Source organism: Drosophila kikkawai, chromosome 2L (assembly GCF_030179895.1).
Source record: "Drosophila kikkawai strain 14028-0561.14 chromosome 2L, DkikHiC1v2, whole genome shotgun sequence".
In the NCBI taxonomy this organism is placed as follows: Eukaryota; Metazoa; Arthropoda; class Insecta; order Diptera; family Drosophilidae; genus Drosophila; species Drosophila kikkawai.
In genome coordinates, this window is record NC_091728.1 from 18,486,123 (window position 1) to 18,554,592 (window position 68,470).

General features: G+C 41.5%; 11 protein-coding genes across 11 annotated transcripts; 9 read left to right on the forward strand and 2 right to left on the reverse strand.

Annotated features, from left to right (window-relative positions):
• The first annotated feature begins 2,293 nt into the window (after window positions 1-2,293).
• On the forward strand, window positions 2,294-3,489 carry LOC108077339 (microfibril-associated glycoprotein 4-like). Its single transcript, XM_017170628.3, has 3 exons — window positions 2,294-2,469; window positions 2,527-3,141; window positions 3,217-3,489. The coding sequence occupies exons 1-3, from the start codon at window positions 2,339-2,341 to the stop codon at window positions 3,341-3,343; spliced, it is 873 nt and encodes a 290-aa protein (XP_017026117.1). The 5' UTR covers window positions 2,294-2,338; the 3' UTR covers window positions 3,344-3,489.
• A 17,055-nt stretch (window positions 3,490-20,544) lies between these two features.
• Window positions 20,545-24,331, forward strand: Drp1 (dynamin related protein 1). Its single transcript, XM_017170765.3, has 8 exons — window positions 20,545-20,787; window positions 21,473-21,617; window positions 21,674-22,338; window positions 22,462-22,913; window positions 22,974-23,295; window positions 23,357-23,579; window positions 23,650-23,861; window positions 23,922-24,331. The coding sequence occupies exons 1-8, from the start codon at window positions 20,686-20,688 to the stop codon at window positions 23,976-23,978; spliced, it is 2,178 nt and encodes a 725-aa protein (XP_017026254.1). The 5' UTR covers window positions 20,545-20,685; the 3' UTR covers window positions 23,979-24,331.
• A 281-nt stretch (window positions 24,332-24,612) lies between these two features.
• Window positions 24,613-25,464, reverse strand: Arpc5 (Actin-related protein 2/3 complex, subunit 5). The gene is made up of 2 exons (XM_017170630.3): window positions 25,165-25,464; window positions 24,613-25,102 (listed from the first exon to the last, which is right to left on the reverse strand). The coding sequence occupies exons 1-2, from the start codon at window positions 25,375-25,377 to the stop codon at window positions 24,860-24,862; spliced, it is 456 nt and encodes a 151-aa protein (XP_017026119.1). The 5' UTR covers window positions 25,378-25,464; the 3' UTR covers window positions 24,613-24,859.
• A 697-nt stretch (window positions 25,465-26,161) lies between these two features.
• ND-B17.2 (NADH dehydrogenase (ubiquinone) B17.2 subunit) lies at window positions 26,162-26,980 on the forward strand. Its single transcript, XM_017170781.3, has 5 exons — window positions 26,162-26,182; window positions 26,244-26,339; window positions 26,400-26,577; window positions 26,644-26,728; window positions 26,785-26,980. Exons 2-5 carry the CDS (start codon window positions 26,245-26,247, stop codon window positions 26,853-26,855), a joined length of 429 nt encoding a protein of 142 aa, XP_017026270.1. The 5' UTR covers window positions 26,162-26,182; window position 26,244; the 3' UTR covers window positions 26,856-26,980.
• An 89-nt stretch (window positions 26,981-27,069) lies between these two features.
• Elba2 (Early boundary activity 2) lies at window positions 27,070-28,581 on the reverse strand. The gene has a single exon (XM_017170778.3). It carries the CDS (start codon window positions 28,397-28,399, stop codon window positions 27,251-27,253), a length of 1,149 nt encoding a protein of 382 aa, XP_017026267.1. The 5' UTR covers window positions 28,400-28,581; the 3' UTR covers window positions 27,070-27,250.
• A 1,660-nt stretch (window positions 28,582-30,241) lies between these two features.
• insv (insensitive) lies at window positions 30,242-32,075 on the forward strand. The gene is made up of 2 exons (XM_017170762.3): window positions 30,242-30,672; window positions 30,738-32,075. Exons 1-2 carry the CDS (start codon window positions 30,664-30,666, stop codon window positions 31,884-31,886), a joined length of 1,158 nt encoding a protein of 385 aa, XP_017026251.1. The 5' UTR covers window positions 30,242-30,663; the 3' UTR covers window positions 31,887-32,075.
• Window positions 32,076-32,660: 585 nt separating this feature from the next.
• Sws1 (SWIM domain containing Srs2 interacting protein 1) lies at window positions 32,661-33,335 on the forward strand. The gene is made up of 2 exons (XM_041775958.2): window positions 32,661-32,848; window positions 32,911-33,335. Exons 1-2 carry the CDS (start codon window positions 32,746-32,748, stop codon window positions 33,333-33,335), a joined length of 528 nt encoding a protein of 175 aa, XP_041631892.1. The 5' UTR covers window positions 32,661-32,745.
• On the forward strand, window positions 33,294-34,277 carry Rad1 (Radiation insensitive 1). Its single transcript, XM_017170763.3, has 2 exons — window positions 33,294-33,435; window positions 33,506-34,277. Exons 1-2 carry the CDS (start codon window positions 33,337-33,339, stop codon window positions 34,223-34,225), a joined length of 819 nt encoding a protein of 272 aa, XP_017026252.1. The 5' UTR covers window positions 33,294-33,336; the 3' UTR covers window positions 34,226-34,277.
• Window positions 34,278-34,608: 331 nt separating this feature from the next.
• Window positions 34,609-36,653, forward strand: Cyp309a2 (Cytochrome P450 309a2). Its single transcript, XM_017170627.3, has 6 exons — window positions 34,609-34,821; window positions 34,877-35,228; window positions 35,289-35,714; window positions 35,772-35,895; window positions 36,096-36,359; window positions 36,431-36,653. The coding sequence occupies exons 1-6, from the start codon at window positions 34,640-34,642 to the stop codon at window positions 36,592-36,594; spliced, it is 1,512 nt and encodes a 503-aa protein (XP_017026116.1). The 5' UTR covers window positions 34,609-34,639; the 3' UTR covers window positions 36,595-36,653.
• A 441-nt stretch (window positions 36,654-37,094) lies between these two features.
• Window positions 37,095-39,197, forward strand: Cyp309a1 (Cytochrome P450 309a1). The gene is made up of 6 exons (XM_017170625.3): window positions 37,095-37,339; window positions 37,397-37,748; window positions 37,810-38,229; window positions 38,289-38,412; window positions 38,612-38,875; window positions 39,005-39,197. Exons 1-6 carry the CDS (start codon window positions 37,140-37,142, stop codon window positions 39,163-39,165), a joined length of 1,521 nt encoding a protein of 506 aa, XP_017026114.1. The 5' UTR covers window positions 37,095-37,139; the 3' UTR covers window positions 39,166-39,197.
• A 10,877-nt stretch (window positions 39,198-50,074) lies between these two features.
• Window positions 50,075-51,956, forward strand: LOC108077358 (WD repeat-containing protein 82). Its single transcript, XM_017170652.3, has 2 exons — window positions 50,075-50,407; window positions 50,686-51,956. The coding sequence occupies exons 1-2, from the start codon at window positions 50,153-50,155 to the stop codon at window positions 51,637-51,639; spliced, it is 1,209 nt and encodes a 402-aa protein (XP_017026141.1). The 5' UTR covers window positions 50,075-50,152; the 3' UTR covers window positions 51,640-51,956.
• Window positions 51,957-68,470: the final 16,514 nt, after the last annotated feature.

Consider the following 68,470-nt stretch of genomic DNA (forward strand, 5'->3'; position numbering starts at 1 on the left):
TTAAACTATTTAGAATTTATAAAATTGGGCATTAATAAGTTTCTCTTATGTTTATTGGTTTAACCACAAGTTTAGCTATATTTTTAAATATTATGTTTACAAAATTAGAATTACTTTACAATCAAGTACTTAACTTTAAAGATATCTTTCATATGTAAACATAAAACATAATATTGAAAGAAAATCAGCATGTGTCAAGTGCTAGAAACCCCGCGGCTAGTAAAGCAATTCAAAATCCCTTTCGGTTCATCCTCATTTCTTCCGTCGGATTCTTTTATTGCCCTCCATATTCGCCGTGTCTAAGCAACATCAAATATGCATTCGAGAAATGGAAGTTTAAAATCTTATTACTGGCTGGCCCTGGCTGAGCAGAGGGGACTGAGCTGGGAAATATAAATATTTTATAGCGAAAATATTGCAGCTCGGACAGGGACAATGTATGCACAACTGACCCGGGTCCTGGCAAGGACACACAGCTTGGACTTGGACCAAAATCTAAATGCCTGCTCGGAGCCAGAGCCAGCAGTGTTTGCCCGTTCTCGTCCTTTTTTTAAATTGTGTAACAAATTGTTCCCCGGGGACGAATTTGGATTAAGTAAAAAAGGGTTTATTTACGATGCCATACATAACGGTCGTCCCGGCTGTCCGACCGCCTTTCTTGGCCCTTTTTTTTTATTACGTGCCCAATACTCAATTTGGCCATATTTAAATTCATCGTCTATTCCAGCCAGCCGGCGGCCATTTCGTATGCACATGGAGGCGAGGGCGAGTCCAAGTGCGGATCCAAGTCCCAGCTCCCAGCAGCAGCAGTGGTCGGCAGATCTATTGAGTGGTTATTTGAATTGAACTTTGAGGTTCAATTCGCTTCATTTTTATGTTATTTATTATGCCCAAAGTTGGCCCCCAAAGGCACTCAAGTCTGAGAGTGTGTGTGCCGAAAGTGTTGAAGTAAAATGAAATACAACCCGTACATAGCCCGAAAAAAAAGGAGCCGCTCGCAAAATGTTTAGGCTGAGATATAAATTTCGGCCAAAAGGTAGGTAAAACTTGTTTACACAAATTTCTGCCGCTCTTCTTGTTTCGTTGTTCTTGGCCAGCAGGCGCCGCCGGGTTGTATCCAAGGAGCTGCGGGAAAATTTGCAAACAATTTAGTTGCGACGCGACGAGCTGGCATCTTGATAATATTTCGATTTATGCCCAGAATTTCTGTTTACCCCACTCGATCTGCACAGAGGCAGTGGGGAAGTGGCCTAAAGAGATATGTTTAGAAGGCAAATGGAGTTCATATTACGAAAATGTACAATTCTGGATCTGAATTCAATATGATTATTTCTTATTTTTCAGCTTACAAGGCTTTGGAAATTTATTGGAAATATTTATGATAAATCCAAGGATATGTATCTTAAAGTTCAAAAATCATTAAGTTATCCTATTAATATTATTGGAGTTGTTGAGTATTCTTCTTAAATTTTAAAATTGTCTCAAAAATCACCAATTTATTTTTTCCGAGTGTAAATTGAATTCTTTGTTTTTACTTGTCTCTACAGAGAAAACTTTTTGGGTTGAAGTTTTTTGCGGTGGCCCGCCCACAAAACCAAACCAAACCGAACGAAACCAAAACCCCTGGCCTGTCACACACGGTAAACTTCAAACTGTAACGAGTCGGAACTGATGTCACCTGAGCTGGCTGCCGAGGCTTTTGCGCTCAATTTGACAGACAGCAGTGGCTTGGATGATTGCGGATGAGCTCGTAACTAAGTTTGCAGCCGAGACAACCGGTCCAGGAACAGGCACAGAACCAGGACAGCCCCCAAAGGCCAGGAACTACTGTCAGTCAAACGAGTTTGATGGATGCGAATGCAATCTACAACAATACTTGTCCTACAATAAGAGAAAAGTAAATAATAATATGTTCGAAAGAAAGAGATTTCTGTGAAAAGTCTATTATTTCGATCGATCGTAAGGTGTTTGGTTAAATCAGGTTAAAGCTATATTTTTAAATATTTAATATGAGAATTATTGTAGCTCTTTATACGTTACAAATTCTTTATGATGATTATCTTACATATCACCATAACGTTAATGGACTTTCAGTCTTATACAAAAAATAAAAATATAATAAAAAGTTATAAGCTTGTTTTGGGTTTTTTTGTGTTAAAATTCAGCCGTAAACAATCTGCAGGGGAATCACTGAAATAATCTCCCAAATGCCATTCACTCGACAATCCGCTGACGGGTGATAAGGAATTCCCAATAATTCTTTGTAAATTTAGCTGTATAAAAGCATCTCAGCTCAGTCTTCCCCAGGCAATCAATCTGTTCAGCTCTACTTAGAATCATGCTAAGCTTTAATTTATTTTCAATCTTAGTCATCAATATTTTAGCATGTATATACGCGGAAAAAGTTTGTGAAATATCTACGATTTGCGGCAATGCAGCTTCAATAAGATCTCAGATGATTGCAGTGCGGTAAGGATTCAATTAAATAAAAATATATCACTTAATATTAATTTAATATACTTTCAGTGTCGAGCAGGAGCGACATGGTGAACTATTGGACGACTTGACCCAGAAACTGGACAGCTGCCTTTCCAAAACTGGCGTGGAAACAAAGCTCTATGGCAAGAGTTGCGCCGAACCTTCGGTCCTCACCCAGAACAGTGAAATCAATGTGATCGTGGTGCCCGAGTACAGTAAACACCCTTTCGTGGTGGCCTGCGATCAACTGAGCCATGGTGGCGGCTGGACTTTAATCCTGCGTCGCACAGATGGAAGTGAGGACTTTTTCCGAGACTGGAACGACTACAAGAATGGTTTCGGCAAGCTGGAGAACGAATTCTTCTTGGGACTGGATAAGCTACACGCCATGACTACAGCAGAGCAACAGGAGCTGCTTGTCCTGCTAGAGGACAACGAGGGCGATCGACGGTACCAGAAGTACGACAACTTCAGAATCGGTTCGGAGGAGAATGGCTTCGCGCTAGAGTCCTTGGGCAACAATTCGGGCAACGCCGGCGATGCCTTGGCCACCCATCTGGGACAGAAGTTCACCACCAAGGATCGGGATAACGACAAACACGCTACGGTCAACTGTGCAATTAACTACAGCAGTGCCTGGTGGTATAATGCCTGCCATCACAGGTAAGTGTCTGAATATCTTATATATACATTCACGTAATTTATTAATTTACGTTATTTTATTTTATTTTTTTGTAGCAACTTGGCAGGCAAATACGGCGATAACGCGCATGGCAAGGGCATCAACTGGTATCAATTCAAGGGGCATACCTACTCTCTGAAACGTGCGCAAATGATGATAAGGCCTAAAAAGCAGTGCCACTAAAACAAATCATCATAAATCATCAATATTTGCTTTGAAGCAAACATATATTATTGTTTTAATTGATTCTAAATTGTCTTCCATTAGCAAATTTATTGTGACTTTTAACATCATATTTTTTACTTTAAAGCCATCTTGAACGATAGCAACTTGAATGTTTTTCACTTATTTATAAGCCTGGGGGCTGTCAGTGCGGCTGATGATTAAGTAATTAGCGAAATCCAGGCGAACGAGGCCAATTAGCTGAAATGCGGAAATTAAGCACACATCACATTAGCCAGCGATGCGATCAAAAGGAGGTTCGAGGACTCGCAGGACTCGAAGGGCTGCTGCTGCATTTCTTTTGCCGCCTTTTTTGTTTGGCAATTAGCACGCCCCGCCGCACTCGCCATCGCATCGCAACTGGGGGATCCTTGGCAGCCGCATTCCAGCCGCAGAGAGCAAAATCCGGATCCGGCAAGGAGCTGCATAAAGCGCACATTGAAAATTAATTGCGCCCAGTCTGCACAGCGAAAGATTTACTACAATATACATAATAAATATAAAAATTAAATTATTAGAATTTTACTCACCTTTCAATTCAATCAAAAAATATCTTAATTACAAATTCAGGCTGTAATTTTTGTAATAATAAATCTTATAAGTGATGCTGTAGATTTTTTCTATGTGTATGCAAGTATACATCCCCTTTTGGTGTATGGGTTTCCAGGTACGTGCGTGAGCAACAAACCGCAGGAGCAGGAGCTGGTACGGGAGCAGGAGCAGGCCATGGAGGACACCCCTTCGCCGTCGCTGCGGTGGCCGCGTGGTTCGCCTTTTATGAAAAATTAATTCGCTTTTGTACCGCAATAATATTCCCCTTTATCCGTGAAAATTCCCCTTGACTGTGCTGGCAACCGGAGCGTATGATTAATTTTTTGTCCCGGTCTGAACAAAGTGTTGCCTCGAAGATTTTTTGGTGTTTGCTGGGCTTAAGTGGCTCTCCATTCGAATGCCAATTAAACTCCATTGGGATTACTTGACGAAGCTGCTTTAACTTTAACTTTTTGACATAATTTAAGTGCCAATAAATACTATAGAGTACTGTAAGCATCAAAAGGTATGGAATAATTTGATCTGAGCTTTCCAAATGCTCTACGTTTTTATAACCTGTGCCATGGCAACATTTAGAAATCAAGTGCAGGCACCAGAAAGTTCTTCTTTTCCATCACATGCCATTGCCGTAGCTCCCCCGCACCCGAACTTTGCGTAATTCCATAAAACTTCTCGGTCTGTTTAGTTTTGGCACAACTGCAAGTGCAGCAGCTCGGCCAACAGATAGAATCGCTTATTTTCGCCACAACAAACAATGCATATTTCGCAACACCACAATGGCAACAGCCAGGACAACGACGGAGCCCAGCAGGATCTTGGGGAAACTTTTCACAATGCCATCACCCACTGCCACCAAGCGTCGGGGGGCTTTTCGAAATTTTTCCAGGGCACATTTCACATTAGGCAAGGGAAGCCGCAGAAAATTATGCAACACAATATGAAATGCATTTGAAAGACAAGTGAATCTTGTCAAGTGGCAGGCAGGGCAACCGCCGGAGCGCCAGGCAGTCTCGCAGAGCACTTGAGTCGGTGCTTTAATCAAAAGTCAAATATTTCATGCCAGCCGGACAGGCTCTGGAAAATCTCTCGGTCCTCCGCTGGTTGGGTATGTGTATATCTGGGTTGTGCGCGGTGTGTGTGTGTGGAGCATCTGCTGTCGGGATGCAAATGCAGCCGCCGCTAACCCGCACAATAGACACCGCCATCGCCGTCAACGCCTCGTCTTCCCTACAAATTTTTTCAACTGAGAAAAAATTCTTGAATATTCAGCTTCGTTTTATTTATATTATTTTCCTTTATAAGCTTAGTCATTACTAACTTAAAACATTTTTACAATATTATTATTATATATAAATAAAATTACCAAATTACAGAGGTATTTCCCAAGGAATATACGTTTTTCTCCAAGTGTGTCTCAGTAAAATACAGTAAAGAAGGCGTGGGATGGCCCGCATGCCTGCGCACTTGCAGCCACTTCGGATGACTCCTGCTTGGCTCATGACTTCGTATTCCGTATTCCCCTGATCCCGTTGCCCGTTGCCCGTAACCCGTATCCCGGATTCCACCTCCCACTCTACGGAGCTGACTGCTTTCATGGAAATTACATTTTTGCAGTGCCGCCGCCGTCGTCGTTGTCGCTGCTGCTACTCAAGTAAATGCAAATATTTCTCATTTCTCTTACGAAAATTGTCAAATGTATTCAAAAATGTGCGCCGCATGCGAAATCTTTTTGAATATGTATGCCCTGCCCTTCTCTTTACCCATTCTTTATTTGGATTCCAATGCAAATCAGAGATGCAGGGATTTTAGCTCTTAAAATTACATGACCAAATCATATGAAATTGGCTCTAGCTTGGCAATAAGCTTCTTTGCTTCAGTCCAAAGTACTTAAAAATGCCTTTAAAATATTTATATTTTCATTGAACAGCACTCTGATTCTATATTTACAACATATATAAATGCAATTATTGATTATATTGGTCGCCTGACCACGTCGGTTAGATGCAATATAAAAATCAAAACTGCGGTTTTTGGGAAAGGCTTTTTAATTAAAAGCGTAATTAAACTAATTGCCAACAACCAAAGCCACAACATAAATTTGTATAGATTTAAAAATCCTCCCAGCTACATCTAGCGGACATAATAAAAAAAATAATAATTAAATTAGATTTACATTTTAGTAGGGCTTCTTGGGACCCACCTGCCGTATACGTAATCACTTTGGGTATTTTGGTGTGAGCAAGAGATTTTACTTCAAGTTACGCTTTTTTCGGGTTCAGTTAATGTTTGGAATTTTATGACTTTGGCGAAACCCTTTTGAATACTTTCAGATCTCTCGGTAAAAGGGTTTTTCTGTTGCCCTCTGCATAATTATCGTAATTAAAATTTTAAATGGTCTTCCATGCTATTTAATTTTAGGCCGTGCTCAAAAACCTTTTAGTCTGAGGATTTTGTACACACTTAATTCATTATATTCAATCCTACATTATGTGGGCTAAGCTTTAAAACTGTTGCGATTAATTTCAACTCAATTTATGATTATTTCCACACAATTACATTGCCTAATTGATTTTTCCATTCATTTTCAGACCGTCAATGAAACAAAGGCAAATGAAATGAAAATACAGACAGATCCCGATGCATAATTTGCTGATATTTTCATTCAGTTTGTTATTCATTGCCACAGAAACAAAAACACAATAATGCCTGCATTACCAACTGTTCGAAGTGAATGCAAAACCGTATGCAATTAAATAAGTTAATTAAAACCAAAGGAAGACAAAAAAAGAAAATACGTAATGAGCAGATAGGAAATATATCTCTTATGGAAAATTCGAAATAAACCAATTGCTGAAAGGAAATTATTCAAAATATTACATCTACAAACTACTTACTTGAGTGTACAAAGCAAACTAACTTTGTAATAAAATACAATTTGCATTTGTTTTGCACCAAAAACTTTGCCAAGCGGCAAAATTGAAATATTTGTTATATTCGATATTCAATTTCGCATTATTTATTGCATACATTTTTGTATTTCGAGCATCAATATTTACTGCAATACTTGGAAAAGTGTCGAGTAACTACAAAATGCGGCAAGCGAAAACATAAAATATTCGCACTCTGCATGTGGCTGCATCCTCTGCCAAAGAATTGATACACATTTTTCATCTTTTCGCACTCACAAAAGCAATAAATACAATTTGGAAACAAATTCTTATGTGATTTTTATGTTATGCACCATTGAAATGCTTCGTTGAACTCTTGCGTGAAATCAATTACTTAAAAAGTTTGTTTTGGAGGAGAGGGGAATATATATATTTTTGGGGGCCATTAATTTTTATTGAAATGTTATGGGTATTTATGACCATTTTTTATTAGATTTGTGATGCCCTTATGCAAACTACATCTTCCCGAATAATGTCATATAGTTTAAAGATGAGTAACTTAGTTTTAGATATTATGTTGTTAAGCTTGTAAAAAATGGTTAAGCAAACTATTTATAGGTGCTTTCTAAGTTAAATTTGATTAATTTATTGATTTATGAATTATAATATTTTAAATGTATCATTTAGCCTTCCTTTTTCTTATTTATTTTTATAAATCCCTTTTTTTGTATTCTTATAATTTAAATTTATTTAGAGCCATTATATATTTTTTAATTTTACCGCAGTCATTTTGCTTATTACTAAATATTATTATTATTATTAAATTTCATCTTTGCACTCTTATACTCATAAGTTCCTCAAAACGTTGTTTCCACACGTTCCACACAACCACAAAGCGACAAAATTGTGTAGCTTTGCTTCCTTTGTTGTCCAACAATTGCCATGCTGCTGTGTTTGTTGCTTCTGTGTGATGGTGAGTTTCGTGTTTTCTTGCTGAATGCGAGTGGAGGCTCTGTAAAATGGCTGTTGGATAACAGTTTCTGTTATCTGCTAGCTTGCAAATTGAGCTATACTATGGTTCCATACTGTCTTTACATTATTAAATGTACAATTACTTCGTGTTAAGTCTCAACTATAATAGTTTAGAAAACTTATTTTAGAATTTAAAGTCCAATTTTTAAACGTGAAGTAAAAATATAATGACAAAAATTTTAGTTTCTTTAAGGGGGTCTTCTCATTGGGCAACTTTTTTTTTTCGATTTTTTTTTTTTGCATTTATTTATAGTTAGGGATGGTGTGTATATGTCCCCAAAAGGATTTTTAGAAATTCGAAATACTTTAGAAGATACAGCCTTTTTTGTGAAGCAAGTTCTTCGCAAAATGAGCTTTTTTCAAACTTCAAACGCGTTTATCTCGAAACCACGTTTTTCGAACTGGCGGCCATGATATCTCCAGTTCAACTGAACCGATTTTCATGAAACAAAGTGGAGTCGACGCAGAATTGTCACCATTCTCGGGTGACGGAACAGATTTTTTTTTAAATTTTTTTTTCTATTTTTTTTTTACACTAAACTACAAAAAAAAAGCCCGAAATCGAAATTTTTTTTTTTAATGGCCGCCATTTTGTTTAAAAAAATTTTAAAAAAAATCTGTTCCGTCACCCGAAAATGACATCAATTCTGATTATAACCCCGTTTTTATTTTTCATTTCGGACGCTCTGGAGACCCTGAATCGTGGCCGCCAGGACGACACCTTTTTTTTCGACCACCAAGTTTGAAGTCTCATTACTCTTTGAACAACCCTCGTATCGAGGCAAGAACAACTTTTTTAGTTACTTTGAACATTTTTGAATACAATAAATAAAAAAAGTTTTCAATTATTCTTTGCGTTTTCAAATAAGAATTTTTTTAAAAAGCGTCCAAAAAACGGCTTTTGAATGAGAAGACCCCCTTAAATCTTGAATATATGTACTACCCAGATTTATTAACCTCTTAAAACTAACACAAAGAACATTCCGAACTAAAATTAATGCATTTAAGGTCATGAGCCTATGACAATCTGCAAGCGAATACAAATTTCGTCTTCCCGAAGTTTGTTTCCTTTCTGGTTTTTAGTTTTCTTTGAAAAGACTCCACCCTTTCATGTTCTAAACTTCCAGGAAAAAAGCATGAGTTTGACTTGTTGGATTGGGAAATGCGTTCCAATTATAAATGATATTCCAATGACAAGCCACAGGCATATCTGCTGTCTGTCAATCAATGTAGACGGAGGCGAGACATTTTTATTTGGCCAATTCCAGTCCTCCCTTGAACCTCTCTCTCATCCCCATCGTCGAGTATCGAATGGATTTGTGTGTGGTCCTCCAGGACCAGAAAACAGGAACTCTCTCTGGTTAGGCCTCCTTCAGTCTCCGTCCTCCATCCGTCACGGCCCTCCGATCAAATTGAATTGACATGTGTGACTCGGCTTGCAGGCACTGGAATCGCATTTTAGAATGTGTCTGGACTTTACCCCCGGCCCAAATGAGCAAATGCCGGAGCTTGAATGAGTCATGTAACTGAGGCTTTAACTTGCCACGTGAAAGGACTCCGGCCGCAATAAATTTCGAATGGAAGCGGACCGAAGCCCAGGACGACGAGGGCTGCACTTAACTTTATTTCGCCCTCTGCAGAGTCAACACAATCAAATCAAGTGTATCTGTGTGTGTGTATGTGTGAGAGAGAGTCTGCGGCGGTGTGAGTGCGTATCTGTGTGCAGCTCCCCGGTGGTTGCAAGTTCGATTGCAGTGCGTCTATTTGCGGAGACTCCGCTGCAAAAGTCAATTGACTCAATAAATTATTTTTAAAGCAATCAGAGCTACTTCTGCGACAAAAATGCAATCGAAAACTTTTGGTATTTTATGTCTCTTGGAAATTCTGCGCCGACATATTGGGATGGGAGCTACAAATGTACTTTAACTGACTCAAATATCTTTGAATTTTCAAAGTTTCTAGCAGGAAGTAAAGTCAAGCGAAGTGTTTAGTGAGCGGAAGTTGTTTCAACTTATTTAATTGAGTAATCATTTATATATTTTCGTTAGATATTTCTGTAGTGAGGTATATTTTTTAATTAAATAACAACATTATTTAAAAATTATTGATAAATGACAATACCTTAATTTCCTTATGCACTTACCCTTCAATTATTATTTTCTTAAACCAATCAATCAATTTAACCACTTAGAATGCAATTAAATAACCTTATTGTCTTGAGAGAATACTAATTTTTTATTTAACCTTTGAGGCAGTCAAATGCAAGAAACTCTCAATTAGTCGAAAACCAATGCAAGTCATCTGCCTGTCATTTGCGGCTGCATTGAGGAATTCATAGTATTTTCAATTATATTTGGCCAGAGCGGCCTGTGGCCTGAATGCTGCTGCTCACAAGTGAAATTAGCCAAATTATTGAAGTAAACAGGGGCCGAGCCGACAAGTCGGCTTGTTTGCGCTTAAAATTTAATTTCACGCACAATTGAGTTCATGCATAATTTGGGTCCGGGGTGATAAATTATTGCTATTATTGCACACGGCGTTGGGGGCATAAAGGAGGTGTGGTGTTCCGTGGAGCCACAGGCTGGCCAGACCACATTGCATTGCTGGGGCTTGCAGGAGCGGATCTGCAGGGACATGGGCAAAATAATGACCCTTCCTGGCGTCCTTGTTGCTGCCGCTGCCCGGCTCGTTGCCTGCGTTCATTAATTCGCTGGCATAAAACCCGGCCAGGGGCATATTTTGCCTAGCCTGAAATTTGCATACTTTCAACACTAAGCGAAATAAAGTTGCCTAAAAATAGTGCAGCCTAAAGCTTGAAATTATATATATTTCTAAGAGGAAACTTAGGAGACCTTATGGTACATATAGGCACCATATGGTGCAGTTAGCTTCACCCAAAATAAAATAAATAATTCACTGATTACAGGCTTCAGCTATCAGAATATAGACTCGTTACACAATCTTTGTGTTTTTTTTCGCAGTGCACCCCGAGGATATGAAGTAACAGGAGGCACCTGTTACCGCGCCGCACGACTCGAGCCAAACGCCGGGATCCTGGCCAAAACGCCTACAACACATGTCTGCTCATAATTAATGTGTAAATTGTAAAGCTCCGCTGGCCCACTTCCTCGCTCCCGTGCTCCCTGCTTCGGTGTTCCGTGCGTTCTCCTAGGGTATTCCATTGTGGCCATGTTCAACAGCGAAGGCGACCAGCGCGACAACAAGCGGGGCCAAAGTAACCTGTGCAGGCTAAAATCGGTCCATTCAGTGGGGGGGGGAGGAGGGAGGGTGGTTCCGGCCCAGTTAGCACAGAAACAGCAACGTCAATAAACATGCCCGTGCTCAAGCCCACTCCCCCAGAAAATGCGTTATGACGCCGAACGAACTTAATTGCCTTCGTGTAGTTCACGTTCACCTGGCCACCGGTATCCTAAATGCATTCACATCCGCATCTAAATCACTTCCACGTATTTATGGCTTTCAATTGTTTGATTTGGCCAAAGGAATCCATAGATTACAGCGGTGGTCCGTTTGGCTGGCCCACTGGAATATTGAATACCACTGGGGATTACCCGGTTAAACAGATTGATAAGCTTTTAACGTTTTGTTTATGTAAATTGTTAAAATAAATAAATATTTTACATAGAATCTTTTGATGTTTAGCATTAGCTGGGTTATTATCAACACCTTAAAGTAATTATAAAGCACAATTTTAAAACAATCTTATCAAGCCCTATCTGTGTCATGTAATTGAATTGTAAACTAAACGTTATACAATATCCAAACAACAGTCATATCGTCAACACTAACGATACAAGTAATATGCTAAAAATAACTTGAACTGATCTCCATAAGAATGAGTTCATTCCATTTATAAATTCAAATGAGTGGGAAACTTGCTCTCAATCTGTGAAAAGAAAAATCCAGATTATTTATTATAAACTTGTTAATTGTGTTAATTTTTCATAAATAAACCTTGACTTTGAACGATTACAATTATTCTCGAACATCTAATAATCTTCCTCAGCACCAAGAATCTCATAATTAAGATGTCCACTTTTATGATATAGAAGACAGTATCTTTGCAAGATAAATAATGCAAACATGGCATTTGGCATTCCAAAAACTATTCTTTTTCTTCCTCGCTTAACAATTTCTAGTGTATTACCAATTTTAGGAATTTTTAGGTCGTGATATAAAGCTTCTTTTAAACTCTCCAGGGGATTGGCCACATTCGCGTAACTGATATAGATCAATCGAACGTGTCCGGAAGGACTAACGTTATTAAAGTTACGGCACTTGTCCAGATCTTTCATTTCGCTCACCAACCATTTGCCATGTAATAAATCGAAATTCTTTGAATTGATAATGCCGTTATTAATTGGTTCCAAAAGATTCTGGTTCTCATCTGCCGGGGGAAACACGAAGTCAGTCACGTATCTGGGATCTATATGTAGAGGTTTTAAAAATAGCAATTCATAATTGATCTATTTATTAGAACTTATATTTAAGCCTTACAAGCACAAGTTTTGCACAGAATGATGCAAAAGACAAGCGAAAGTATTCCACATTTTTGCGGCTCATGCATTGCGACAGAAACTTGTTTCCGATCTGAAAAACTGATCTATACTGAATTCACTATTCAGTCTCTTAGTTATTAACAAAGCTCTCTGTTTAATTTTTAATCTCTTTCAGGTGTAAATTCCCTTAAGTTCGAATCACTCACTCTGCTATCACATCATTCTGTATTTTTATAGATTTATTATCTTGTAGCATTCCCTAGAACTAAATGCTAATATTTTGTGATCTGGTTACTTTCAAAACCCACTTTGCTTAACCCTAGACGGTCATGCTTCGTCGATTCGACGACGCAAAATCACAAAAGATCGAAAAATGGAAAAAAGGTCGTTTTTTATTTTTAGTTTTTAAGTATATTCTTAATATGAGAATGAATTATTATTTCTAATTTTGAACAGTTAAAATGTTGAATTAAACGATGTAAAATTTTTTTTTACAATATTTGTTTGTTTTTTAACAATTATACTTATTTTAAAATTGGCGTCGTCGATTCGACGAAGCATAACCTGAACGTAGGAAAAATAAGCATGACCGTCTAGGGTTAAAGCTAAATAGGGACGGCTGGTAGGGAAGAGCTTTGGCTTTTTGATTTTATTTCAAGATATAGGGCTGAATTTGTCGTGTGCAGGCAACGACCTTTTGTGACATGAGTCTATTGTAGCCATTGACTTGAAGCCTCTGAGCTGGTATTCTGCTGTGGCTGCCATTAGTGAGATTAAAACTACGACTAAAGCCGGCCAAAGGCAAAGGGGCACAATGTCGCAGCAATGCCGAGCTTTGGCTTTGTTTCAGCCCGAACAATGGGCGTATCTCTTGCAGTGACGCAATGCGTACATTGTCCTTCACAGGACAATTATCGTGGCAAGGGGGGGCCTGGGCATTGTAAAAGATATATGCCGCTCGGCAGTGCAAACATCCATAACAATCCAGTTGACACAAATGCAAGCCCCTCGGCATGGCAACTATTCCCTCTCCGCCAGGCTCCAGGCTTTGTTCGCTTGGCAGCCATTCAGAATTCATTCCCAATACTACACCGCAATTTGTTTAATTCTGCATCGGCAACGGTTCACGTCCTCCTTTTCGAAACTGCCAGGGATCTGACAGTCCTGTAATTGACAGGCGATTATGCAATTCATTTGACGTGGATTCGTACTGGATTCCAGCAAACTGCAATTAATCATTATTTCAGAGCCTGTGGAGCGACAATGGCAGCTGGTTTTATTTTTAACCTTATAATTAGTCAGCTTTAACTGACAGTTATTTAAAGTGAAACTTTCGAATGAATTGCAACATGATGGTCAAGTTATATATGGTCAAGTCTAAAGGGTGAAACTGTTTGATTAATTTTAAATATTTATTGAAAAATATTAGAAAAGAAACTTCCCCAAGTGCTATTTGAAATAAATAATACCTATAAAATCCCTATGCCAATCTGGAAGATCAAAGACAAGTACCTTGGCATCCATAATTAAATTCGCTTCCCTGAACTCTTTCATTTAACCAGCAAATAAAGTTGTTTGAACTTCAGGCGCCTTTATTAAAAAGCTCCTTTATTGTGGTGACTCCAACATTTTCCAGCTTTTTAGATTCATTAAGTAGGAAGATACAGTTAAGGGCAGAAGTGTAGCACTTAAAAAGAAAGTTTAATAGTTTTATTGTTTTAATAATAATTAATTAAAAAAGTAAAATTTAAAAGCAAATATATGTATGCTAGGAAAATGATCTTGTTATAAATAAGTAAATAATTAATATATTAAATATGATGCAGTTTATTAACTGATTTTTGGTTGTGATTAATATATAGAACAAACACAAAAATTCTTCCTTAAACCATATTAAAATATAAATACAAAACAAAGTCCTTAGAATTACCAATGCTTTTGTATTCTTGCGTTTTTCCGGCTCACTTTGCTGCGGTTTTCCACCGAGACTGTTATTTCTACTCATATTTTTTCTTGGCTGTTTTCAGTTTGATTTTTCGCATAGTCGAACCGAAAGATGCTTATAAGTTATGCCAGAAAATTTCTTGTTGCCGGTGGGTGAAATATTTTACAATCTGGCAGCCACTCGTAAGTATGTACAAAACAATCAAATGGCCCTCATATATCTCAAGTCGAACCGTCAAACTCAGCAGGGAGCGTCAATAAATTCCGGGGCAGTAAAGGACACAGATGGATGGGGAAAGGAGCGACAAAAGGGACGAGGGATTGGTTAACTTGATGCTGCCTGCTGACTCCCGTGATGGAAAATTGGAGCATTGTGCAGTGTGTTTGCTCGGCAATATGGTCACAGCAGTTTTATTAAATTCCTACAAAGGCTTCTTCTTCCTTGCCACCCACCCGCCTTCCTATCCCGCAGCGCACAAGAAAGGCAATAAAAATCATTTAACAAAGTCAAACAACAATAAAAATTAAACTTTGCCGTCAACACAAGAAAAGAACGAGGCAGCAGTCGAGCATGAAAATGCGCCAAAGTACATAGAAGCGGGCAAAATTAAATAATAAATATAAATATAGCGCATAGAACGCGAAATGCGAAATGCGAGATTTGAGCAGGCAAAACTTTTTGCAAATTAATTTTCAAATCTCTGCACGGCTCATGTGTGCGTCTGTGTGTGTCTCTGTCAATGTGCGAGGACCCGGCCAGGACATACCGATTTATTATGTCATGCCTCGTCAGCCAGGCTTCAGGAGAATGAAGAGCAAAGAGCATCATCATAAATCAATCCATTTGATGATAACCGGTCACGGGAAGGAGCAGACTGAATTTAATTACACTTAGGCAGGCGGACGGGTACATTTTCAGTCCGGAATCGTCCCGCACATCCCACTCCATCCGCCGCCGGCTGACAAATAATTCCCCCGATCTAACCACTTTGATTTTGAGGCCAGTTGCAATGCAATATTGTTAAGTGCTCGCTCGGCCCCACTTTGCAGGCCTTTCCGTGACTTGACAAAAGGTCCTGGCAACGTTTGCCTTTGTCGTTAGTTCCATATTGATTTTGATTTGAAAGGCTTTCGCTCTATTCCTGGAACTTAAGGAGACTTGGACATTTCATTGCGGCCAACCGATCTCGATTTCTCGAACCGTAAATGGCCCAAATCATTCATACAGATTGCTTTGTTTGTTAGGTAAATGCTACTTTAACACAAACTAATTATCAAAGGATTGCAATTAACTTGACATCGACAACATGTATTATCTGTGTAGTATTAGTTTCAATCTATTTTCATCTTTAACTTCTAGAGATATTGAAGATAAAAAAAAGCTTCAAGTTCCTCATTTACTTAGAATATTTATTTCATTTCACTCCAGATATTGCTTTTTTAAACAGGCATCTTCCCACATCGGAAATCATTTTACCTCTTTAGAAAACCAATCAGCGAACTGCAAACGCATTCAGTTGAATTGGAAATTACCTAGTCCTCCCCAGGAGAGCCACATGAACTATTTCAGCTTTCGCCACCTGCAGATGAAACATGTAAAATGCAAACGAAATTTTTTATCACGCACACGCAACGTTTTTGGGGACGCACTCCGTGCAATTACATTTCGAGGGAAAAGGGTGTCGCAGTGAGTGCTCCTTCCTTTCCTAAAGGAAGCGCCAAGAAAGTGGAATATAAGGGGCGGGTGCCCTAAGTTTGTCATGCGAAAATCATACAAACTTGGTTTTCGTGTGCTCGCGAAAGTAATTGAGGCGGAAATCCCTAATTGGCACCTTCGAGGAAAAGAAATCACTAGAAGCGGCATCGTCAGATGAAAACTTGCACACAGGGTTCGGGGTCCTTCTGGGGAGGGGGTGGAAAAGCCGCGGGCTGAGGGGCAGGCACACGTAGTCTTATGCAAATGGGAAAACTTTGCTCATCAGCGCACACAAATTGAGTGAAATTATCAGTTCAAGTGAAATTTACACTTGCTTGTTGTCGCCAGGCAGCCACACTTGGAGAAATTACTCATGAATAATTTTAATATATATTTAAATATTTTCTTAAATCTAAAAAACTACATTCTGAAGACATGACTATTATTAATTATATCTGATCAGACCACAGAGATATGTTAAACCTTTTTTAAATCATATTTTTCTGCCAGTGTTTGCCTTTACTGCAAGATGGCACAGCTCGAATATGTAAATATAACTCTCCAATTCTCACCCGGATCGTTCTAATTCCGCTTAGCTGCAAATCCAATTAAACATACAGAGGGCTTTGCCAAGGAATATTACAAAAATTAAGGGAAACATGTGTGCAATACTTTCGCACTTTTCGCCGGCATCTGGCAGCCGCATTCTCAGGCAGATTAATGGCCACAGAGTTGTGTGCCAAAAGCGGCGACATCTGCTAAATGTTTCCACATCTTCTGGCCAAGATTCGTGGAAAAAGTCAGCCAAGTGGCTAAACACATGGCCTTCATAATTTAGCTCACTTTATAGACTCCCTAATGCCCACAAAGCAGAGACATTTTATGACTTCCTAATGGGTTAATTCTAATGAGAAGCTCAAAAAAAAAAACACAAAACTTTAGGTGTATCTCTAGCAGCTTTAATAACATAATTAAATCATTATAACAATTTAAACATTTTGTGTACTGAAGCCCCAATCAGCAATTATGTCGAACATTCTTCATACCTTCACATTTTCCCGGAAAGGCTGCGAAGGGTAAAATCAAAGTTCATTATTGCTTCAGTGGTGCCAAGAACATTCGGGCGACTTCCTGCACAGAGCGTCGTCGTCCCCACATGGCGTATACGCAATATAAATACATAATTGCAAGAAACACCATGGAAAGCGGGCAGAGCCATTGATCAACTGGCAGTCAGCTGAAAGATGAAAGCTGATAGCACCGAGGCACAAAAGGACCAAGGAGGAGTGGCCCAAACCGGGGATGGATAGGTCTGGAGGAGCTCATCAACTAAATGCAAAGTTCTTCTTCCAGGCAGCCTGTAGAACCGGAATAATTGACGACGACACGACGCTGGATAATGAGGGGAATCCCCACACATGCACTTGGAGAAAAGCTGTTCGTAATGTTAAATTTAAAAATGAGTAAACCTAATAAGTTACTTTGTACTTTACCATAAAATTTATATTATTTTAAATTAGGTAATTAAAAGTATTAAAGATGCAAAACAAAATAGGTAAATTCACAAATTATAATTTAATTTTGCTGATTTTTCCAAGTGCACTGAGAGGGATATGACAAGGCAATGCATCGTCAAGTTGATGCAGACTGCTCCTTGCACTATAATCCTGCGGAAACACTTGAAAATGATGGATGAAAATTATCGCTTTCTGCAACGCATGCAAATGCGCAAAATTACTTTCACATGATTAATGCTCCACCGGGGCAAAGCTGTTCCAACTCCAGCTCCATCTCCATCTCCATCACCATCATCATCATAGTCCCCGTCGTCGTCGTCGTTTCATAATTAATCCAACAGGAGCCAGCAAAAGGAGCGAAAAAAAATAAGCGGTGGCAGACAATTGTTGAACCTCATTTGAAATTCATATTTTAAATATTCCGCGTCAGTCAATTAGAGAGCAAAGGACTCTGACACCGAATTTGCATTCAACCGTAAAATTATCAAATTAATATTCCGCCCCGGAGGCCGGTGGGTGGCCAAGGAAAGCCCCCCCCCCCCGTCCGTCGCAATAACTGTCAGGCAAAGAAGTTTTGTATAGCGCACATTTCGGCAAGTTGTCAGATACGAAAGTTCCTCGGTCCAACAATGCCAATTTGATGAGGGAAATTTCGAAATATTTATACATACAGCATACAGCGGCAGAGGTGTTCCGGAAACTTTCTGGCCAAATTCGTTAATTGGAAGCCAAAAGTTTATCTATGAAAATGCAAAAGAACTTGCCACTTGCCACCAGTCAAAATGTATAATAATGAAGCACAAAAATTGGATTACTCGCTATTCACAGCAGAATAATTTAACTTTAACTTAAGTTTGGGAAAGAGAATAGAAGTAAATTCTTTTGAGTGGGCTTCGAACTACTATTTAAGCGAAGATTTAATAGAGAATACGATAAATAGCATTTTTTTTTTGTTAAGGATTCTTGTAGCATTTTAAAAAGTAATTTCTTATTCAATTTTAAATATTGCTTTCTGTTTACAGCCAAGAAGTTACGAAAACATTAACTTATATTATATCAGCCATCTAATCGATATTCAAATCCAACATAATCCATTAAATCATAAGGCAAGCATTTAAAAATTATATCAAATAATTCGTTTCAATTTTCAATGTGATTTTCTATTCAATTACCAACAATGTGGCGAAGAATGCCGGCCACAATGCCAATGGCCATCGAGTGGGCCAGATGATGCAGACGTGAGTGGGGGCGAGTGCCATGCATCTAATATTCTGGTCCATTTGGGCTACTATCGAATTGTGAATGCTCGGTGTACCGGGCGCCGAGCATCCTCGAGCATTGATATAAACCGATAAAAACGACAGATGAGCCCCGGCATTCCACACACACACACACACAATGCTTGGAGAATGGCAATCGAGTGTGGTCTGGGAATGGGAGCGGGCTTGTGGCCATCCAATCCATGTAGCAACGGGAGGAGCTCCCCAGGCCTCATGCAAATCCTGAGCACTTGAGGGCTATGCGCTTATTCTTTGCATTTTGTTTGTGCCTCAAGTCTGACCACTTGGCTGCTTTTGGGGTTTCATACCCTTATATCCCGTTGTTCAGTTACTGAATATAGCTCGTTCATTTCCCATAAACTTCCTAAATTCTAGATGAATGTAATGTAAGGTTTATTTTAATTCCGTCTTTATATAAATCAATCTCCCCTTTTAGACTTGAAAATTGTTCGAGTTAAAGTTGTAAATCTGAAATTTTAATTTAATTTTTACATTTTTAAAAACTTAAAAAGCTATTGCTTTTGCAAATTGTCAACCATAAATAAATGCTAAAATTCAAGATAAAAATTATACTTATACTCTTTGATGACTTTCACCTATTATAAGGAATTCCTAGATATTCAAAACCCTAAATCCGATTTATGGGAATAATTTAATTTTTATAAAAGTAAGAGTATTGCGAACTTCGGTGTTCTAATGACCAGGCATTATTATTGTTATCTATTGCCATGGACGGATATATTGAGATGCTCCCAACAATGCCTTGTGGTGTGTGGTCTGGCAGTACGAGCTTCGGAGTCTGGAGTTTGGCCCATATCATTAAGTTTGCACAATGGGCAAAGCTTCCTCCCATAGACATATTTGGCTTTACATATGTACATATACATAAATATGTATGTACATATATATGCAAATTTTGTTTGTCAAGGAAAAGCCAAAAAAAAAATACATAAAAATGATTGAGGGGAAGGTAGGTATCTATTGTTGCCTGTTAAATTGTTAAATTTGTAATCTGGCATTCTAAGCGCCTCAAATACAAAGGCACTTTTTTATAAAACTGGATTATAATATACTTTTTTATTATTTTTCTTTTTATTTATATAAATTTGTTTACATAATAATAAAAGTTTCTAAATATTTTTCTAAATGCTCTTTTTTAAATTTCACTATGGCCCCATCTAACGGTTTTTTGTTTAATTTAAAATATTAAACATGTTTTTAGAGTTGCCACTTGTCGTTGATGAAAGCTTTCGCGTGTGTTGCCCAACCGCTTAAAAACTAGCACAAATCACTTTTAGAGATGCCACCTAGCACTATCGCATTCCATCGATGTGGCACCCGTTTCGGTCACGACGATCTGGTACTTTTCGTCACTCGGACCAAACAGTCTGGCAACGCTGTCGCTCGGACCGAAAACGGCTGGCAACGCTGTCGCTCGTACCGAAAAGTCTGGCAACTCTGTACCTAAAAAATTTTTGCAATACAGTGTTGCACAGCGAATTTAGTAGTATTATAAAGTCTGGCAACTCTGGTAGCTGGGTAACTGACGATCTGGTACTTTTGGTAGCTGGGACCGAAAAGTCTGGCAACACTGTTAGCTGGGACCGAAAAGTCTGGCAACGCTGCGGTGCGAGCTGTGCGAGCGACCAAAAGTACCAGACTGTGAAATTCAGAGGGACCAAGAAAAAATATCGAAAAATACCAAATAAAAATATCGCGATTTCGATATTTGGCAAAAAACAAAAAACAGCCCTAGAACAAATTCGCGTCAACCAACAAAAAGAAACAGCAATAAAAATTCGCTCAATGTGCGCGAAATAAACAGCAATCGAGTCGAACGCGATCTGAAGCACCTCTAGCACACCGCACGCACCATGGAGGCCCTAATCCCAGTTATAAACAAGTTGCAGGACGTCTTCAACACGGTGGGCTCCGACTCGATACAATTGCCACAAATTGTTGTTCTTGGCAGCCAGGTAAGCGAATTGCGAAAACCCCTCCGCCCCCTCAACGAAAGACTGCGATTTCCCCCAAAGGAGAGCTCCAAAACGGGCAAATTTGAGCCATTTGCTTTTTCGGTGTATTGGCATTTCGCTGGATTTTCAGGCGCCTGCAAAATTATATAATGGGATGCGCTTGCCGGCATTTTAGTTGTGTTTTTTCAATCAATCGATTCCTTGCAGCGACAGTCCTCGCAATGGCCTTTGCCCCGTGTTTATATAATTATATTCGGCACTGTTTGCCGCCCGCGACCGTGGAAAATCAATATTAGGAAGTATTATACAAAAAAAGTGACAAAGAAAACAGCTGCTGTGACACATTCCTGCACACACACACGCGGACACATGCGCGTGTTGTGTATGTGTGCCTTGATTGCGGCTTTAAGTGCACTTTGATTCATGATTGTTAATGGAATTCCAGATGACGACGTTCTGGAGATAGTCAATACGGGTTTACTCTCCACCTTATTCACCCTTTTCCCAACATTCCTCAGTTTTCTAAATGTTCCACTTATAAAGCTTTAACTGTACCAGATAACAATAGCTAATCTGTGGGATTCCAAGTGCTTCCTTTTTGCACAAGCTCTCCTTATCGGGTCATCGACGTTTATCAGTCTCAGTTCTAACTCCATTTAATGCTGGTTTCCAACATTTCTTCCAGAGCTCCGGCAAGAGTTCGGTAATCGAAAGCGTGGTTGGACGCTCCTTTCTGCCCCGTGGAACTGGCATTGTCACCCGTCGCCCATTGGTTCTCCAGCTGATTTACTGCCCGCTCGACGATCGCGAGCATCGTTCCTCGGAAAATGGTAAGCCATAATCAAAACAAGCCAAATTCAGTTACTACATCTTAGTCCCTTTTCAGGCACCTCCAATGCTGAGGAGTGGGGGCGCTTCCTACACTCCAAGAAGTGCTTCACCGACTTCGATGACATCCGTAACGAGATTGAGAACGAAACGGAGCGTGCCGCAGGCAACAACAAGGGCATCTGCCCGGAGCCCATTAACCTGAAGATATTCTCCACACACGTGGTCAACCTGACGCTGGTGGATTTGCCTGGCATCACCAAGGTGCCCGTGGGCGATCAGCCGGAGGATATCGAGGCCCAAATCAAAGACTTGGTACTCAAGTACATTGAGAACCCAAACTCGATCATTTTGGCTGTGACGGCCGCCAATACGGACATGGCCACCAGCGAGGCATTGAAGCTGGCCAAGGATGTGGATCCCGATGGCCGTCGCACACTGGCCGTGGTCACCAAGCTGGATCTCATGGACGCAGGCACGGATGCTATCGATATTCTGTGCGGTCGGGTCATTCCTGTGAAGCTGGGCATTATCGGTGTGATGAATCGCTCGCAAAAGGACATCATGGATCAGAAGCACATCGATGAGCAGATGAAGGACGAGGCGGCTTTCCTGCAGCGCAAGTACCCAACGCTGGCCACTCGCAACGGCACACCCTACTTGGCCAAGACACTTAACCGGCTGCTGATGCACCACATCCGCGACTGTCTGCCAGATTTAAAGGTGAGTTTAGGTGGAAAAAAACGGATTTGTTCAGAAATTTACGTCAAACGTTAAGCCTTTATATTTTTCCTGCGAAGAACGAGACCAATATTGTTTGCAATTATGTTTCTCTCCTGCTTACAGACTCGCGTTAATATCATGGCGACGCAATTCCAATCGCTGCTTAACTCCTACGGCGAGGACGTCTCCGACAAAAGCCAAACGTTGCTGCAGATCATCACGAAGTTCGCCAGCGCCTATTGCTCCACCATTGAGGGCACGGCCCGGAATATTGAGACCACCGAGCTATGCGGTGGCGCTCGCATCTGCTATATTTTCCACGAAACCTTCGGCCGCACTCTGGACTCCATACACCCGCTGGCGGGACTGAGCAAAATGGACATACTTACGGCCATCCGGAATGCAACGGGCCCTCGGCCAGCACTCTTCGTTCCGGAGGTATCGTTTGAGCTGCTGGTGAAGCGCCAGATTCGCCGACTTGAGGAACCCTCTCTGCGCTGCGTGGAGCTCATTCACGAGGAGATGCAGCGCATTGTTCAGCATTGCGGCAACGAGGTGCAGCAGGAGATGTTGCGGTGAGTGCATATACCTGAAAGGTAGAAGTGACTATTCTTATGAGGCCTATTTTCCTGCAGATTCCCAAAACTTCATGAGAAGATTGTAGATGTGGTCACGCAGCTGCTGCGCCGCCGTCTGCCGCATACCAATGTCATGGTGGAGAACATTGTGGCCATCGAGCTGGCCTACATCAACACCAAGCATCCCGATTTCCACAAGGATGCGGCTCTGGTGCCCAGTCTGCTAAAGACAGACAACGATCCCTACTCCCAGGTGAATTTGCAGAGGCGAGGCAACACCCCGCGGAATCATATGTCACCACAGGTTTCGGCGCAGCAAAGTGCAGCCTCCCAGCAGCAACAACAACAGCAGCAGCAGCAAAATGATGCCCATGAACAGGTGAAAGTGGCAGGCTATTTATATTGGTTCCGTCGTCTTATTTAACCCCTTTATGAAATAGAACCACGTTAGCGAGACGTCATCTATGGCCAGCACCTGGCTGTCTAACATCTTACCGCCGGCCCCAACGCGTCCGGACAGCATTGAGAACTCGGCCAGCAATACGCCGGTTCATAACAATCTTGTCAGTCCGGTGAAGCCAGTCAATCTGCTGCCCGATGTTCCAGCCAATCACAATCCACGTAGGCTGACTGACAAGGAGCAGAAGGATTGCGATGTGATCGGTGGGTATTATTCATAGGATCCTAGATATCAATCGACCTCAATCCTCTATTTTATTTATTTACTTTACAGAACGCCTGATCAAATCGTACTTCTACATTGTGCGCAAATCCATACAAGACTCGGTACCAAAGGCCATTATGCATTTCTTGGTTAACTACGTTAAGGACAACTTGCAAAGTGAGCTGGTTACCCATCTATATAAATCGGACAGGGCCGAAACGCTCCTCAACGAGTCCGATCACATTGCAGTGCGCCGGAAAGAGGCGGCCGATATGTTGAAGGTACATTTTCTATAATATACATTTTCCCATTTCGACTTGATCTAAATGTTGTTTTTTAAGGCACTGACGCGGGCGAATCACATCATCAGCGAGATCCGCGAGACTCACATGTGGTAGATCTGGCGATTTGGAGCAGCCTTCGACTTAATAATCCCCACATATAAGCAGCATGAAAACACAAAAACTATTTATTGAAGACGCGTTTGAAGACGAACTCAACTCCTTCTTTGTTAAATGTTCCCTCTCCTAAGCACTGAAATATCATCATCAAATTGCATGCGACCCTGTATTGTGGGGTCTATCATTTTAGCGTAATCCTACTGCAGCATTTCAATTCGCCCAGCATTTGTCATCCTCGCTTTATACAGTTTTAGGATGGTGTAATGAAAACCGTGACTGGTTTTTTAAGTTATTCAACGCACTTATTACACATTGAATAGTCAAATAAAAGCAGAAAAGGTTGATTCAAACATTGGCTACTTGTTTTTATGTGGTAAGATCGTAGTAAGTTGGTACTAGGGTGCTTGACTTTTGTGTTTACCATAACTTGGACAATGCAGTCAGTCTGACATAGCTAGATCGACTCGACTGTTGATGCTGATCAAGGGTCGAAAATATCTCTTATTAAGATTATAATACCCTGCAAGGGTATAATAATAACAAAAATACATCATATCATCTTTCTGCCCCATTCCGTCATAATTCTATAACTTTAATCCGATATAAAACCCATCAATTAAAGCCTCTCGTATTTCGTAATAAAAACTTTAATACTTGGATACCAGTTAAAATCTAATTTGGAAAACGTTGTCATTTGTATTGCGGCAAAAGAACAGAACAGGGGGGTTCAGCTTAGGTCGCATGTCACCTCCCGGGGGGAAGCTATGCGTCCTAGACCTGCGTTGATTAAATGCTCCGCGATGCGTGTAAATCAGTTGGAAGGGAGCAGGGATGGTGACGACGACTCAATGACAGCCTTTGGTAAATGGTAATCCCGTCTAGGCACGGTTCGTATCCGACAGGACTCGCACGATGCACCCCACTCCGCCCTTGGCAAAGGCCTTCTCGTGCCACTGCAGCAGGTGGCCGCTGGAGCCCTCCGACGGGATCTCGAATCCCCGGTATATGTACTTCATCAGCACGTCGATCAGGTCGTTCTGATCCACAGTATCAATGGCCTGGTCCATCTGCGTCGACTTAATGGACAGCAAGACCCGCAGGGTGATGTTCAGGGCGTGGTCCTGCAAGAGGCCGGGAGAGGTTACAATTACGCCACACCAGCCGGTTGGATGCGATGGCCTACCTTCACATTCTGGTTCTTGCAACGCAGAGGAGCATTCTGCAGGGCACTGAGCAACGCCTCCACGGATTTTCCCTGCGTCAGCAGCGTCGTAATCTCGCTCTCATCCGGTCCGGCGGCGGCGCTGTCTACGCCGTCATCCTCCCGGAAGTTGTCCTCGTTGTACTGGTCCACATCGATCTTGCGGAACGCGCTGCTGGACGTGTTTTTGGCCATGTTTTTAATCGCCTTTTAAGCTATTTTTGTTTCCAAAAAATATGAATCACGAAGAAGAATGAATCCGGCAAACAGATGTCCGACAGTGTGACCGGGCGACCAGAAATACCATCAATCGATTCGAGTTAGGTATTTATAGCCGTATGACACAGGCGCATTAATTAGAGACTTTATTAAAGATTTGACAGCGCTATAGCGCTTTACACAAGTGCGAGCAAGACGACTATATGGCGCTCTAATGCATTAGAATAATGCATGACAGTATGGTCTCACAATGGTAATTTTTATTTTTATAACACATTTCGCTGGTTTTTGAACTGAAAAAATATTAGAAAATTAGTAAAAATGATACATACATATGCTTTGCGGTGGCAACGTTCTTGCGCTGTAAAATAAATTAAACATTTTTTTTTGTAATAATTAAAAAACAGTTAAGCATTATAGGTTAAAAACATAAATTTAAGTCGTGTTACCAAAATAATCCAAGCAAAATTACACATATAGTGGTCTCTTTCAAGGTTCTAATGAAGTAGCTAATTAATGAAAACTGCATTAGAGTGTCATACGGCTATAATCGATTCCAATTGGGTATTTAATGTTTAATTCTTCAAATTAATGGTGGAATTGTTAAATCAATTTCTAACAATAGATGCGTCAAACGCTGAATTTTTTATTATATATACAAATTCATGATCCTTCCCTGAATTTTTGCAAGAGTCAAGTTTGGTATTTAAATACTTGAATATGTTGCGGTATTTTTCCCCATCCATGGTCACACTGCAGATTGACTTTGTTTTTGTTTCAGGTGAGTCCAGGAATATCGAAAAACACTTAAATTTCGTTAAACAATTCGATTCTTTTGGCAGCATGGCAAAGTTCCTGGGCCTCAACCGTGTGAGCAAGCTCTTCCAGATCATCCGCGAGTCCGGGGGCCTGAAGGCGGCGTACCTGAAGCTCTATAGGTAGGCCCCGGGATCTTATATAAGACTGCCTCAAACTGCAAAACCAACATTATTTCGCAGGAACGATGATCTGAAGATCGGAACCCTGGTGGGCATCGACAAGTATGGCAACAAATACTTTGAGAACCCGTACTACTTCTACGGCCGCAACCGCTGGATCGAGTTCGCCCCCCATGTCAACATGGACTACGACGGATCCCAGATCCCCGCCGATTGGTACGGCTGGATGCACTACAAGGTTCTGTTCCATATAAGCTAAGCCCTAGCCAGGTAAAACGATTAAATTGTTATTATTTTTGTACAGACCGATCTGCCTCCCATCCGCGATGGTAGCCGACCCAAACACAAGTGGCTGGCGGATCACAGCGAAAATCTATCCGGCACTAAGGGTAATCGTATCACAGTCCCACTCGAATCCTAAGAGTACGAATATTCTCTCTTACAGAGGCCTACTACCCCTACACAACCACACCCAACAAAGTGGAGGCCTGGGACCCCAAGGCGAAGAAACAGTAGAGTTCGGATAGCAAATAGTTATTTTTAAATTCAAAAGGCAAATGGTTGCGAAAAGGAGAGCTCTTTAATGTGCTAATAAACCAAATTTCGTTAATTTGATTTTGAAAGAAGAATAAGAGCGGAAATATCTTCTTTTATATTATATCATATCGGATTTCTCATATCGATATTCATCAATACCTTAGTAACTAATTATAAAAAAAACAAGAAAGAATTAGTTTTTTCAGTTATTTATTTAATCACAGCTATTTAATTACTAGCCCCCCATTACATACTATTTTCAGTCGCCTTAGCACCTTCTTGGCACGTCGTTAAGTTAAATTTCTTTCAAAGTTTTAAGCTGGATTTAATCTAGCCACTTAATTATTTAGAACTGAAATCGTGTCTTCTATCCGCTAACATTCATCTTTTATTGCCATTATCTGTGCCTTTTTGGCTCTGCGCTTGTACTTCTTGGCCGTATCCGCGCACTTTGTGGTGATGGTGGCTCTAATGACACGCTCCTTGCCTCCGGTTCGGTTCATAACACAAACCACAATATCGTCGACCTTGCGCTGGTCGAGTTGCAGCTTGGGAGGTCTTTCCCGGCCATAGAAGGCAGGGGAGGGTTTTCCTGTGAGAGTGTGCGTGGCCAACTCATCGCTGCTAAAGACTACGCACAGGAGACATCTGGTCGCCACTGGAGCATTTGTGAAGAACACCTCTCCGTACTGGTGGGCGGTGATTTCGGTGCCATTCGGACCTAGTACATACACAGTACTGCCATCCTCCTTTTTCACTCGCTGTGGATACTGAACCAGATTCTCCCGTTCGTTTTCGGAGGCGTTGTCGGGGAGATGCGACTCCGCGGAGCTGGTGGACATATGGCGGGGCCTCTTCGACGGCGGAGCAGGCACACTCTCGTAATCATTATCGTAGCGCTGGTTGAGGGTCTTCAACATCGAGGTGAGTCTCCCAAAGAGCTGTTCATAGTGGTGCTGGCTCTTCTGGATTTTAGCCACCTGCTGCTTGAAGGAATCCTCCACGGGCGGAAGAGGCTCAATTTGTGGTTCAATGTTCTTAATGCCTCCCGAAGGTGTGGCTATGGCCACCAATTGGGCGTTGATAATGCGACGCTTGGGAGGCGAACTGCGTCGAACTTCCTTTCGGGGAATTTTCATTGGGATTTGTTGCACTGGCGGAGGTTGCATCAGTGGCTGTAACTGTCCCAAAGGCTTCGAGCTCCTCTGGCGCATTATGGCCTGCTGGGCGGCCACCTCGTAATTGATGTAGTTTTCGATATCCATCTCCTCCTGCTTCATAATCGGACGCGAGAGCAGGCGGTAATAGTAGGGCACGAAGTTCGGCGCAAATTGGCTTAGATACTGGTGATACGGATGCGAGAACTGGACGGAGGGCAGAACGGCAGTTTGTGGATGAAAGTATAAGGCCGGCAGTGAGTGCGGCTGCGGCTCCGAGCTGTGGATGACTGACATGCTAATTCCCGGTGCCTCGCTATTTGTAAGGTTAGAGTCCCGAAGGTATGGACGGAATCCGGCGGCCATTGTCTTGGCGGAATTAGCAACAGGTAACGAAAAGGTTTGCGACTGGTCGAAAGTGCAGCTGCAGCGGGCTTCTATTGTAATCTTGCGAATAATGTTGGCTGAAATCGTTCCGGAATTATGTTTTTACGGCCTCGGATTAACGGTTATTCCCTGCACCAGATGGCAGTCCTACCTGAACTACTTTTAGGGCTGTCAAGGCCGCCAAAGCAAGACCTACATGCGGTACGTACTTCCAGGCTTAGTGGAAAATTATGGCGGTGGATTTAAAACAAGAACTAAAGTATTATATTATATTATTTTCTTTCTAATTTGTATACCCTTGCAGGGTATTATAATTTCAGTCAGAAGTTTGCAACGCAGTGAAGGAGACGTTTCCGACCCGATAAAGTATATATATTCTTGATCAGCATCAACAGGGGAATCTTTCTAGATATGGCAGGAAGAAATCGATTTTTTGGCCATTTTTGCGAAATTTGATAAGGGGCTACATCATTAAAATTTTGGATTTTGATAAAAAATTGAATTTTCAAAATTTTTAAATGAAGTATGCAGACTTATTAACTGTAGAAAATCTTGCACAGAACAGTTTTCCGATTTAAAATTAATGCTCTTTTGGCCGAGTTATGATATTTTTAATTTAAAAAAAAATCAAGAAGTTTTTTAATATAAAAAAATCAGATTTTATAATACAAAATAATATTTTTCTAAGTCAAGGAATCATTTCCGACCCCATAAACCATATATATTCTTGATCAGCATTAACATGCGAATCTTTCTAGACATGTCCGGAAGAAATCGATTTTTTGGCCATTTTTGCGAAATTTTATAAGGGGTTACATCATTAAAATTAGCAAAAATGGCCAAAAATGATGATTTCTTAAAATTTTAAATTTGGTATGCAGTTTTTTTAAATTAATAAAAACTAACACAAGATATATTTTAATTGTTACCTGCAAGGGCATACAAACTTTGGCTGGCCAAAGTTAGCTTTCTTTCTTGTTAAACTATACTTTAAAACAGTATTAAAATTAAAGACTTTATTTCTGGGACAATTTTGTACCTGATATGTTATATTAACTTCTTGTTTGGAATTTAGGGGTGAGTTTCCGATCAGAGAGCAACTGAGTTTGCCCAAGTGCACCTATATACACATGTATTCCAAAAGGATTTGAAGCTATCCCAATACACATAAATTCCAATGGAATACCTAGAGTCCTGAAAACCGGTTATTTATAAAACCCAACAATTGTCTATTTGGGTTCTCGGAATAAGGGAAGCAACTTAAACAATACATAAAGGATGCATTTTTCAATATCAATGAAATTGGATATAGTGCTGATTTCAAAAGAGATCACTCCAATCTCAGCAAAATTGCAGATGCACCGGTTTGGATACATATATATTTAAACCAATACTCAAGATTTAGAAAGATTTTGCCCTGTAAAATGTTATAATTTTTGAATATATGTATCAATTTTTAGACTTTGAGGCCATATTATGAAAAAAATAAATTTATAAATGATATTAATTTCATATAGTTATGAAGAATTTTTAAAAGTATCTTATGATGTTTGTAAATATTTTGCTCTATCACATATTTTACCGTTAAATACTTATGACATTATTCTGAGTATTCTTTTTATTGGAAAATATTTGAGGTATATATATTTACGGAATGCCCGAATTTATTTTACTGCACGCGAGAGTTTCGCATTACTTCTAATTATAAAAGAAACAGCATTAAAATATTACATTTATAAAGTTTAAATAAAAATAAAATAAGTAGCCGATAGTTCGTGCTTCGCCAGATCCGAGCGCTACTCGACAGCCCTGCCCGTAGCATCACAAACACACACAAACACAAGCGATTGTGGTTCCCGCGCGAAACCCGTGCGAAAAGTGGAAATAGAAATGGAATAAAGCGGAGGGTCGGACAGCTGGGCTAGTTGGGAAATTTACCTAGTTGCCTTCTTGCTCCGAAACAGGATTGCAGGATATCGCTTACCTGTGTAACAATAGAGAGAGCCGAGCAGAACCCAAACACACACGTCGTCCCTTGCACATGCAAGCGCTTTGGCCGTCAGCTTGTCCCTGCAGGGAGCGTCCGTGTGGCTGGAATCCGTTGTTGTTGTCTCCCTTTCACAAGGAATCGGATCGGATCGGAGGAAAACCACCCCTACTGCGATCGCAGTCGCCTTTCGCATTCTGCCGCCAATTTCCACCAGCCCTGCGCTCAGTCGACGCCGATCCAGCGCGCAATCAACATGGACAATGTGAGTTGCCGGAGCCGAGTTGCCTGCCAAAGCCAGGGCACCAATTTATTTTCTTGTCTCTACAGCAATATCGCATCCTGGAAGCGAATCCGATCGAGGAGTCCAAACGGCGCCCCAAGCTGTGCCTGAATGCCTGGTCGCAGACCTCCAGCGAGGACTTTGAGTTCGTGCGCTCTGTGGCCGCGGATCCATCTGTAGAGGCCGAGAACCGCGCGCTGCGCGATAAGGTGCGCTATTTGGAGTCTAAGCTGCAGGAACACACGGATCTCCTGTCACAGATACACGCCACGTCGGCCAGGATGCAGCAGGCCTCGTTCTTGAGGGCGGAATCGGCTCCACCGACACCACCCACAGTGCAAAGCCACCAGATCCTGACGCCGCCCAGCTCGGTTATATGTGCGCCCGCCCAGAATACGCAGCAGCCAAGGGCCGAGATCCTTGACTACAAAATCATATCGGCCTCCGACGACGCCGACGCCATTGAGATTCGCCTGGCGGCGGAGAGTTTGAACAGTCTGAGCACCTCCGCTGACTCCGATCGCCTGGAGATCTGTTTGGGTGAGGAGCAGCAGCAGAGTCATCATCAGAAACAGCAGTCAGTTTCCCACCAGTACATGATTGGCACGGGGGTCAAGAGGGAAGAGGCGGACTCCCCAAACCAGCCCTTGCAGTTCATCAAGCGACGCAAGCTGCAGGAGATTCAGGTATCCGAGCAGCACGACGAAAGCCTCCTGCGACAGAATTACGGCAACAAGATGCCATTAAAATCACCGGGTAATGTCAAAGTCCGAAACGGCAGCCTCACCGATCTCAGCAAAGGCGGCCAGTCCAAGGACAACGTGATGGTGTCCATTGGCCCAAACAATACCTGTGTCCCCGCCAGCGTCTTCGAGAACATCAACTGGGCGGTCTCATCGCTGGCCACCAGAAAGCTGCTCGTCTCGATCTTCGACCGGGAAACCCTGGGAACACACTCGATGACGGGCAAGCCGTCGCCCGCCTTCAAGGACCAGCAGAAGCCGCTCAAGCAAATGCTCGATCCCCTCAAGATCCAGGATATCATCTTTGCGGTGACGCACAAGTGCAATGCCACCGAAAAGGAGGTGCGCAACGCCATCACCACCAAGTGCGCCGACGAGAACAAAATGATGAAGATCCAGAACGGCAAGCGACGGAGTGCCGGCCTCAAACCCGAAAAGGAGAATATGTTTTAGCACTTAGCTCTTAGTACTTAGTTTTATGATTAAGATTAACCAAAAACAGCGTAGATCAACGACGCACTAACTCATCCAGATAATAGCCAATAGATATAGAACCTAATGCTACATCGAAACTGTATATGTATATAGAATACATATTTATGAAGATCTCGAAGATGTCTATACCAATTCGTTACCAAGTCGCACTTGTTTTGTGGTTTTATTCGCATCTGGGTTTGGGAATCCATTAGGATTTCTATATAATTTTAGTCAGAACGTAGGAATAGTCATTTCTGAGCATATAAAGTGTATATATTCTTAACAGGCATCAACAGCCAAGTTGATCTAGCTATGTCCGCCTGATCGTCTGTCCGTTATGATAAAAACTATGGATATATTATTATTTTTATATAATGTTTTAAATTTGATCTAAAATGCAATTGTTTATCATGTTAGCTTTGTTTTCATTGAAATTGATCGATTAAAAATCCATTTACAAATTGGGAGAGTATACAAAAAAGTTTCTCATTTCTTTTTTAATTATTTTAATAATAATTACAATAATATTATTAGAAATATTTTTAATATTATTGCTAAAAATATATAATTTTGTTAAAATTCCATTCATTCTTTCGTTATGACTTCAAGTTTGGTTTGTTGAAAATTTAGTAAAATATTAATTTTTTAAATTAAATAGTATCGATGCGATATATTTTAAAGTACCTGACAACCCTTTTTAAAGCACTTCTAACTCTGTATAACAGTTTTTTGGCAGTGTATTACAGTTGAACAGCTGTTTTTTGGCGGCACGAATTGTGGATTTTTGTTATTAAGTTCATTTTGAATAAACAATCGATTAAAGGACATGGTTTGAATGGCAGAAAGCTTGGAGAACCTCTCGCAGTGCTTCCTTCCACAACTGGTTGACCAAATCTTTGAAAATCATCAAAAACACGTCTCTGGAAGCCAAACAAAAGGTGAGTCCCTGTTCCTATACGCCAATTTTCCGGTTTAATTGTATTTATTACTGACAACGCAGAGGAAGAACGTGGACAACTGTTTTACGACCTCTCACGGCTGCTGGGCGAGGAGCTGGTGGAGCGTTCACTGCATCTCCTGGACAGCTATAGCTTCGTCTACTACCGTGCTGGAGGCCACCGCAACCTCTGCGTGGTGGAACTGTGCAAGGGAACGGAGGTTTTCCGGCTGCTGCCGCGAATCAACTACTGCAAGTGCGACTTCTTCCAGAGCCATGTGCTGCAGCTGCCCAGAGGCATCCTCTACCACGACATTCCCAGCTGTCAGCAGCGGTATTTAGAGGATTGGAGCGAGGAGAGCCGGGCAAGCTACACCTGCCCACACATACTGTCCCTGCGGTTCCACCAGTTGCTGAAGCCCAGCACCGAGCAGGTCATTAAGCCGGATCAGTTGAGGCAGCTGTACGACGAAATATTCCGCGACTGACATGGAGGAGGCATCGCCCTACGGCGACTACAAGTTCGTGGGCCGATTAGACCACGTCAAGACCTTCAACCAGGCCATCAAGTCCATATGCTTTAATGATGTAAGAGAGAGAAAAACTATCACTGAGGATGAGGGAAGTCTCATCACCATTTTGTGTGTATATTTTCCAGTATGGCATGCTCCAGGTATCGGATGACGGTCTGCGCATCACCGTGGAGCAGGGCAAGTCCATCCAGGCGACACTCTTCATGCCGCCGGGCGCGTTTAAGGAATTCTATGTGCAGGACTTCCAGAGCTTCGGCCTGAAGATGAATGTGCTCTCCGAGTGCCTGAATCTCTTTGGATCCGCCGACTGCAGCCTGAGGATGATGTACCGCGATCAGGGTGATCCTCTGAAGATCATTCTCTATCCATACGACGATGAGGATGTGAGCACAGAGTGCGCCATAAAAACGATGGACTGCGAGGAGCCCATTGACTACGACATGAACCTCAAGGGTTCAGATCTAAATGTAATTTTTGTGCGAGGTCCAAATCTCTCGAAGGTATTCCACGAACTGGAGAAGTCGGCGGAGGAATTTGAGTTTGTCACTTCCCCGGATAGGCCGCACTTTAAGATCACCACCGTTGGGATCATGCAGGCCGTGTTTAGCGTGGAGGTGGCCAAGACCAGTCCCATGATGATGATGTTCAACTGTAAACAGACGGTGGTCGCCCGCTATAAGAGTCAGCAGATACGCCTGACCAACAAGGCGATGCAGGTGGCCACTAAGGTGGCCATTAAAACGAACTCGATTGGCCTGCTAGAGCTGCACCTGGTGATGCAGGGCGAGGGCCAGGAGGAGATCTTTGTACAGTTTTACATAATTCCGTTGCTCAATGCCGACTAAATGTAATAGTAAGACCAAAATATAGCTTTAAGATGTGTTTTAATACACACAACGAGTTTTATTTTTTGGTTAGAAAAAGGTTTACTCACAAATACATATTTTTAAGTTCATATTTTAGATTTTATTCCAGAGATTGCAAGGTCACAAAGTCATCAATTGAACTTGAATGGCCAACAGATAACCTCAAGCATCAGCAAATCCAGAAATTACTGATTTATTTGTTCGCTCAGCTGTCTGTTGTATTTATACAATCAATTGACTTTGGTAAACAAAAATAGCAAATCGGCAGGGCGTTTATCTCTCCAACAAACTGTTATCAGTGGTGAAAGCGATGCTGCCGCAGCATCTTCCGTACTTTCGATTAGTATTGGCCCAGAGCCAGAGGAGCCTAGTCAGCGCACGGAGACCGACAAAATGTTAGTTCTGGTGTCACTGTTCCTGATTCCGCTAGGCACTTACCTGTACCTCACCTGGCACCACAACTACTGGCGCAAGCGCGGCCTAATCACAGCTCGTCCGCTTGGCGTACTGGGCACTTATCCGGGCCTCCTGACCCGGAAGAGCAACCTAGTCACCGACGTGCAAAAGATTTACGAGTGGGTTTGACTACGTTATCGAATGTATAGCAATAAAACAGAACTACCTCCACAGCCAATACAAGGATAAACACAGAGCCGTGGGTGTTTTCGTGACCCGCCAGCCGCAGATCCTGGTCCTTGATCCTGAACTGGCCCACGAGGTATTGGTTGGGAATTTTCGCAGCTTCAAGGACTCCTTGACTAGTTCTTACATCAAGCATGCCAAATGGGACAAGTATGCCCCTCTCAATCCTTTCTGGGCTGCTGGTGAATCCTGGCGGCGACTTCGCACGGACGCCCAGGCGGGCATATCCAGTCATCGGCTGAAGCAGGGCTATGCCATCTGGGAGCAGGGCGGAAAAATGTTAACGGACTACATGACCCGCCAGGTGACGGACCATAGCCAGATCCTGGAAACCAGAGATGTGAGTTGAGAATTTGGATTTCGAATTTTTTGAGTGCGAAAAAATGCCTTACTTTTGCAGCTCTGCTTTCGCTACACGGCCCATGTAATGGCGGACTTCATATGGGGCATTGATGCTGGAACCCTTACGCGACCCATGGAGAAACAAAATAAGATCCAGCAGATGGCCATCCGGTGGACCAGTTACGCCTTCTACATGATCTCTATTTTTATGGCCTCCATCGTGGCGCCCTGTGTCCGGCGCCTGCTGCGCTTTCGTTTCTATCCGAAGGAAACGGACGAGTTCTTCTCCAACCTGACCAGGGAGTCCATTGAGTTGCGTCTAAAGGACGGCAGGGATGCTGCTCGCAAGGATTACCTCTCCCATCTGCTGCAACTCCGTGATCAGAAGCAGGCCACCCATGACGAACTGGTGGGTCATGCCCTGACTGTACTACTGGATGGATACGACACCACTGGTGCGGCTCTCCTACACGCTCTCCATTATGTGGGTGATCCTGGGGATAACATTTGGATATATTGTAGCTTTCCTTTGTATTTCCAGTTGTCCGAACATCCAGGAGCTCAGAAAAAGTTGCGAACGGAAATCCTGGCTGGCTTGGGAACCGACAAGAGCCTGGACTTTGAGAAGTTGTGTTCGCTTCCATATCTGGAGCAAGTGGTTTACGGTTAGTAATTATTATTTATTTGTTGGGTGTTCAAGTTAGTGGGAAAGAATATAGCCTGTATATACACATATATATATATTCCAAAACTGAATTCAACCTTCAGCACTTGTCTTCATAAAAATACTGTTTCTGCAATATATATATTAATTTATACAAAAATGTAATCAGTATTAATAATAAGCACCTCATTTTCTTTGCAGAATCTTTACGACTTAGCAGTTTGATACCTCAATACACAAAAGTCTGTACACATCCCACAATAATTCAGTTGAATGAAGTCAAAAGGCTTGAAGTTGAGGAGGGCGTGACGATCATGATACCCAACTATCAGTTTCATCATGACAAACAATACTTTCCCGAACCCGAAGTGTTCAGGCCCGAACGCTTCGACAACGGGGCCTATCAAGAGTTAATGAGGAAGGGTATCTTTCTCCCATTTAGCGATGGTCCTCGCGTTTGTATGGGTGAGTTTTCTATATAAATAAAATTTTGATTAGTTATTCATTATAATATGTTATTTTTATTATATTTCTAGGTATGCGCTTGGCTTTACTGACTTTGAAATCAGCCTTGGCTCACATTGTCAGTGAGTTTGAAGTGTTAAGAGGCAGAGAACGGTTGGTACCCAACGAAGACGCTGGCTTCGGGATCGTGCTGCAGGGAAATGTTAATCTCGAATATCGCCGACTTCAGAGATAGATCTTAGCAATCAAGCTTTTGTTTATATATTAAATGCGAAAAATATAATATACGATTTGTGGCTGCCTCTAATAAATACACTTAATAAATTAAAAGTCATGCCTATATTGATAGTCTAATGCACACTTTGTTTGTTATTCGAAAAGTTTCATTAACTTGTGAAATAATATTTAAAGTCTAATTACCTTTTTAAATAGTACATATTTTTGGTTTCACTGTATTTCATGATAAGCTAGCTGGGGCAGAGAAGAGCTCGTGTTTCTCGGAGAACCTAACTTACCTCTCCAACAAATAGTTATCAGCGGAGTGCTGGGGGTGATAGTGTTATCAATATCGTGTGCCGAATACAAATTAAAAGCTTATAAAAAACCGGTTCTGGCTGTAAAAAATAAAGATTAAAATATATCAGTGAAGTGCCCCTTGTCGTACCTATGTACTTATATAGCATTTTGATTCCAATGCTTCACTGCGAATTATCAGTTGAAATGGCCGGCAGTTTCCATTCGGACACCGTGAAGATCTGATCGATTTTAAGTGTAGCCGCCATGCTTACTGCAATTGCTTTGGTCTTGTGTTTCGTTCACGTCACCTTTGCCGGGGTTTATTTCTATTTGACGTGGTACCACAGGTACTGGGACAAGCGGGGTGTGGTCACCGCCAAGCCGCTGACCCTGCTGGGCACCTATCCGGGCATTCTGGTGAACAAGAGTCGCAGTCTTATACTTGACGTCCAGGAGATCTACAAGTGAGTATCAGACGGACAGTTAATATTAAACTTAATTTTAATTAATATGATTCTTAGTAAGTACAAGGATAAACATAGAGCAGTGGGCACATTCATCACTCGACAGCCCCAGCTTCTCATTCTTGATCCAGCTCTGGCCCATGAGATTTTGGTGGACAAGTTCAGTCACTTCAGGGACACTATAACCAGCAGCTTCACCGGCCACAATGCGGATGATAAATTTGTGGCAAGGTCGCCGTTTTTCAGCGCTGGCGAGGATTGGAAACGAAGGCGTACTGAGAATGTGGGCGGTCTGACGCCCAACCGGCTAAAACTGGCCTTTACTATCTGGGAGCAGAGCGGTCGTAAGCTAGTAGAGTATATTGAGCGGGCGAGGCGGCAGAAGGGCGATGTCATCGAGACCAGGGATGTGAGTATCACTAGATTAAAATAAATACTTTTTAGGTAATACTAATTGATTCCGGTTCCAGCTTTCTTATCGCTTCACGGCCGACGTAATGGCTGACTTTATATGGGGCATCGATGCGGGCTCGCTAAGCGGTGATGTCGGAGAGCTCGGGGCCTTCCAGAAAACCTCCACGGACTGGACCGTCTTTGCCTTCAGCTCAATGATCCGTTTCAACAAGACCCTGGTGGCTCCAATTATGCGAAAACTGTTTAAGATGCGCTTCTTCACCAAGGCATCAGATGAGTTCTTTCTGCGATTGACCAAGGATGCGATTAAACTCCGGCAGGGCGGCAGTGGAGAGGGTCGCACGGACTACCTCTCCCACCTTCTCCAGCTGCAAGAGCGTGGGAATACCATCCATGACTCCGTGGGTCATGCCCTTACCGTCCATTTGGACGGATACGAGACCTCCGGGGCTGTGCTTTACCACATGCTCTATTCGGTGAGTTAATTTCACAATTGATCAGCGTAAAAAATAATAAAAATTACTTTCCTTATCAGCTGAGCGAGCACCGCGAAGAGCAGGAAAAGTTGCGATCGGAAATTTTAGACGCTTTGGATGCCAATGCGAATATCAGCTATGAGCAGCTCAACGCCCTGCCCTATCTGGATCAGTGCGTAAATGGTAGGTGTTTATGGGTTAAGGAAAATATTTTATAACAAAAGTATACGTAGAGACCTCTGGTTTTTAACAAAATTAGAGAGGCAGAAGTCAACTCTTGAGCCCTGTAATTGGCATTTAATTATTTATTTATAGTATAAATAATAATGTATAATATTTATTTTATTAATATTTTATTTGAAATATACCTGAACTCTTCCAGAATCACTGCGTTTAACAACACCCATCGGTTTCTTTATGCGTATCTGCACTAAGCCCATTCAGCTTGATTTGGGCAAGGACAAAACTGTGGACTTGGAGCCAGGAACTACGGTGATGGTGCCCGCTTTTCAGTACCACCATGATGACGGTATCTACCCAGAGGCTAGTGAATTTAAGCCGGATCGGTTTGAGAACGGAGCAGCAAGTGCCTTCAACAAGCGCGGATGCTTCCTGCCTTTCGGCGATGGTCCCCGTATTTGTTTAGGTAAGTATTATGCATTTTCTAAATATAAGTTGCCTTTTTTATAAATATTTATGACATTCATAATTTATTTATTTAATTTTCTTTTACTAGAACATAATTTATATTGACTGTAATATCCATTTATCTCAGGTATGCGGGTTGGACAGCTGAGTGTTAAGACCGCCATCCTCCACATCCTTTCGAATTACCTGGTGGAGCAGACGAAAAAAGTGCCCATGGGCGCCGACACGGGCCTGGGAATATTCCTCAATGGAGATGTCGAACTGAAATATACAAAATTGCGAAAATAAAACGCAGAGGTTTTTTTCTTTAATTTTTTCCCTTATTCTTTTTGGTTGTGTTGCCTAAGTGCAGAGTGCAGATGTTGCTTTTGTATAAGGATTGCTGTTGGGTTTTCGCTTTTTATATTTTGGCGCAATAGTAATTTGTATATGTGTGCGTTAGTGTGGAGCTTCATAGTGGAAGTGTGTTGGACTTTTGGGGGCAACCGCGGCAAAATTTAATTTTGCGCAAACCGACCGCAGACCAACTGACACTCCCCCTTCAGCTCAAGCTTCAATATGCTGAAAAAAATATCTTAAAAATTTGAATTTATTAAATAAATTAAGGAATATTATTCTGAGAAAGAAAAGTTCTTATTTGTATTGTTATAATTTGTAATATGTTTAAAAAAAAAACTAATAGTATAAATTTAAAAAATAATATTTAAATGAGTTTTCATGATTATCGAAACATCTGGCTATTAGACCTCCACTTAAGTAGTTTCCAGTTAACTGATAGTTTTTTTTAAGTGCAAAACTGAGCCTTTACTCTATGCACTTTCATATTGAGCGACCGCGTAAACAGTGGCTGGCGACGAGGACGAAGGACAAAAGGACGACACCGATCCCCAGCCACAATGCCACCGCGTGTGCATGAGTATTGTGTTGCAGGCGCTGGTCATAGCTTTCAATTTTGTATTTTTTATTTTTCTGCCGTTATTTACATCTTTTTTTGCCGCTTTTTGTTTTACCAACAAGCCACAAAATTTCATTTCAGCTTGCAATATGGTGCATTTAAATTTTGCGCGCTCTTTTCCCGCCTCGCAGCGAATGCATAAAGTTTTTTGGCTGTCGAAGGGGAAATTATGAGGTATTCCCTTTGTGGATATGAAATTTGATGCTGGCCGCATAAGCTGCCAGTCAACGTTTTATGTAAAAGTCAAAACAAATTGCGGATTGCATGCGAAAATTTCGGTTGCTTCCTGCCACCGCAAATATTTGGATTCAATTTGAATTTTGATATATTTGCGTGTGGATTTGGTAAGCCAGGATCAAACAGTCGTAAAATGTTAATGACTGCGGCAGTTAACGCGAAAGCGAAGTAAACGGAAAGGTAAGGTGGAGGACACTTAAAAGATTTTCATTTCCTTTTGGCACTGAGAGAAATCCTTTTATCTGGTCAGGTTAGATTTATTCTCTATACAACTTCTAATAAATCTAAAATAATTAAGGGTTTTTGTTGAGTAATGCCTCAAATGTAATATCAAGATATCTACAGTAATGTAAAAATATTAATGTTAAAATTCATATTGGTGTAACCTGAGTACAAAATAAAAGCAATTCTTTATCTGTACATTTCACAAACTACAATTTGTTCAATATTTTCCATTTCCCTTTTTTAAGGTTGCCTCCCTTCGTATTTTTCCAGTGCAGCCAGAGGCAAAGTCAAAGCCAAAGGCAAAGCTTTCATTTCATGTTGCAACAACGCTCGAAGATAAGCAAGCGGAATGGTAAAAATGGGAGTGAGCCGGGGGCAGGCTGGCTGGGGAAAATAGGACTTTCCACAGGATTTCCACAGGAGCAGGCACAGGCAGAGGCACAGGCACTGGCACAGACGGAGCTGGCTTGCCCGGCTTCATGCTACGTTGGCTTTTATCCAATTTACCTGATAACCGCAAATGAGCGTTAATGGGCAAATAAATAGAAAAGTGCCAACTACGCCACTGCGACGCGTTAACTGAATGAAGCGGAGGGCTTGGAGCCACAGCCATGGACTGGTTCTGGGTGCGGGGGACAGGTGAAATACCCAACTTGGGATACCATAACCATTTGTGCGGCTTGATGCCCTGTCGCGTTTACTTTAGTGCACATACTAAACAAATTTAATGTGCCCACCGTTTTAGGGGTTTTCGGGGTTAAATCATTTGGCAGGCAAGCTTTTAATTTCGCTGGAACGAGGCCAACGCGTTGCGGGGTAAGTGCGAAAAATCTTTGATGCAGAAATTTTAAATCCATCAAACGGATTTTATAGGTTGCCCCACCACTACTGTCGAGGGTTAGTGTGAATAATCAACACTTTTAAGTGGGTATTATAGGCAAGGGGAATAGAGTTTTTCTCTTTGAGGGGTTAAAAAACCCTAATTAAGGGTATTAATATAAATATGTTTGGTATTAGGTTGTTTTTAATTTTGTTAGGCTTAATTTTAGTATTTCTATGCAGCTTTAAGAGTGGTATTAATGTTTTCAAGGTAATTATTATTACTTTTTAAAATTCTAAAATATTTTTAGTTTAATGTTTAATTTCGCTTGGGAAATAGAAAGACGTTAAGATGAATTCTTACAATTACTAATTGTTTTATGCCTTAAAATGTTTTAATATCCTTTAACCCTTTGCTTAACCCATTGAACTGTTACATCACCAAGTTTAATGGAAACTTTAGCAGGCTAATTTCTTCCGGCCGTAAATGGTGTGTCCGTGGTAAAGGCTTGCCTCTGGTCGTTTTGTGAGTGGCTCGAAATCTATGGCATTTCCAATCAGCTCTGGTGCCTGCACCCAACATCCCGAAACACGTTTGACAAATCTGCACACCCTGGCGGCAAACAATGTGCCAAATTTGAAGCGGGCGGGAGGCTGGATAAATCATGATGGCGAGGATAAGCAGGGGAAGGGGCTCCCAGGGGGGAGGGTCACGGTACTCGAGCCTTGCCAACATTGCGTCAACCTAACATTAATTTGTGCACGTTCCATTTGCCAGCGGGTCGTCTTTCGGATCTGGCCTGGTCTTCTATTTGGTTCGTTGGAGCTGCTGGCATTGCAACACTTTGGCCACAAATACAACAACAAACACACCGACTCGGACACCCACACAAAGGTGCACACCATCCATAATACACTGAACCAAAAAAGGGGATCGAAAGTGAAGAAATAAAGTATGGGTTTAATATAAGGCAATTTTCTTTCATATTTTTTCCGAATTTGTTTTAGTTGTATTTAAGTTAAATTTCAATTTATTTATTTTTACGCAAAGTTCAAATGCTTTTCTCTCTCTGCATTCCCACAGAGGGGTACACTGAATGCAGGCCAGCATACGGCTAATGGAATTAGCAACAATTTAACCATTAAACACATCATGTGCATTGGCATGTTGCACATTCAGTTGGTAGATTACTCGTTTCTTCCCCTCACCCCTTGGGTCATTGTTGGAAGTCCTGGGGTTTTCGGATTCGGACTGGGAGAATGGGGTCCGGTTCCGGTCTCGGGTTCTGGCTGGTTAGCTCTGTTACAGAAGGACTGGATGTGCCTTACGCGGTTTATTGGCATTAAATCGCAGCGCTCCGTTTGCCATTTTGGCTTTGCTCTGCTTAATAGACTTCGGTTTGCTTTCATTGCACTTCCACCGGGTTCCTTTCCCTGATTTACCCTGACAAACGTGGCCGCTAATTAAATGGAAATTCAGGCTAGTTCTCGGCCATCAAGGAGTAGCTTTACTAGCCAGCTCAGCCACTGCCTGTTTGCTGCGAAATTGTGGATAAAGAACAGCTCAGGTTAAGTATCTTCTGGCTTTATGGCAGGTACTTATTCTTCGGTAAGCCACAGCAAATATTTCTGCTGAGTTGGCACAACTTGCTGGACAAGCGGTGGACCATAATGTCAATAGATGATGCTAGAGGTGGTATTCACAAGGAACATATAAAAAATACGTATTTGAGAAAAATATTTGTTTAATGATGGATAGGATAGGTTTGAATGCGAATAATACCCATAACAAAATCTATTTAATTTTGCATAATTTAATTATAGTTATTTATCTTAGGTTGTTTGTATCTGTTGTTCATGTTATTTTAATTGTAAAAGGATTTATTTAAGAATTATATATATTTATATGATAGAAAAGAATCAATTTATACGTATCATTTTTTTATTTTTAACGTAACTCCTATTTTGTTTAGCCACGAACTAGTTCTATCAACAGTTCCCAGCATCTCTGGTCAATTTGTCCTTATAAAACACACACATGACTTTAGGCATCGAAGGCGAATTTTACCTTCTCCTTGTTTGTGCTGATTTTATTTGTGTATTTCTGGGGAAGAGAACGGAGGGCGGATCATCCGGCGCCGCCCGTGGGCCTGGTCAGGTAATTTGGACAGGAAAAATGGCATCATTAGCCTAACAAATTTGCTGTTTTCCCATAAATCGCCTAAAAGTAAGCAACCAGCCAGCCAGAACAAAACCGAAACGAATGGCCAAGAAGTTAAAGGCATGCCGGGCGGGGCTCGACTCGGCTCTTAATTAAAATTGAAAGTGGCCCAAAGAGTCAAGCGGCTTTGGTTCAGCTGAATTTTCACTTTTCCCGTGGCGGCTGTGCTGTGCTGTCCAACATTTTCATTAGGAAGGCAAATGAAAATTAAGCGAATTCTAAATGAAAATAGACAGCGACTTTCGGGTCGTTGGTGCTGCCGACGTCCCTCCCTCCTGCTGTTGTTAATTCGTTAGCTTTCTCCCCTCGACATCATAAATCATTAATATGCAAAAATTACGGGTGAAGTGGCGGCACCCCCATTAAGTTCGTATAGCCAGAATATTACGTATACGCCCAGTTGAGCAGTCAGCCAGCCAGACAGGCAGACGACCCTCTGTTCCGCTTCCCCATCTGTGTTTGGTAAGTGTGTGTGTGTGTGTGTATGTGGCAGATAAAAACTTAAAGAATTATAACTTTGGGGCTTTTGGGGGCTCCTCGGAGGCCGGCGCACAATGACCACAAAAGTAAATAACATGCTATCCGCAAGCCAAGAAAGTCCGAAAAAATAGCCACAGAGAGACAGGCGGCAGAGAAGAGGAAAGGAGAACTTTTAAATATAATTTCAGCTTTTGTGCTAGTGCGTCAACATGGAACATGATATGGCAGACCAAAAAGAAAAAAAAAATAAAAGAAAGGAAGTCCCTCTGGACAGTCAGCAGTGCTGTCGAGTTACTATGGAAAATTCTTTAAAATTGCAAATTTGGCATATGAATTTTGGACGATAATTTAGTTACATAATGCAGGGATTTTGTAAATTGATTGGCTATCATATAATACAAATTGTAGGATTTCCGAATTTTTACTATTAAAAATATTGAATACTAAGACAAGTTTTAAATTCTATTCTTGAAGGTTTCTTCTTTTTAATAAAAACAATTAAATATTATTAAATATGATTTTAATTTGTATAGCCAATCCTACATCTACTATAGCCAAATGACCATCAATGACAGTGAGGGAAACTGAGAAAAAGGCTGGGAATGTCCCTTGCCCTCTATGGCCTTGTCAATATTTGTTTCGCAATCAGCAAATACGTGTGCAGTCAATGGCGTGGGATATATCCTGCTTAGGGAGCATAGATTTTGTGGTCCTCGGGAAGTCGTAGATAACGGAAATGCTGTTTGACTTTTAGAAAAACGGGCACAAGATATAGCAGATAAACACAAGGCTATAATAAGAAAAACTTGCCAATGGTCAACCTAAGGAACTCAATTAGAGTGGAATAGAAAACTCCAAAGTCTTGATTAACCGTTGGCTGTTATTAAAAGCAGGGATGTGAGCGTGATTGGCATAGGAAAATTAAAAATATTTAATTGGGAAGATTACTCCTTCTCCATTCTTGCAAGCTTTTAACCAAATTTTCTTTTTTTCTTGACTAAGGAAATTAAAAATCCTTGATGTCACTTCATTCCTGACATACAACTTCGTGCGTGAGTTGCTTGTCACATGCACATTCTGGTGCTTCCTTAATATCGCTAATAACATTGACAACTGTCAACGGCTTCGCGGAGGAAGCTGTCATACTCACACCCTCAAACACGAACACCCACACTCATACATACGCACGCATACAGTTGGTGTGGCAACTGTCAGGAAATCCGACAACAAAAGTAACAAGTAACAACTCTGGGCCAGAATTTAATTCGATGTCTGCACTGAAGGCACAAGCCGCTTTATTTCTTAACTTTTTTGCGCTCTGGTTATTCATTTCCAGCTTTTCGCGAAAAAATCATAAATATGTAGACGGTGTCACCATATAAAATGTATACACACCAGGGTTTTATTCGATTTATATGAACACAAAAGAACCGACAATTCAAGAAGGTATTTACAATACTAAACGACACACATTGAGAAAGTTTGTATAAGTAAAATCAAATATTTAAGCTTTATTTGCAGATAATGCATTTCTGAAGAATAAGAACTATAATATATATATATTTTTTTTACCAAAGTAGTAAAGGGTATTCACTAGTATCTCCGATAATAGCCTTGCTTGTGGAATATCTGAAAATAAAACTAAATAAAATAGGTGTACAATTTATGCATATTAAAAAATATATATTTCGAACGGCGACTGGACTCATACAGCAAAGAGGTCCTCAACAGCTCTTCCTTGTTCTGCAATTTATACCCCTGTATAGTATTTTCATTTGCGTCCGCAATTCTTTACCCGCATGCCGAGAGCTGCAACTTTTGTCAGGGCCACGGAACACCGAGTTGCATGGCAGACATCGCCGTGCCACCGAAATTTAATGCGCCGCGGATTTGGAACTCCAACGCCTGGCAGTCCGGCGGAGTCTGGGATGTAAGGGTGTCCGGGATTCCAGGGTGAAGGCAATAAATTTTCATGCCCACTGTCAGAGCCGAGTTCGGTGTTTACTTTGTATGACGTTCTGGTGGCGCAATTCGGCTGCCACGCCCGCCAAAATGCCACCCCTTCCCGGAGCTCAGTGTCATATTTCTGGAGGACAGATATTACGGCAAGTATTTCAACTGCCCAACGGTGTAGGGTATGACTCTCTAGAGCATAATAAACTGTGTCCTTGATGGAAATTATATTTACTTTACAAAAAGTTTAAAAAGTATTTTATTACAAGTTGTTTAGAGAAGTGCAAAAATATATTAAATGGAGTTCAAACTAATACAAAATTACTTTTATTATTATCGAGAGAATGGAAGTTATAAAGTTTACATGTTAATTTGCAGCAGTTACATTTCCTTTGTACAAAAATAAAACCAAAAGCGTACTTCTCTCTCGTTTTGACACAAGGATATCTCCAACTTTTCCTTTTTATTCATACATTCGCAGTAATTTTCTTTTCTTTTTTTGTACCTTTTTTAACGAGCATTTTCTGTCCATTTCATTTTTTGCGACTTTTGTAGCGTTTTACAGTCATATGAATATTAAATTAAATTTTTTCATCTCCCTCATGCCCATTGAGATTGTGAAAGGCGAAGGTGAGATGGTGTGGAGTGTGTGGCGGGGAAATGGGAAAGTACGCATACGTATTACGTATACGCAGCGTCTGCCTTGATTTTGCACGGTCGGAAAAGAGCCACTGTCACATGCGCAATTCATCAGAGGCGGCTATCCGCTTTTAATCAAATGCAAAGTTGACCAGGGAACCGAGGAGCTCGGGCTGAGGCAGCCACTGAGAGGCTTCCCTTTGATGACGGCTGACGTCTGCAGCCTTAAGATGGCAAATTGTGCCGGCGGCTGCAGGCCAAATGCAAAGCAGTTAGAGCTGTTTGGCCTGCTGGCTGTGTCTGATATGGCTCACTTCTGCCATTTATCTTCTTTTACGGCTTGCAAGGGCGTGGCCGTGCACCATTCAATTCCAGAGGTGCAAGGCAGCTGCTGAGCAACGCATGAGGAACGCATTCGGACAGGCACAAACGCATGCAAAGTACAGCAGAGAATGGGGCTTACAGTGGGAGAAATGCCTAGATTATCAAAGAAAAATAAAGCCAATTAAATTATTATTTTATTAAGAAATGGGAGAAGAAATCCTAGAGACCATTCAAAAAGTATTTACTTAGAAAGTATAAGCTTCATTTGCTTAAAAATAAATTTACTTCTTTACACAGTTCAAAAAAACTATTACCTGTACAGCACGTAATTGAATTTCAAAATGAATTATAAACTAAAGTAAGTTATGCTATTAGACCTTTGAAAGTTATTTTTATAAACAGTCCCATTAAATTTAAAGTCTGAATTTAATTTTCTTAAATAGCAGATTATTGGTAGCCTTTTTAAAAATATTTAAATAATTAAATATTCTTTCAGTGTACCTTCAAAAACACCATCAAATACACATACATTTCGGCACATGCCTGTGCATATTTGAGAAATTGTGTTTGAACTTTGGCTTTGGTTTCGACGCCCTACGCCTCCTGGCTTGTGAACTGCAATTGTTGTTGTGCCTGATCCTGCTTCAGAAGAGCTGCCTGCCAGCTTGACAAACGCACAGTGCCTAGGATTTACTGACACTCACACCCGCTGAGCGGCAAAGAGCCAATGTGATTGAAAAATTTGCACAAATTTTTAAGTGTGGTGCTGCCATTTTGACACTTAATCCTGGGCCAAGTCGAGTGAGACGCTGCTTGGGTCCTTAATAATCTAGACACTTCCATGGCCTTGTAAAATTTATGCTCTTTTAAGGAATTCATACAAAACATGACAACAAATTGCACTTTGGCATAACAGCAAAAATCCATTGGCGTGGCCCTCGAATTCAGCCATACATGATGCAATCCACAGCAGATTTATAATTCCGATTTTTTGCCGTCTCTCTCAGCTCACGTTCGATGACATGTGCCGAAAATTTGAATCTATTTTTTGCCACCCAGGCTTTGAACAATTAAATTGCGAACTCGTGTTATGCAAATGGACCGGGAACGTGCCTAAAATTGCAATTAGAGCAATTGCAGCGCCGAACGGCGCATAAAATATCAATAAACAGTGCTTTGCAAACACAGACAGAAATCCTGGCTGGATGACCAGGATATCTGGCCGGCAGCCAAATGGATATTTGTGGCACACAGAGCTGAGCGTCCAAGGATAATCGAAAGGCGGCAATTAATGGCCACCAGAGTTTGCAGCTCCTGCTCCTGGCCCGATTGTGTGTGCTGGCCACTGATAAGGACACCCGGGACATTAATCCCTGGCAAGCGAAATGGGTGACGATTGCCGGTGAGTGAGCAGCAGAGATGGCTGCATTCAATGGAAATGGCTTAGTTAATAACACATTTGTGTTTGTTAAAGGGGCCGAGGGGAAATACAATGCGAGTTGGGCTAATAAAAGCTTAAAATGTTGTTTTAAATGGAACTAACAGACTCGAATAAAATACAAGCTAAACATATGCAACTTTTCTAATTGAAGTTTGAAATATTATTTTTAAAAGTAAATCAGTTTAAAGGTATTAACATATTTACCTTTAAAATAATGTTTTTCTAAATATGCAAAGGTTTACTTATTTGTAAACCATTTATATAAAATAGTTATATAAAACGTTTCTATTCTTTACTAATTAAATCAAAATTAAAACCCTTATTATATACTCTGTTGTGTGTTTTTTTCTTAACTCAAACGCATTTAAAGCATCCATAGGTTCAATGTCACTTATTTATTGTCTGCCATATTTTTTCAGCACCAATAAACAGAAATTGATATTGTTAATAACATTTGATCGAAACCAATTATGGCAATAGCCATTGAAATGGCTAATAATAATAATTCGAAATTGTTTCTGTTTAAATAAAATTAATTTAATTCGACAAGCAAAGCCGCAAATGCGCAAATTGCGAGGTAATTTTTTGTTTCATTTTTTTGCGTATTGTTTTTCACCTGGGATCAATTCAAATACCTGTGGCTATGAGAGCCAGCCAGCTAATACGGCAAATTAATTACAAATGAGCCTTCCAATCCAAACCCCTCCATATTTTTGTTTGTAGCCTGCCTGGTTTTTAATTTATGCGCACCGCAGTTGATTTTCACATAAAATCCGATTCGTAGCCTCGCAAATCCACCGCAACTTAAAAGCTTAAAACGCCACGCCTTCGGATGGCGCTCCTGCTGCCGCCTGGGGTCCTGCCAGCATCAACATCCTGTGGCTCAGTGCCAAATCCCCGACCGAGGCTTATAAATTTTAATTAAAATGCGCCGCCAGATGGGAGGGCACCGCGCGTCATCAGCACCGAGCACTGCGTGTCCTCGCGGCGCTTATTTCCGCTTACATTACAATTACATTTGCCTCCGGGGCAGCTGGCTGCCAAGTCGCATCCGCACCCGCCTTCCCAGGGTCACCATCGGAGGACCACAATCTCCGGGCCAGGTGCTAAGTCCGAGGTCGCTGCACAAATCTGCATTTTGATGGCGAATCCAAGGCATCTGTCCTGAGCGCCGATTCCCAGAGCTCTGGTTGAGTTATTAGCCAGGGTAGTTGTTACGATATAATCAACAGAATTAATTTACAACATTTTTTAACTTATTTTAACATGGTTATCATTTTTAATTTCCTGGAGGAAGTTTATTTAATCTTAGTAATAAACTCAAATCCTAAAATAATCAAGTCAACTCAATTTTTTCTTCTTTCGAAAGCTATATTTTCCTCGTATAATTTCCCTTGATTATTGCTGCCAGAAATGCTTGCACAGATGCTGCCCAGACTCATCTTTTGGGCTTTCCGGCGAAAGCAACATTTGTTTCCAATTTCAAATGGACGTGGATGGTGGGGTTTCCTCGGGTCTTCCGCTGCAGTAATGACGCAAATCGGCCTAAATAACGAGCGGCTGGCATTTGGTCAACAAGTGGAGCGAGATAGAGCAGTCGCGGAGCTGGTTGCGTTGCCAACTCAGCAGACTGTTTTATCCTTCGATTCCCACCAGCCAGTCGGTCAGGCCCTAATGAGACGCAATGAGGAGGAACCAGGCAATCAGGGACTTGCTTGGTTGTGAAATGGAAATTAGACTGCATCCCCAGCTGTGGCCATGGGCGTTTCAAAGGGGGCGTGCCAGCCGGTTCAACTCTTAATTTAATTAAGTTGATGTTAAGCGAACTCAGACTCGAGGTTACTGGATAGATCTTGAATTCATGAAATATTAATATCAAAGTCGGAAGGAAGTTTGGAACCAAAGATGGGTTTACTGTGCTTTTAATGTCATATTTGACCAGGTGAATTTTTTGCCAATCGAGTCCAGAGCGTTCTGTGAGATGTCTATAAAGCTAACCGACAATGCCATGTGCCAGTTTCGCGTTGCCAAGGTGTTCCAGGAGGCGGAAGAGCAAACCATTTCCCTGGACTTCTCGCGCGACGGACGACGTCTTCTCACCTGCTACCCCACCAAGATGACCATCTACAACTGTGCCCGCCAAGCAACGCTCTGTCAGGTCAACCTCCAACACTACAGGCCGGAGGTGGCCTGTTTCGCCCAGCAGGACACTCGTGCTCTGCACTCTGCCTCAAAGGTAAGAGTTTTTCTAAGGAGTTTCATAATGTTGTATAGGGGGAGCAAGGCATTTCACTTGAAGAATTCCCCGAATTTCCGAGAATTTCTGTTAAGAATTTCCCTCAATTTAACTTCTTTCTGGTACAAAGTCCTGGAAATTATTTATATAATTTCTGAGAAGTTTGCAAAAGGGTGAAAGAGACCCCTTTAAAGAGTTTCTTAATTATTTATAGTTCTAATATTTATTATTTCAATAATTAATTAATTTAGTTTTTCATGTCCTTTTTTACCATCCAGTACGATTGCGCCATCCGATGCCTGGATCTCGAGACCGGCCATTGCGTCCGCCTCTTTAATGCCCATTCAAGGTCTGCCCATATTCTGGTTTCTCAGCCGGGAAGCCAGAACATCTTCCTCAGCGCCGGTCGCGATGACCAGATCTTTGTATGGGACTTCCGGTCCTCCTCGTACATTCACCACCTGAAGGAGCTGCATAGACCGTTGTGCGCCTTTGATCCGGCAGGACTCGTGTTTGCCACGAGCTCGGGTACGGAGCGGATCGAGATCCACGATGTGCGGATGCTGGGAGAAGAGCCGTGCCAAAAGTTCGACTACCAGTTCAGTGCCAGCGCGAAGTGGACACAACTGCAGTTCTCGCCGGATGGAAAGAGCCTCCTCTTATGCACCGATCACTCCTGGTGCTTCAGCGTCAATGCCTTTGACGGGAAGTACATGCAGTCATTTACGGGCTTTGGCAACGATAAGAGGCAGTTCCTAGAGGCCACCTACTCACCGGACTCCCAGTTCGTGCTTTCCGGCGCTGACGCGGGCAGGGTTCATATCTGGCGAGCGGACAACGGCAATCCGGTGGCCGTACTCAAGGGCAACAATGTGGGAGCGGTTCGATGTCTGCGTTTCAATCCCCAGCTTACCATGTTCGTGAGCAGCGACCAGCTGCTTGTCTTCTGGATGCCCATGGCCCAAGGGAAGTACGAATGGGTGGATCGTCTCAAACCAGGAGAAACCACTGTCTGGAAGGACGAAGACCATTCCGGATTCCACCCCAAAAAAGTGCCTCAACCTAAATGTATGCCCAAGCCGATGGTGGACCTGCAGCAGTTACATAGGGCGCTCCGCTCCAGTAGTTGGGGAACGAAACCCAAGAGACCCCGGCCCGAAGAAACCTCTGTTGATCTCACTAAGGACCAGGGTAGTGAGAGTTCGGTGGAAGAGGGCGAAATATCAGATTAAGGACCCGCAGAAGCCGGGGCACTTGGCCAACTCCCCTTATGCCGGCTGGGAGAGGACTTGCAACCAATCGTCCCTCTGCTTTCCAGACACAAATTGTTAAGTTCTGCCAGCAAATTGCACAGCTGGCTGCCCACCGAGTTGCGAAAGTTCGCCCTTTTGGCCAAGTTCTCTCCTCTGTATGTTATGTGCGCTTGAAGCACTGACAAGCGTTTCATTTATAGTAGTTTCTGTGGCCATAGAAAGAATTCCCTCTCTTTTAATATTAATGAAATCTTTTGGCCCGAAAAGCCCCAAATAGAGCACACAAATTGCCGTTGAACTTTCTGAAGTTGTAACTCTAATTGAATATGTGAATGGGTTGCTCAGTTGCTCCCTAAGGAAAACTTTTCATGGGCCTTATGAAGTTTTGAATGCCTCGTCAGAGCCAGAGGCAACGGCAACTGTTAAGAATCTCAAATGTCCTTATTCAAATAGGGATTATGTGGTTGACAGAAGAAGCTAAGAAGTCCCATTTTTAAAGGACATTGAAGACTACAGTTTAATTATAAATTTATAAGGCGTTCAATAAGCTTTTAGCAGTTAATTTACGTGGCTTCAATGGCGGCTTTAAGCATTACTTAAATACCCAAAGTCTTCAATGTTTGATCAAAGTTGCGCTGTAAGTGTGCAACTGCCAGACACTCGAAAAGTCAACAAACTAACTAAATGCACTCCTGCTGAAGTAGTTTCGGGTGTTGCAGCGGGGAGAACAAGAACAATAACGCTGGCAGCCGAGAACTTCTCATTATGCTAATTAAGTACAAAAGTTGAAAACTAAAACTAGGCAAACATAAATTAACGCATGCGACAAATGTGCAGGACGAAGGATTAACTTGGGGCGTGCGAAGCAACGGCAAAGGAAGAGAGGTAAAGAGCAGCAGGGAGCACAAAGCGTGCGCCGGAAACGGAACTCGGCGTGTCGCCATTTTGATTTGCATGGACATCACCATTAGCGCGGCAGAGAGCTCCTAACGAGCATCCTTTGAAGCGCATAAATGGCCTTCTCATCTCGCCAAAGCGGCGAAAGGAGAAATTAATTAAAAAGGTGGGCACGAAATCTAAAAAGAAACGAGCAAGGAGCGTGACTGAATTGTAAAACAAATCCCAGTCTACATAGTCCTTTCCCCAACCTCCCTCAGATTGCCTTTTTCCATTTCCATTTCCACGCACCACAAATTCCTTTTCCCATGAGCCGGCCGCCCTGACCAATGACGCAGGAATATTTAATGCGTTCGGTAATAAAAGCGGATTTCGCTGGCCCCCAAACACTAATCTTATTTTGGGGCAATCAAATTTGGTAGGAGGTTCTATTTCGGTCTTTTATGAACTACAAAGCCGGGAGGAAACTTTTGCTGTTTTTCAGCTCAAGTCGGAATTATTGAGGAATTTTATGTACTCCAGAGGCAATCGGTTGCATGCATCGGCCGACAGGAACCAACAAGTTTCAGTTGTTCAGAAACTGGCTTACACTAAAGCATAGTGTTGGAGGGGGGCGGCTTTAACTCTGAAATGCACTCGGATAAATAATAACACGTAGAACTTGTCGGGGTTTTACGCGACGTGCGTCGGGATGTTTATTTAGTCGTAGGTAAATTGGTACTGAATACAAAATCGAAACTAAAGCTAGGGAGAGCGGATTAGAAGCTCTAGGGACTGGAAGTCCGGAGGAAGAGGGAGAGAAAAGGAGAGCGTTCGGGATCACACTGCCTCCCGAAATTAAACGCCTTTCTGGCGTGAACATTCTCCCCCCCCCTTGCGAGGATACGCAGCAAAAGTAACAGGAAGGATTAGCTCTGGAAAACGTAGGATAACGCTGAGCACTCGTTGGTATGGAGAAGAGTGTGGTGATCCTGTCCACACGACTGGCATCGGTCGCTACTTCGACAGGATCCTCCGGAATGGTGGTGGGCCAGGCAGTTGACGCAGTACTTCCTGTCGATGACTGTCTGGAGCCGTTTCTTCGCATCAAGCCGGAGAAAACGGTGACACTTCCGAAGAGGATGGTTCCCTTGGCAGACTCGGCATTGGTAGGATAAAATACCTCGGGAACGTCTGCTCTTGCTATCGTCGTATGGAACCCAGTAATTGGAGGAATCGGCAGAAGTGGTCACTCGTGTGGAGAACGAGGAAATCCTTTGGATGGGTGCAGGAATTTGTGGTGCGTTATCACGAGGATTCGGAACACTGGATGAAGTGTTGCTTGGATGCAACAATGTGTGATGCCGACCGTGACAAGTCAGACAGTTGTGGGCGCTTGTACAATTACGGAGTGGATGACCGCTTGCAAAGCAATTTAAGCACAACTGCTTTTTCTCAATGTATGAAGTACGATCTTCTATCGTCATTTGGAGGAAGCGTGGACATTTACGCACTGGATGGTTCTCTGCAGAACACAAATCGCATCTTTTGGATAAGCGAACAATCCGCGTACTAAAGGATTGTAGTACTCGTGGCGACTGGTTGGAGATTGTCGGTTTAGACGAACGGAGGCATATCGTAGGAGGCTGGAGAGAATCGATGGTTTCCAGAGTTCTATGGCGCTCAGTAAGGAAAGAATCGAGTTCTAGCCACGACGGAATATCGGTTTTATTTGTTAAGGATTGCTCCCATAAGGAGAGCGTTAGCTTTGGAAGCTTCGAGGAACACAAATAAACCAATAGACAATCCCAATTATCCGTAGGAAGGCCGGACAGAGTTAGAGATGTGAGGCAATTTTGAATTGTATTCTGCAGCTCCTTCAAGGCTGCCGAGGATTCGCGTTCGATGGATTGTATGTTTAGTAATTTCTTCAGTTGGCTGTTCACCAACGCGCGTTTATTTTCGAAACGCTCAGTTAGGTTTCCCCATGCTGAGCGGAAACCGTCATTGGTGAGTGGCGAATTGGAAACTATAGAATGAGCTTCACCACTAGTCTTGGCATTTAGATAGAACAACTTTTCTACAGGGGTCAGCGTAGGATTGTCGATATAGACCGCTGTGAAAAGGTCCCGGAAAGTCGGCCAGCGAAGATAATCGCCCGAGAAAACTTCCGTTTCGCACGGAGGAAGCCGACAGCCAGACGGAAAGGAATTTTGGGGCGCAGGAGGTTGGACTGGAGCTGCTTTAGCAGAGATCGTATCGATCTGTTCCATGAGCTGGGCGGCACACCGTCCGTAAATAAAATAGGAGTAGTCGTATTTTGCCTTAAGAGTAGGCAAGGTGTCCTCCGCGCCCTCTAACCCAACTGAAATCAGCTCTGAACAATCTTCGTACACTTTCTCGACCTTATCCCATAGCGCTCGGACTTGGTCGAGATGGATTTGGCAAGAGTATTTGGATGGAGTGGGCGCTGCTGGATTGCAGACTCGGGACTCGAAGTTACTTAGGCGGTCACAGATCAAAGTAAATTTGTCTAAAATTGAAGGAGCCATTCTGAATATTTCTTTATAATTTTTACTATAAATATGTATATGTTACAAAATAATTTATAGGTCGAAGTTGGATTGGGATTTTAGGAACCAATCGGACTCGTAATAATTATTTTTGAAATAATTATTATATATAATTAATTGTGGAAAATCGTATTTTTCACGTATGGAATTTAAATCGGGAATATTTGAATAAATTCAATAATTCCGGTCAGCAGCGAAAATATGGTCACACTAATGCGTATGGAAGCACACTTGGATTTCTAACTTAATTTGTTAGTTGGAATTTTTTTTTTTTTTAAATAATTTAAAATTATTTTATTTGTCTGGTCTTATTCGATTGACCGGTGCTGTATTTTGGAACCAATACGTGTGTGTGTATATTTGTGCACTTGTCGTATGCAAGTGCAAAATAGTGGAGATAAGGAGAGGCGGAAAAAATTGCCAAATATTGGAGCGTCGACTTGCAGGCGATTTATGTATGTATGTACATATGTATATTTAATTGCTTAGGTGGAGTTCAGCTCAGGATAGAGCAAGGGAGTAAAAAAAACAAATATATGTACGAATTAAATAAATTTGTAATTTTAGTAGCTGCGGACAGTTATTGTTGTAAATTTGTAAATATAAGTTTCGGAGTGAAGTGGACTGTATTTGTAGTATGTATGTAATGTAAAGAAATGCTAGCGGGAACACAGTAAACGAGAAGGAATTAAGAATAATTCGTAATTGGAAAGTTTTACTGTGGCTTAGGCATTTATTTAAACAAACACTTTATGAATTTTGGAACCCGTAGATCTTGTATAGAAATTATTTGGATATAATTTCTCGATTTGGGGAAATGTCAATGTTGACAGCGATTGTAGTTTTGTGGAGTGGACTGTATATGTATGTAAATGTAAATAAATGCTAGCAGGAACACAGTTAACGAAGAGGAATTGAGAACTATTGGAATTAAATTCTCACTGTGGCTATTGCATTTATTTACACACACAATTTGGATTTTGGCACAAATGTAGGAAATGAATACCGAATTATTTTGGATTTTTGGAAGGTATTACGCTGCCGTAGTGTCGGATTAATCGGACTTGGATTTAGACAATAATCATACAGAGAAGTTAAGACGAATTGAGTTTCGCAATACCTAACTGTATGACCGGCAGCAATAATATAATGGACTTATCTGGTGCGGTGTTAAAGCCACCGGAGCTGCTGGTAGATGCGACGAAAAATCCGGCTCTGATGGACCAAATGTTGGAGGGGGGCGGCTTTAAGCTGAAATGCACTCGATAAATAATAACACGTAGAACTTGTCGGGGTTTTACGCGACGTGCGTCGGGATGTTTATTTAGTCGTAGGTAAATTGGTACTGAATACAAAATCGAAACTAAAGCTAGGGAGAGCGGATTAGAAGCTCTAGGGACTGGAAGTCCGGAGGAAGAGGGAGAGAAAAGGAGAGCGTTCGGGATCACACTGCCTCCCGAAATTAAACGCCTTTCTGGCGTGAACACATAGAGATGGGAAAAAGTCTATAGTGATCAATAAGCTCTTTTATAATATTAAAATAATTTATTTTTATTTATGTTATATATAAATTATTTATGTAAATGTTTTAATAACAATATTCTTATTTCAAGATACCCTGTAATCGATTGTTTCACCTTGTCATCTCTACCAAAGCCCCATGATTTAAGCCAGATTTCTTGTTATTATAAAGAATCAATTTGACCTCAATACATCGCTTTCGCTCAATGGGTGACTACAAGTTGGGACTTGGGGCAAACTTTTAAATTACTCAACGGGCACTTTCAATAATGGCGGACCTGATTCCACGGGCAAGCACCCTGACAAGGTCCTAACATGCCCAGTCAGAGGAAAAACTTTGGCCAACAACTGCCGCACGAAATTTACTCCTTCAATTCGCTCGACATTGACTTCCCCGCCTTTCCTTGGCCATTTCCCTATTTTCCCGTCCGCGCTTTCCACGAAAGTTGTGTTAAAGTTTTCTTTTTTGCTCGAAGGACGCGAGGCAGGATGTCTATTTCCGCCGCTGGCGTAAAAATAACAATCGACTTGCAGTTTGAATACGTCAGAGCGGGGAGCGCAACTCGGCTCCGAGTTTCCCTCACTTCCCTGAGATTTTTCCTTTCCTGCTTCTCTCTCTTTTCTTTCTTTCTTTTTTTTTGTTATTTTTATAAGACTGCGGGATTAAGTGGATTTTTAAGTGGCAGCAGCAAAAGTGGCCCCGGGCTACGGATTAGGCCGCCTGTCCCAGGCGACACAATTACATACACGTTGTGTTCCCCCTGGAAACCGTTTGACTCTTGTCAAGAGTGGACTTTACCATTGGCATGAACAGCACGTGCTAATGGAGCTTCCTTTTCAGGGCTTCCTAAAAGCCCTATATGATGGCCTCACAGGACAACGGAGGAATTTTGGTTTGCTTTTACTTTATGAGCTGAATTTTTAAAATTAGAAGAAATTTAATAATTTGAAAATTACAAAATTATGGGTTGATATTGATTAATTCATCCATAATGAATTCTATGCCAAGGATTTTTATTCTACAATCTTCTTCCAAGTTGCCAGCAGTGCCTTGGAAAGTCCATATCATATCCCTCCTGATCCCATCAGCTCCTCTTGTGTGTGTTTTTCTTTCCTGTTACTCCGTTTGTCTTGCCAATCAATCCCCAAATATATTTACATAAACTGTACACATTCAGATACCCATTGGAATGCCTCGGGCGATTGCAAAAGAGAACTTAAATCCAGATTCAGAGTCCGACCAATACGCATCATTGGTTTATCCTTTCTGAAACTATAATACTACCTCGGCAAGCATCCAGATTGTATCATATAAGTGACGACTCGGCAACTGTTTTTCTGATGGCTGTGGGTTCAATTTGCCTTGTGATTGCCTCAAATTAACCGACCATTTCGCTCTACCCTTCTCGCTAAGTGTGTGTGTGAGTGTCTGAGGGGACAATTGCGGCGATTTGGCAATTGTCCTTTATGGCCAGGAAGCAGGCCCTCGTTGTGTGTGGGCCTCTATTGCTGTCAGGCAGTTGTCAGTCACTCAATCGGGCATTCAATCAAGCAATTTTCATACAAACTCCCGGCAAAGTTGCGGACCCGAGAACCCGAAACTTTGATTTGCAATTTTGACACGCCGCTTAAATTGGAATTTTTGCTTTCAGCTTTGTAAATTTCGCCATCAGCAGTCCTGTGAAAAGCAGGACAGTCGGTGATGTGTGTTGAACTGAACTAGTTTGGGGACAGGAAAATAATCGTGGAACTTATAAGTACTTTTATTTATGGTACGGCAGAATCGTTAAACGTTTTAATTTTGAGTTATAGAAATATAAATACAAGTACATTTTATTTATAAACATGTTTTTGTAACTTAAAAAAATTGATTTTTGGTGGTCTTATAGTTTTCTGGTGTTCTTTGAATTACTTCCATTACCCTATGGATTACTTATTTCCATTATTTCATTTTTCTATATGCGCTTCAAAACGAACCAGCTCCTTTTTGAAGTGCCCTCGCAAAATGCTAACAAGTTCATGAGCGAAAACCGAACAACTCTAACGCCAAAGGGCACAACTGTGCGTTGTTGATTCGCTTTTAAGTGACGCTTTTGGCCTTTAAAAGCCAAAACTCGCGGCTACCAAAGGTTTGTTTTTCTGTGCGTTCTCTGCTGCATCATGACGGTCCAAAAAATAAGGAATTGGAGGGGTTGAGGCCCCTTTTACAGCTCAAAGGATTTGGCAGAGCTGGAGAGTACACAAAACGATTTTTTTTACTTTTAAATATTTATTTAAAAATATATTTTTAATATATATTCTTTATTTTCTATTTAATAAGATTGGAAAAAGGATTTTAGGAAATTTGGTTATTAAACTTAAATCAGGCCTCAATTCTCTTAGTTTAATAAGTCTTAAAATAATTCAAATTCTTCCTAACGTAAAATATATATTTCCCAATTATATATGTAAGATACCCCCTATTTTTGTAAGTGTTCGCTGGAAGCTCGAAGCGTTAGAGACACAGCGAACATCGGTATCGCCTGCATCGCCGTTGCAATCAGCTTAACAGTAACTAGAAAATAAATTGCATTCGATTTTGCTGTTACTCTTGGTGCTGCCCTGTGTTTTCCTCTGCTCTCCCCTTTCCGGTTTTTGTGTTTGAGCCTTATCCGCCGGTTTTGGCTGGACTGGGCCGTGGCCGAATGCGTGATTGGCCAGCGCGGAACACAGACGCAAACAAAGCCCGCCGGAGAGACGAGCCAGCAAAACTGCCAGCTAAGTGAAAAATGCGCTTTGGGTAACAAAACACAACAAAAAAAAAAAAAAAGAAAGATGAACAAAATGGAATAAAGAAAGAATTGCGGAAAAGCGGAGGGATTTCTGCTTTTGTTTTCTTTTCGCAGGCTTTTAATGCGATTTTTTCTCTCAAGGGGTGGCGGGGTCGGGGACTGGTAGGTGATGCAGTGATTTTACCCGGCTTCGGTGGCTAACAAATGTTGCCGCATTAAATAATGCCAGAAAGTATTTTTTAATTGAATTCGGTTTTTGCTTTTGCTGCTGTTTTTGCCGCTCTTAGTTTATTTACCAGGCAGGACAGTTATTGATATTGACGATGGCCGGCCAAAATAATTATCATCATCAATAATTTACGCCGCAATGGTAAAACCATTTTAAAAGAATGTTTAGGTTTTTAGAAAACTCTTGAATTATTTTTAATATCCTTAAGTGATGCTCTATGTCTTAATAGCTAAATGAGTACATTGACTAGAATTTAGTAATCACTTTGGTTATATTTACTTAAGATTTTGTCCTATTAAATTCAAAAATAGATTATCTTTACATTTCTAAACCAATTAGGAGCTCCGAAAAGCCATTTAAAACCAGCACGCGCCACACCTGACACTTAAGCCCGGTTGTTTATTTTATTTGACGCCTTTTGCCACCGCCTATTATGGCCCACGGGGGAGCATTTGTCGGGCGTTTTGGATTTAAAATACTTTGCCATTTGTTTTTAGCAGTGCGGTCAGAGTTCGCGCCAGCCATTAAAATCAGACAGGGCGGGTGTTACAGTGAATAAATCAAATTTTATTACCTAAGCGACAATTATTTTGACCGCAAAAATCAAAACAGGCCGCAAACGCCAACAAATGGCCGGGCAGCAGAAGGTGCAGAGGATTTGTTTTGTTTTGTATAAATAAATTCAGAGCTCCAAGTGACACCCGCTAGAACAGCATGATTTATTTCCGCTAACCACCAATGAACCAGCTATGTACCTTCGCCCCGCGGCCTTTGGTTTCTGACAGTGACAACGCTGCGTATGAGTTATTTTAATTAATATAATGGCTTGTCAATTACGCGACAGTCTGACACCGTGTCACTTTTTGGGCTCAGAGACATTCATCTCTCATGCTCTAATTAATTATGTCCCGAAAATGTCATTAATATTGGTTAGAGAGGCACAAATAAAAAAAAGAAAGAGGAATCTAAGATAATACAATTAATTAAGAGGAATTTGTCCTTGTTTTTTACCAATACTTGTGGAGCACATTTAAAATATTTTAATTACTGCCTGCGCAAACTAATTAAAGCGATCCATGAACCCCAATAGAGGAGGGGAAGTGCGAAGGCGTGACAGGACGCACACGCAGCAAGTTTTTAAGCCTTATTTGTTAACTTTAATGCTCTCAGCCTGCTGGCTGGTGAGCTGAAATAATATGAGTGTGGGCGTGGCTATGGGGCGTTCTCGTAGATATGTGTGTATGACCGTACACAGCGAAAAATCTAGGGATTTTGTAGTACTATGGCAATATTCACTATCTATAAAACATCAAGTTAGATACTCTTACAAATATAAGAAACATGGTGTAGCAAAGATTTAATTATTATAAGATTTTAATGTAACAAAATAATAAGTTTACATTATTCCATACTTTAATATTTAGCTTTTTTTCTGTGTATTTCCAAGTTCTCAATATTCCAATTTTGTTTCCTGTGCACCACGCCTGTGTAGTTTGTTTGTTGTGCGCAGCAAATGAAGTGCGCTTGGCCTGCTCGGCTTACAAAAGGCAAAGGCAGCATAATTGCCGGTCGCTTGGCGGTAAGGGGGCGTGGATTGAGAGAAAAGGGTTCTCGGGGGCGTTCGGTGTGGGCGTGGCGCTCTGACACAAGATGTATAAAGTATGAAAACTTGCCCAGATCCGCCTCACATGCGATATTCAATTAGACCTGCCACGGAGAGATTTGCCTAATGAAGATATTAATGACGGTAAAACCAAAGTGGAAAAACATATATGAAAGGATTTAGAAAAGGCAGTCCTTTTATAAGAGAATTTATTTTTACAGACTAGCATTATAAGATTAAGTCAATTAATTATAAACTCTTTAGGTTATTTTCATTAATATTTTTTATTTCTCATCCTTAAAATATTTTAAAATATTTTACAAAAGCTTTTTTACTTTATATTCTATTGCTTTAACTTAGAAAAATGTATTTAAGCTACATACATTTCCAAAAGCAAGCTTAACTTAATCCATTTAAAATGAAAATCACGTTCCATATTCCCCAATCAAGGTGACGATGCCAACTTTATTAGGCATAAGCCTCATGAGTCCACACACCACGCCCCGGGTTCACGGTTTTTGAAATTCCCGCCCAATCAATCTGACAGCTGCTTAAAGTTTCCCGGGACTTTGTGTGTGCAGCCTTGCCGAATACACATATTTTATTTAATGTTTGCTTTGCTTCCGCCCCCTCCAACGCACGCACAAGTGTGTGGGTTTGTTTATTTTTACTGTCAGTTGTCAATTATTTTTATTGGCAGGTATTATTCTGTGTACACATTTGTATTCAAATTGTCAAGCACACGCAAGGGGTGGTGGCAACTGGGAGCGCAAGGAATCGCATGCGGGGCTTATGGCATTTATAAATTGTGGCATCAGAGCTATACACAAGTTTATGTGTGGCTTAAATATATAAGTTCCTCGGGGGGAGTGTGAGTCGAGTGTGTGATGTGTGTATTTTGTGGGCGCGTCTAAAGTTGCATGTCATTGCCGCCTAATTTGTTTGCTCGGTTTTGTTTGTCGTTCGGCGTTGCTGTTGGTACACAGATTTCGTGGTTGTGTGCGGGGAGTGCTTGCCTCAAATAAAAACTTTATTATTTCATCTTGCAGCTGGAAAGGGGTGCCACAAAAAAAAAAATAATAATAAATAAAAGAGGGGCAAGCAAGCACGACTTTATGGACACAGACCTTGTTATGATATCAAAATTTAAAGTGGTGTTGATTTTAAAAGAAAAAAGCCTTTTAAGGAACGTGTTCGTTTTCAACTTTTAAATCTATTAAAACTATTTTTAAGGATTTTGAATATTTTTAAATATCTGTCAAATGTATGCTTCCTTAAATTCATCCTAGTGGGAATGCCTTTCGCTGGCATTGGTGACTTCATTAATGCAGGCGCATCTTCAGAGTGGCAGCTCCGGGCAGTCGGCGTGTTGCACTTAACCCACTGCCCCAACTAGCCCCAGACCCACTTCACGTGCAGCCCCTCTTCACTCACTGTCGGTTGATCCACGCAACAAATGCATATCCACTGTCAGCGGGGCTGGGCATCGATTCCGATTGCCAGTGGCAAACAATTTGCAATGCAACAGGAAACAATTGAATTTGCATAAAACACATGACCATCGTCTGTTGGAAGCCGTTTCTGCATCGCCTGCACTTCATTGAGACCTTGTCTGGGTCCGACTCCCAGTCCAGTCGTTCGCCATTTCATGTTCTCCTTTTACAGGCGGAGCACTGTGGTGCATCCGCGAGGTGGGAGAAAGGACTGCGGGAGAAAGGACTGCGACTGCCGCTTGGCAAGGGTTTGCAATCGGAAGCCTGATGGCTTCTTAATGAGCCCGAACTCGCGACTTGAAAGGGTCAGCAGTGAGCCACTGAGAACAGCTGCCTCTAATGCCAATTCTCAGCACAGTGGTAACAGTAAGTAAGTAATACATAGGTATGTATACATTTTCTGATCTATAATTTCTAAAATGAAGTGGAAAAACTTGCACATATTTTAAAAAAATATAAAATATTAAAATATTTTCAAATATTTCTTTAAAATACTATTTTTAGCCTGACTCTTCCCACAGTGGAAATCTTACTACTGCTGTCGCTCTTTCGACTTTATTTTCAATATTTTTCAGTCACGCACGGGTCGCGTAATTTCAGCACTCAACTTTCCATTTTTCCATCACCTCTGCCCTCCCTTTTGAAAGCCGAAGCTCTGCTGATGTCATTTTCATTATTTGTATGTAAAAACGATTTCGCGGATTTACTTTCAACTTTGTGCCGTTGCTACCAATTGGCCGCTGGCAATTCCAATGCAAATTGCGAATTTTGAGCTGTCAAATTAAATTACATCGACAAGTCAAAGAGGACGCCGACCGACGAAACAATTGGCCAGTAAAGTGAAAATCATTTTCCATACGGCAACGCCAGAAGGGGATGAAATTCGAGCTCCTACTTCTATTTCCCGGCGGAATGGGAACGGAACAATTTCCTCGGTTGCGCTACGAGAAAAGCGCGGAAAGAAATCTAAATCTGATTGTGGCCCCCAGCGAGGTCCTTTCTCGGGAGACCTGGGCGGTTAATTAGCATTTCTGATGATTTATGTGAGCCGGCCCCCTATGAAATATGCTTTACCCCAGGGTGTGAGTATGTGCGAGGGTGCCCGTGTGGGAGTTGTGTGATAAGAAAATATGCTTAGCGTTTTGTCGGGACTAAATTGCGTCCGTTGGCACAAAAGTTAATGTTCCGTAACGACTCCGAAAGGGTTTCTTGGGCTGCTGTTGTGGCCCATTTAACACTATAAAATTATTATCGTGCATATTCGAGAAGGCCTTGCCTTAGAAAGGAGAAAAAATAAATTACGTCCCCTAAAGACCAACAAAAAAAAAAAGGTTTACAAAAGCCAAGGGAAACCCATTAGCATAAATTTCTGGGTCGATGTTGTGGGCCTTTTTATCAAGTTGTCGCCACAATAAAAACGTTTAGTAATTATCGGGGAAAATAAAAAATAAGTATAAATAAAAGGCAAACCGAAGGCAACTCAATGTGTGAGCTTGTCGATAAGAGGAGCCCTCAAACTCATGACGTACTAACGCATACTAATATAGTTATCAAAGCGCTGTCGTTACAAGACTGCCTGCGTGTGTGCCTCGACACGCTAGTTCGCCTTCGCCTTCGTGTTCGGGAAACTCTTTCGATAAATTCGAAAGGCAAAACTGTTCAGATTGCACACTGAGAGAAATTTTAGTAATATAAAAAGTGTATGAAACATAAAAATAAAATTCCAATTCAGTCATTCCATTGAACGTTTAGGTAAATGGTTTATTAAAATTAGCTTCTAATGTTCATTTAGCATTAAAAATATTTGTGTTTTAACCCGTCAGTGCTTTTAATTTCTCTGAGTGTATGTATTTTATGGGCGCTGGAATGGAAGAAAGGAAGCATAGAAGAGCGAACTTTACAAAATTGTCTGGGAAGGCAAAGTTGTCAAGGGTTGATGGCCTCACACGCATTCACATACGCACACGCTCGTTCTCAAACACAAGTATAACCACACTCACGCCCACACATACACATACAAAGCCTACAATTGCCAGAAGGTGTTCGATTTTCTTGTTAGCGGCAGGTTTTTCAAATTGCCAAGCGACAATATCCATCTATAGTGGCGTATGGAGTGTGGAGTGGAGCAGGAAGCGGAAGTAATGGGCGGCGGAGGCTGATGAATAGAAGGGAAGGACGAACACGGGCGGCGAATGAGTTCCGTCTGACACCTCAGGCCTCATAACGAACCAATTGAGTGCAATTTCAGAATATTATTACGTATACGCCGTGTGCGCCCCTACTGCGGTTGCGGGAATAGTTGACAACTTTATGGTCGCTTGACTCCCCTAATGAGTTTTCCAGCAAATTTTAATTGAATTGCGGCGTAAGGGGAGTAGGGATAAAATATGTTGAGCGTTCTTTATGGCGAAGGAACCAAGCTAAAATTTAAAGTTGGCTAAGCGAACCTTGGCTGTGAATGTTAAAAAATAATATTATAGAAAATCTTGAGATACATTTGAGATTCAAGTGTTTATAAAGTCTTCATTTTATACAAACATTATAAAACCTTTTAAATTATCTTTTCAGGGAAAGTACTAATCTGTTTTTAAATTTAATTTCCAAACATCAATTTTTCAAGCTCAGTTTAAGGCACGTTTCGGTCTGATATTGAAAAGCATTAGCTGGGATATAACGAAATTTCCGTCTTGGCTTTCCATTTTCGGTGTGCCACTTTTTGCCCGCTGCCATGCTATGGCATACCTTGCGGCGCTAGCAGGACATGCTTTGCGGTCTGACGTCGGTAGAGCCGACGTCGACGTTGTCCTTCGCCGTTGTCTCCGCGGCTGCTGCCTTTGACATTGCTGACGTGCCTGGAGTTGCCAGCTCCGAGCTGCGAGCGGTAAATAAACAAATAAATGTTTAGCCAACGAGGCCAGAGAGTCCCGGTTGTCTGTCTGTGTTTACACGCAGCTGCATTAATGCGGAAGGCTATGGGTCTGTGGAACGGGATCTGATTTAGAATGCAAGAGGAAAAGCGAAAAGGATAACAACTTTGCATTCATAACTTGTTGAGCATTTGCTAAATCTGATTTTAATTCAAATAAAGGTTCTAGTATTTCTGTATTTTAATCATTATTAACCTAAGATGTACATAAAAATTGAACACATTAAGAATAGGAATCACTTATTCATTATAAATTTTTAATTAGTAATCAAACGGCCGGTGCTTTTAAATGTATATTTTAAAAGCTCATATCGATTATATTTTCTACCTAAAATAATACGGATTTAGCCAGACAAATTGACCCTATTAAATTTAAATGAAAGCATGTTATTTAGGGTCAAAGCAGGACATTTACAATTTCAAGAGCTTAGTCATAAATATTTAAGTAGAAATAAAACCCATGCTGCGCTAATTCCCACACAGAATATAATTTAATTACACAATTTCCATGCCATTTGTTGCAAGAATGCGCATTTATATTATGAATATATTCATTTGTTGCTGTTCGATTTCCACCGTTTAATTTGTGATAATTTGCATTTGGCTCTAGCTCCCTCGAATTCAATAAACATAAAATTGTTTTCGCTGAAAGTGAAAAATGTTAAATTCCATGCGATTCGTTATTATTTCAATTATTTTTACGCTATTGCGGTGAAAATTTCTACTAAAATTGAGGGTTATGCAGTTGCGGCCTGGGCCCTCTGAGTCTACATAATGAAAATGATTTGTGTGCCAGATTTGGTGTTTGTCTGCGTTTATGGCCCAGAACTGTTGGCCACACTCCAGCGGCCGTTTGCATAATAAATGGCAAGTCGCCATGAAATAAATTACAAAAAGGGAGAGCGGGGGGCGGCAACATCCAGCTAGAATAAACTGGATCAGGTAACCGCAAATTACGTATACGACACGTGCGACTGAAAAGGGACACAAACTAACACAGAGAGCCGACAGCAGATTAGCCAACACAAAATGACAATTCATGTTGCTGCTGTTTTTGCCGCTTTGCTCTCCCGCTGTGTTGACTTTGTTTCATTTGCGATTACAGCTCCGCACAGGAAGCTCACTTGAAAAGTCATTAAAAAATATGACAAATTATGTGCTGAGGGCTGGGGGGTGGTAACTTTTCCAGTTGATGCTGCTGGATGGCAATAAACTAAAGTTAGCAGCTTAACAAAACAATAAATGAAGTTGGCAAATGCGATTGTTATGCTTCAAACAGAAACTTGAAAAAAAAAAAATGAAAACAACAGAGAGAAATGGAAAACGGAAGACAGGACAAAAGGCGAGCGAAAAACTTTGCCCAGGCAAAGTCCAACTTGGACGAAAGTTGGGAGACAGCGCGAGAGGTGGCTACAAATTTGCTCCTCAAATTGCTTTCACGCTTCTTGTATTTAAGTTTCAAGTTGTGCGGGCTTTCCGTTATCCTCTTTTTTCCTCCCATTTTCCTATTGACTTTTCGCTTTGTGCAAAACAATTTGTGTTGCCTAGTTTTTGGGGGCAATTAGTGGGGAACGCGCAACAGGTGGCACCGCCGCCAAAGCGAATGTGCAACTCATTGCGAATTCATTGCAGGCACGACCCAAAGAGAAAAACTCGGAAGGAGGGGAGGGAAGGAGGAATTCTGATTTCCCCAATGATTATGGGCCATCAAGCTGGCATATATATATGTATATATATTCATGTCAGGCAGCAGAGCTCATAGAAATGCATGGAAAAGTCAAAAGAAGTCAAAACCAGTAGTACTGCCAAGAATATAGAACAAGACAGGAAAAATCCTTGTACCTGTGCTCTATGAAAAGGTTTCAGTTTAAAGGATCAAATTTAATTTGTAGTAAATATTTAAAAATACCATTTTTGAAGAATATATTATTTAACTTACCAAGGTTTGCTTTAATATTTATCCAGCCAAGTGATACTAAAAACCCTCATCATCTTTCCTTACAGATTGGCTTGCTTTCTTCTTCGATTAGAGCTCAATTCAAACTTTTTTCTTTGGTATATACTTATACATTTGAATATTGCATCTTTATCTGCGACATTCGCACTCGTTCCGCAGACTCTGTCGCAATTCCCACAAAATCAACTGTGCAGGGAACGGAGAACTTTGCGCTCTACAAATTGCCATACTCTCGGCTCTGGCTTATGGCCAGGCTGGGAAAACCATGGGAAATCGGGGAGATCTGGGAGAGACTGCGGCGAAAGCGATGGGCAAAAGTCGTGCTGCCATTCCGTGTGGCATTTTAGTGGCCATTGCCATGCAATTTATGCAATGTTTGCTTGCCGAACACGAATTGCAGCATTGAGATTTGCAGTTCGATGTTCGAGTAGAGCAGCAGCAGCACCAGCTGACGCTCTAATAGCGAAAAATTGGCCAAAATGCAAATGCTAAACGGTAATTAAAGTGCAAACTAAACGAGTTTGCTGCGGCGCAATAATTTCTCAATTAATTTTTAGGCCAACCTATTGCCAGAAGCGGCCAATTTATTGATGGTAATTGGAAAATTATGCACAAAGGCGTGCCGAATCGGGTGTGTTTGGAGTCGTGTAACCTGCCATCCAGCGGTGACCAGACACCGTAATGCTACCCACATGTGAGTCCCCGAATCCTCGTGGCGGATACCCAGAGCAGCAGCTCATTTTTAGCCGGAAATGAACTAGAAATGTAGCCGAAAAGCAGCCGCCGTCGCCGTTACGAGAACGACTTTTGTGGCGAATCGAAAAATAGTTGGCCATTCGAGAGCCGCAAAAGGCAGACCGC

Coding starts and splice junctions, on each gene's coding strand:
- LOC108077358 (XM_017170652.3), top strand. CDS start 50,153: ATGTCTATAAAGCTAACCGACAATGCCATGTGCCAGTTTCGCGTTGCC. Junction 50,408..50,685: donor CTCTGCACTCTGCCTCAAAG/GTAAGAGTTTTT, acceptor TTTACCATCCAG/TACGATTGCGCCATCCGATG.
- Drp1 (XM_017170765.3), top strand. CDS start 20,686: ATGGAGGCCCTAATCCCAGTTATAAACAAGTTGCAGGACGTCTTCAAC. Junction 22,914..22,973: donor GTGCAGCAGGAGATGTTGCG/GTGAGTGCATAT, acceptor ATTTTCCTGCAG/ATTCCCAAAACTTCATGAGA. Junction 23,296..23,356: donor AAAATGATGCCCATGAACAG/GTGAAAGTGGCA, acceptor TTTATGAAATAG/AACCACGTTAGCGAGACGTC.
- ND-B17.2 (XM_017170781.3), top strand. CDS start 26,245: ATGGCAAAGTTCCTGGGCCTCAACCGTGTGAGCAAGCTCTTCCAGATC. Junction 26,578..26,643: donor ACGGCTGGATGCACTACAAG/GTTCTGTTCCAT, acceptor ATTTTTGTACAG/ACCGATCTGCCTCCCATCCG. Junction 26,729..26,784: donor AAATCTATCCGGCACTAAGG/GTAATCGTATCA, acceptor TCTCTCTTACAG/AGGCCTACTACCCCTACACA.
- Cyp309a1 (XM_017170625.3), top strand. CDS start 37,140: ATGCTTACTGCAATTGCTTTGGTCTTGTGTTTCGTTCACGTCACCTTT. Junction 37,749..37,809: donor ATGTCATCGAGACCAGGGAT/GTGAGTATCACT, acceptor TTCCGGTTCCAG/CTTTCTTATCGCTTCACGGC. Junction 38,876..39,004: donor TGGTCCCCGTATTTGTTTAG/GTAAGTATTATG, acceptor CATTTATCTCAG/GTATGCGGGTTGGACAGCTG.
- Elba2 (XM_017170778.3), bottom strand. CDS start 28,399: ATGGCCGCCGGATTCCGTCCATACCTTCGGGACTCTAACCTTACAAAT.
- Sws1 (XM_041775958.2), top strand. CDS start 32,746: ATGGCAGAAAGCTTGGAGAACCTCTCGCAGTGCTTCCTTCCACAACTG. Junction 32,849..32,910: donor CTCTGGAAGCCAAACAAAAG/GTGAGTCCCTGT, acceptor CTGACAACGCAG/AGGAAGAACGTGGACAACTG.
- Arpc5 (XM_017170630.3), bottom strand. CDS start 25,377: ATGGCCAAAAACACGTCCAGCAGCGCGTTCCGCAAGATCGATGTGGAC. Junction 25,103..25,164: donor GCAAGAACCAGAATGTGAAG/GTAGGCCATCGC, acceptor GGCCTCTTGCAG/GACCACGCCCTGAACATCAC.
- Rad1 (XM_017170763.3), top strand. CDS start 33,337: ATGGAGGAGGCATCGCCCTACGGCGACTACAAGTTCGTGGGCCGATTA. Junction 33,436..33,505: donor AGTCCATATGCTTTAATGAT/GTAAGAGAGAGA, acceptor TATATTTTCCAG/TATGGCATGCTCCAGGTATC.
- Cyp309a2 (XM_017170627.3), top strand. CDS start 34,640: ATGTTAGTTCTGGTGTCACTGTTCCTGATTCCGCTAGGCACTTACCTG. Junction 35,715..35,771: donor TCCTACACGCTCTCCATTAT/GTGGGTGATCCT, acceptor TTGTATTTCCAG/TTGTCCGAACATCCAGGAGC. Junction 36,360..36,430: donor TGGTCCTCGCGTTTGTATGG/GTGAGTTTTCTA, acceptor TTATATTTCTAG/GTATGCGCTTGGCTTTACTG.
- LOC108077339 (XM_017170628.3), top strand. CDS start 2,339: ATGCTAAGCTTTAATTTATTTTCAATCTTAGTCATCAATATTTTAGCA. Junction 2,470..2,526: donor TCTCAGATGATTGCAGTGCG/GTAAGGATTCAA, acceptor ATATACTTTCAG/TGTCGAGCAGGAGCGACATG. Junction 3,142..3,216: donor TATAATGCCTGCCATCACAG/GTAAGTGTCTGA, acceptor ATTTTTTTGTAG/CAACTTGGCAGGCAAATACG.